At 41.6% G+C, this 70,215-nt stretch overlaps 2 protein-coding genes across 2 annotated transcripts in view; one reads left to right on the top strand and one right to left on the bottom strand.

Annotated features, from left to right (window-relative positions):
- NLRP13 (NLR family pyrin domain containing 13) overlaps window positions 1-23,820 on the top strand; it is a 38,869-nt gene extending 15,049 nt beyond the window's left edge. Inside the window, exons 3-11 of the mRNA XM_039244039.1 lie at window positions 3,241-4,828; window positions 6,055-6,219; window positions 7,628-7,795; window positions 8,227-8,397; window positions 8,967-9,137; window positions 11,998-12,168; window positions 12,768-12,938; window positions 15,053-15,223; window positions 23,697-23,820. Coding sequence (XP_039099970.1) covers window positions 3,241-4,828; window positions 6,055-6,219; window positions 7,628-7,795; window positions 8,227-8,397; window positions 8,967-9,137; window positions 11,998-12,168; window positions 12,768-12,938; window positions 15,053-15,223; window positions 23,697-23,820 — 2,900 coding nt within the window. The remainder of the gene's footprint in view (window positions 1-3,240; window positions 4,829-6,054; window positions 6,220-7,627; window positions 7,796-8,226; window positions 8,398-8,966; window positions 9,138-11,997; window positions 12,169-12,767; window positions 12,939-15,052; window positions 15,224-23,696) is intronic.
- A 5,286-nt stretch (window positions 23,821-29,106) lies between these two features.
- On the bottom strand, window positions 29,107-60,669 carry NLRP4 (NLR family pyrin domain containing 4). The gene is made up of 9 exons (XM_039244095.1): window positions 60,390-60,669; window positions 51,266-52,838; window positions 49,530-49,691; window positions 47,872-48,039; window positions 42,396-42,563; window positions 39,211-39,381; window positions 33,323-33,493; window positions 32,197-32,367; window positions 29,107-29,200 (listed from the first exon to the last, which is right to left on the bottom strand). The coding sequence occupies exons 1-9, from the start codon at window positions 60,667-60,669 to the stop codon at window positions 29,107-29,109; spliced, it is 2,958 nt and encodes a 985-aa protein (XP_039100026.1).
- Between the last annotated feature and the right edge of the window lie 9,546 nt (window positions 60,670-70,215).

The raw sequence follows: 70,215 nt of genomic DNA, 5'->3' as shown, positions 1-70,215 counted from the left end.
CTGAAACAGGATCCAGGCTCTGAGCTGGCAGTCAGCACAGAGCCCGACGCGGGGCTCGAACCCACGAACCGCGAGATCATGACCTAAGCGAAAGTCGGACGCTTAACGACTAAGCCACCCAGGCGCCCCCAATCAATAATACTTTTAATATCAAAACTCTTAACTCTACTTATCCTTATTAGGATCTATTTTAATATAGATGTAAAAATATACAACTTTTGGAGATTTTGATTCCCAGACTTATCTGTTAAAGTGATGATACAAATATAAATGGTATGGAGTGCTTAATATTTTAAATTTTTTCCTATGTAACTAATTCTACAAAGGTAGCCAACTTGAAAATTAAGTGTTTCCAGAGTGCCTGGGTGCCTCAGTTTGGGGTGTCAGACTCTTGATTTCAGCTCCATTCATGATAATCATGGTTCATGAGTTCCAGCCCCATGGCAGGCTCTGCACTGACAGTTTAGGATTCCCTCTCTCCCTCCCCCTCCCCTGCTGCTGCTTTCTCTTTCTCTTAAAATAAAAAACTTTAAAAAATATATTAAAAAATTAAGTGTTTGTTCTTCCAGCTTTTATTAATGAATCAGATTATATATCAGTTTCTACTGCTTGTCATTTGATATCTTGATCACATCTTTATATAAATCTCTCAATCTCACTCTTTAATAGCTACTTAGTATACCATTGTGTGGATGTATCATTGTAGCTAACCCTCTCCTGTTGATAGAAATCTAGGCTTCTGAGTGTGTGAATATTAGACAATACTTTGATAAACATCCATAACCTATTGTGTACATCTGTAAATATTTCTGTAGAAGATGTTCCTAAACTGGAACTCCCAGATCAAAGCCCATACAGAATCTGAACTTTGCAGCTATATTGGTCCTCGCAAAGGCTATAGGAGGTGATCTCCCCAATGATATTATACTATAGGTGTTTGAGTTGACTGTCGTGCGATCAACACGGATTCTTCCAAATACTTGCCAACTTGATTTAAAAAAATTGCCCTGGCTTAATATTTGGTGTGGATTCATCCTACAAGTGAGTTTGAACACTGTAATTGCTTTTAGCCTGATTATTTCTTGCAAAATGACCATTTGTTTCCCCCCACCCTTTCATTTTGAGCACTTGCTCTCTTTTTTACTGACTCGTAAGGCCACATTATGTGTAGAAAAATGACTCCTTGGGGGTGCCTGGGTGGCCCAGTTGGTTAAGCATCCACCTGTGGCTCAGGTCATGATCTCGCAAACCGTGAGATCAAGCCCCATGTCAGGCTCTGTGCTGACATCTCAGAGCCTGAAGCCTGCTTCAGATTTTGTGTTTCTCTCTCTTCCCCTCCTTCTCCCCCCCCTCTTTTTCCCTCTCTTCTTCCCTCTCTTCCTCCCTCCCCCATCTCTCTCTCTCCTTCAAAAATATAAACATTAAAAAAAAAAAAAGACCTCTTGATCTGTCCCATTGATGGCAAGTACTCTCCCTCCTGTAGGTTTTCTCATGAATCTATATGTCTTGAATTTGTATTTTGCTTTCTAGCCTCTGAATGGCAAGACTCCTTCCCCACTTGGCTGGATAGGGGTGGACAGGAAGTGTAGGTCTGCAGTAGCTGCCACCTGAGTTTAGATCTGCATGTTCACCAGCTCTTGTTGCAAGGAAGAGAGCAAAGGGCAGGGGAGATGGATCGCCTTGTTCTGAGGGAGGAGGCCCTGCTCAAGTCCCACCGTTGGCCCATAAGATGGGTTTCTTAAAGGTTCAGCAATTGAGCCTTGGGGCTTAATCAGTCCAGGACAACAGTTCTTGTCTGGAGATGAGGTGAAGCTCTGCACAGCTGAGTATTTGAGGAAAGCCAGTCTTGAGAGATCTTTGATTATCTGGATAGAAAGGACCCTGCCTCCACAAGATGACCTTTCCCTTCTGATGGGTAAAATAAAAATGCTTTTCCATTCTTTACTGCTTATTTGGAACTCCTACACAAGGGGACTGAGGTTCAAGGAATTGAGTATCCACAAAGCATCACAGCCCTAAGTATTCTAAATCTTAAAGAAAATGTGAAAGTGGGTCTTTGGTATTCCCACTCTGCATTCTTTCCACCAGGAACTTGTGCGTGTGTGCATGTAGTAAACAGAATCCTCCTCCACTGAGCTAACTAAACCACAAATGTAGAATGCATGTACAACTTTATTTTCCTTAGCATCCCCCACCCCCATGTTAGAAATCATTAGTGATGCTACTGGTTTTACTCTCCAGATATACCCTGGATCCATTCACTTGACCTGATTTGATATTTTTGGTTTAATTTTGTGTGTGTGTGGGGGGGAGTGGGTCTGGTTTTTTTGGTTTGGGTTTTTTATTTTTTGGTTTGAGTTTTTTTAATAATGTTTATTTTTGAGAGAGAGACCTGGAGCGTGAGCGGGGAGGAGCAGAGAGAGGGAGACAGAATCTGAAGTAGGGTCTAGGCTTTGAACTGTCAGCACAGAGCCCAACTCAGGGCTCAAACTCACAAATCGTGAGATCATGACCTGAGCTGAAGTCAGTCACTTAACTGAGCCACCCAGGCACCCTCCATTCATTTTATACACTTCTGTTTGAGTTCTTCACAGGCCCTGTCAAGTGCTTCCACAAAAAAACCAGGGACCTGTTGTTGCTGTTATGCTATCAATGCATATGTTAGACCAAACCTACCCATCTTCACTTAGATGATGGAAGCAGTTTCATACGTGGGCTTCCTGCACCATAATCCCCTCTCCAAGCAACAGTGACCTTTAAGACATGTAGATGATGACTTCTTGGCCTTTAGAACAAAGATACTCCTGACCAGCCCTTCCCCAGAGTTTAGTTTACCTATTGGACATCTTGCTCACTGTGCTCTAGAATGTCCTTTCTGTCTGCGGGCACTTGCACTAGCTCTTCACTCTGCCTGGAAGCTTCTCCTTCTACATCTTGGACTGGTGTCTTCTCATGATTATGGTATTAACTCTCCTTCAGAAGCCTCTTAAGATCCCTTTCCCCTTTCAGAGGACATTCTCCGTCTCTGTTGTGTCCTCTTGCGTTTTTTGTCTATATCCTTAAACTATTTACTTCTACCTTGGCTACTTTCTACCACCACACACCCATCCTCCAAAAGTTAGACCCTCAAAAACAGAACTTGTCTTGTTCAAGGCTTTATATAAGGACTTAGTATTCTTGAGGATGAAACTTTTTCTGACCCTTACTGTGTTCTGTTTTGCCCGACTCCTCTGTTCTTAGACCACAGAAGAAGATACAGAGAGAGAATGAAGGCTAAAATATTGATGATGTGGGACAACATCCCTTGGCCTGAAGACCATATTTATCTCCGCAACGTGACTGAAAAGGAACATGAGGAACTGAAGAGCCTCCTGTATCCTAACAGGACTGGAGCCCAGCCACAGACCATCGTCTTGGAGGGCCTAGCAGGGGTCGGGAAGACCACCTTGGCAATGAAGGCTGTGCTGCATTGGGCAGAGGGCTTTCTCTTTCAACAGAGATTCTCCTATGTTTTCTTTATCAGCTGCCATAAAGTTAAAGAGATGAAGGATACCACATTAGCTGGCCTGCTTTCCTGGGACTGGCCTGACTCCCAGGCCCCCATTGAAGAGGTCAAGAGTTGCTCTGAGAGGCTCCTGTTTGTCATTGATGGCTTTGAAGAAATGGACATGCCCTCCAATTTGGATGACAGCCCACCATGTGAAGACTGGTACCAAGAACTCCCAGTCAACAGAATTCTGTTCTACTTGTTGAAGAAAGAGTTGGTTCCCCTGGCTACCTTACTGATCACGACCAAGGAGTATAGAACCAACGATCTTAAAAACTTGTTACTGAATCCATGGTTTGTACAGATCTTAGGGTTCACAGAGGGAGACCGGGAGGAGTATTTCATCAGGTACTTTGGTGACCAAAACAAAGCTAAGAAAATCTTGCATTGGGTAAGAAAAAACGAAACTCTCTTTCACTTCTGCTCTGCCCCCATGGTGTGCTGGACCGTGTGTTCCTGTCTGAAGCAGCAAATGGCGAGAAATCCTCACTTCCAGCTAAGCACCCAGACCACCACCAGTCTGTATGTCTACTTTTTCTCTAGTTTGTTCGCCACAGTGGAGGTGAGTTTGTCGGACCAGAGCTGGCCAGATCAGTGGAGAGCCCTCTGCTTTCTGGCTGCAGAGGGAATGTGGTTTTGGAAGTTCACGTTTGCAAAGAAGGACCTCAAACACAGGCATCTGGAAGAAACTGTCATTGGTTCTCTCCTCAGGTTGAATATTCTTCGAAAGGTCAGTGACTGTGAGGATTGTGTTACTTTCACTCACCAGAGTTTCCAGGTGTTTTTGGGGGCCATGTTCTATGTGCTGAGGGGAATGAGAGGATCTGTTGGTGGTCCTCCAAAGCACCAAGAGATGAAGGTGCTTCTGAACGATGCCTTGGCTGACACAAACTTCTACTGGAATCAGATGGCTCTGTTTTTCTTTGGCCTTTTAAAAAGAAACCTAGCAGAAGAACTGGAAGATACTTTGCATTGTAAAGTGAACCCTCGGATAATGGATGAATTACTGGAATGGGCAGAAGAATTAGAAAGCTATGACCTCATCTCCAACTGTTTTGAATTTCTACACTTTTTTGAGTGCTTATATGAGACTCAGGAGGAAAATTTTGTAAGACAGATTTTGAGTCATCTCCTTGAAGCTGATCTTGATATTTTTGGGAATCTACAACTCCAGGTTTCTTCGTTTTGCCTAAAGCACTGTCAAAGTTTAAATAAGCTAAGGCTTTCTGTCAACGGTACCATCCCTCAGATGGAATTGACTTTCAACTTGGAAACTCTGGAGTGAGTAATGCAATGCTGTTTCCTTCCCAGATTTCTTCTCCCCAGGCTCTGTCCAAGTTCTTCTATGAAAAATTGGGGATATGTTGTTGTATTATCAGTTGTTGTGATTGACCAAACATTCTAAAGGCGATAACAAATTTGCTGTTAAGGTCAGTCCATGCTTCTCTACAGAACGGCTTCTTTTTGTCTTTCCTCAGTGGTTTTTAATTGTCTGTAGATCAGAATTAACTGGGATGTTAAACATATGAATACATGGGCATGTGTACGCACAAATACAAATACACTAAGGTTGGAAACAACTGCTCTAACCAATACTGTAATAATTCTGGGCACAGCGTGTAGTACTTTATATCCTTTAGGTGCTAGAATGTGTTCTTTGTTTTACTTCCTTCATCTAAGATAAAAAGTTTAATTCATGACTTGAATGCTCTTTTATTCGTATAAACATTGAGAGCTTACTAGAGCAAGAAAATACTAAATAATTAGAATTCTAATTATTCTAAGTTCTAAATATCACATGAATCTTTTTATTTTATTTTTTACAAATAGTTTATTGTCAAATTAGTTTCCACATAACACCCAGTGCTCATCCCCACGAGTGCCCTCCTCACATGAACCTTTTTAAAAGGTTTTTCTTTTTTTTTAAGTTTATTTATTTTTGAAAGAGTGCAAATGGGGAGGAGCAGAGAGAGTGGGAGAGACTGCATCCATCCTTAACAGGCTCCACACTGTCAGTGTAGAGCCTGATGCAGGACTCGAACTCACAAACTGTGAGATCATGATCTGAGCCGAAATTAAGAGTCAGATGTTTAATCAACTGAGCCACCCAGACACCCCGCCTTTTAATCCCAAAACCCTATGGGAATACATTTTGTTATCTACATTGAGGGATGGAAAATTGGAACACAAATCATATCTTAGGTGATACAGATCTGAATTTACCTTAGGTCCTTTTGACGTAAAGTCTGAGCTTGTAAGGATTATCCAATGGCCAGCTAACCTCACTTACATGGTTGCCTTCCTCTGAAGAGAATGGTTGAGGGTTGTTGGAATAAGCCATCTGGGACTTTGAGAACTATACTTCTGGGGTCATGTTTTTTCCTACCCAGAACTCCAATAAATTCCTGCGCTTGCCTAGGGTCTGTTTCCACCTCACATAGACCACACTCTGGGTGTTGGTTGAAGTTCACTTACTCTAGTAACCCTTATTTCCCTCCCTCATTAAGGATGAGGCCACATTCCAAGATAGGCCAGTGGCAGGATGTTTGCTCCGTGTTTTCCAATGGAAATCTCTGTGAACTGGACCTGAGTAACAGCAAGCTTAACGCTTTTGCAATGAAGAAACTCTGTTATGAGCTGAGAAATCCAAGGTGCAAACTCCAAAAATTGACGTAAGTGTGAGACCCTCACGGTTTGAAAAATTCCAGTGGAAGATAATCCAATGTTTTCCTTTGGACTGTTGCAGTGAAGGTCTGTTTCCCAGAAAGTAAGTTCAGGTGCTCAGGATAATAAAATAAATGTGCTTTATGAGTGAAATGGCTACTTGGGTAAAAACCCAGCACCTTGTTGTGCATGGTCTTGCATGAGAAATGCATTACAAACTAGCTTCCCCATAAGACCTCTGCATGAGGCTGCTGTTTTGAGCTGGATATGAAGCAGTAGAAGACTTGTAGGATATGATCAAGACAAAGCACTTGAGGAGAACCAGAGTTCCTATGGAGGCTAGGTGAAGTGCTGTGTCTTAAGGAAATGTGGGTAGTTGGCATTTGTTCATTGAGTGAATGCTTATTGGGCATCCCTCCTCTGTTCTGAGGCTGTAGCAGTGAGCAGACCAGATCATTCCTGCCTTCGTGGAGCTCACAGTGTTGGAGAAACCAACATAAATGACCAGAGTAGTGTATGAGACTGTGACCTCTCCCAAAGCGGGAGGAAATCCATTCAGGGACTCAGGGTGTGAAAGAGGAGGCTTTGTATTTTTAGATAGGAGAAGCCCTTCTTCTATCTAAAAAGATACTTGAGTCAAGACCTACTTGTTGGGGCTGGAGTATTGCTTTGGACTGAAGCTTCTCCCACATGATGTAAGAAGAGATCACAGCATCTCCAATCTGGCTTGGAAGTTGGGACCAATGGAGGTGGCCCTTGAAAGAGGAGCCAGGGAAGAGCTACCTGACCAAGGACAGAGTGTGTGGCTCTTGGAGAAGAAGGCATTGGGTTGGATGCTCTGGAGTTCAGTCCAAATAGTTCGGTCCTGCTGTGCTTCTGCAATTCAGCGCTACCTCAGGGTCTGAAAATCAGACGTATGTGCTGAGTCCGTGAGTTCAGAGGTGAGGATTTGGCATTAATGACTCTTCTCAAACCTGAGGGAACTGGATCTAACACGTAGGAGGCAGCTTAAAACATCCTGTTTGAGGATCTGCTTTTTCACTCTTCCCCCTTTCCGTCTTATCACTTAGTCCTAAAGACCGAAGAGAAATAAATTTAAGAGAAAACAAGAGGACAGAGGTGTTCTCACTAAACCTTATTGGGTTGGTGTGGGGGCCACCCCACCCCCACCCCCAAGAAGAGTAGGGAGCTCCAGGGTCTCTTAATGGCAGACATAGCGGGGGAGGGGATCGATTTCTAATCTAATACACCCAGCTGAGCTTCAGTTTTTTAATTCCTCGTCTATAAGTATGTGCTTGAGTGTGTGTGTGTGTGTGCGCGCGCGTGTGTGCACGTGCGAGCTCGGTAAAAAGGCAAGAATATGAGGAAGCACTCCCGTCCATGAGGCCAGTCTCCTCACCCCCCTCTCTTCCTCAGGTGCAAATCAGTAACTCCTGTGAGGATTCTGAAGGAACTTGTCCTTGCCCTGTATGGTAACCACAGGCTGACACACCTGAACTTGAGCTCGAACAACCTGGTAATTCCCGTGTCCACGATGATCTTTAAAACCTTGAGGCACTCAGCCTGCAACCTCCAGTATCTGTGGTAAGTCTCTGGTTTCCCAAGCCTGTCCCCAAGGTCACCCCACAGTTCAGGGATACATTGGGAGCACAGGATTCTGCAAAAGGCTGCAGAGAAAGCTGAGCAAAGGGAATGAGCATGTGGGTATAGAGCAGTGCTTTGCAAAATTCTTGTCTACCAGAGCCACCTGAGGGGGCGTGTTAAAAGGCAGGGTCCTGGCACCCACCCCCCTCAGATCCAGCAGGGCTTCTTGGCAGGGAGTGGCTGGCAGTATTTCTAACAGGCTCTGAGGTGGCGTGGGAGCTTGGACCACACTCGGAGTAGCACTGGCCATCCTGCCAGGGGAAAGGGTGAGGAACAAGGAGAAATCAGCTTTTACTTGTGGAGTAAGGGGGCCTCCAAATGAGGATCCTTCTTCCTGGGAGTAACTGCCTGTCTTGGGGCCTCTCTGGTAGGTTGGAATCATGTGGCCTCACCCCGCTAGTCTGTCGTCATCTCTTCCTGGAGCTCTGCAAGAACTCGAGTGTGCGCTTCCTCAGCCTGGGGGACAATGATCTCTCTGGTGTTGAGGTGAAAAGTCTGCCAGGGCCCTCGGAGATGCCCGAGTCTTCCCTGAAGGAGCTGTCGTAAGCCTTCCTGCCTTGTCAAAATACCATCTTTGGGGAGTCGTGGGGACCCCTCCCATTGTAGTTACCCATCCCACGGACACATTTCCCATCTTCACTCTTTCCACCTTCTTCCTTAAGGCTCTGTCTTGGCCAGCTTTGTCCTCACCTTGATTGTGGGTGTCTCTCCTGCCAGCCTTCCCTAAACCCAGTGGTTTTAACTGGGGGTGATCTTGTCCTCCAGGGGACAATGTCTGGACACTGACTTGGTTCTCACAATTGGGAGGGGGAAATGCTATTGGCATCTAGTGGGTGAAGACTAGGTGTGATCACTATCCTTCAACCCACTGGAGAGAACCCCTTCCCCTCCCCGCCCCAGCACCACAAAGAATGTTCTTGCCCAAAGGTCAGTAGGGTTGAGAATGAGAAACCTTACCTTGACCCACTTTTTTCTCTTTGAAGTTTTTGTTTATCCAGTTTAATCTTTCCATGATGTTTGGGTCCCAGATGAGTGGCCTAAGGGACTGAGAGTTTGAGAAAGAAAAAGTAGGCATGGCCTAGGCTGACCCTTTTACCTGTATCTTCTGCAGCCTGGAGAAATGCAACTTGTCAGCTGCCAGCTGTCAGGATCTCACTTTGCACCTCACCAGGACCCAGAGAACAACTCGACTGTGCCTGGGATTTAATCCTCTCAGAGACGATGGCGTGAGGCTCCTGTGTGCTTCCCTGACTCACCCCGAGTGTGCTTTAGAGAGATTGGTGTGAGTGTCCCCTGGCTCTGTTTCTAGAAATGACTCTGCTTGGGGGTGGGCATGGAGGAAAACAACGGCTCCTCCATTCGGGACCTATTTACATAATTGAACACTAAAACACGTTGAGCAAGTACTCTATGTGCTTGGCCCCGTTCTAAACACAGATTCTGAGTAGCACCCCCAATTTGTTGACTCGGTCTCTGGGGGTTGTGCCAAGGAATTTAATTTTAACAAGGATACCAGGAAATTATGACTGAAGCAACTGATATCTGAGCTCCATTCTCCAGACACAGAACTGGACACCAAGGTTGAGGTGGTAGATAAGACAGACAAGCTTCGTGCCTGTGAGGAGGGTGTAGACTGATGAGTGAGATACCAAAACACAAAACCAGTAGTTCAGCGAGGAAGACAAAGTGGCATGAGTAGACAAGGAGTGGTGCGTTGGTTTCTTGGTCATGTCTCCCACCCGGAGGAGGTGACACTGAAGCAGAGAATGGAGAAACCACACACAGAAAAGGAAGAAAGGGAAAGGACCTGAGGCTGGAGTGCTTTATGAATAGCCAGAGGACTACAAAGGCTGGAGTAGCGTGAGCGAGGGGGATAATGGGTGATGCCTGAAATATGCCCTGGCCGTGTAGGAATCTATTTTGTTTGGAGCATAGTGGAAAGTCTTCTGAGGACTGGAAGTTAGACACGCACAGACTCTGAAAGATCACTCAGGCTGCTGCTAAAGGGTAGACTAAAATGGAAGCAAAATCAGGAGAAGCAAGTGCCTGTTGATGAAGCAAGAAGATGAGCACGAATCGGCCAGGTGAGGTGGTGGCACTTCAGGGTAGACTTGAAGGTAGAGCCACTGATGGGTCCATGGTGGTTTAGGGGGGAAAAGAAAACAGAAAGGCCTCCCGGTGGCGGGTTTGTCAGCTGGGTCAAAGGTGCTGCCATTTTCTGACATGGGGAAGACGAGAAGATGAGGTTTAGGGGTTAGGATTGGGACATGGGAACATGAGACGCCTATTAATGAACCACGTAGAGCTGTTGTATGTATGTAGGACTGTAGGTCTCAAGGAGGTTTTTGGGTGGAGATGAGTCCACTGGCAGTGGTAGGTGCCAAGTGTGATTTCATTCTGCTGCCCTGGGTCAGGTGTGGAAGAGACAGAGAGATGGGTTTTCCTGCAACTGGATATTGTTCAGGTGAGCGTGAAAGGATAGAAAGGCCAAGGGTCTTGAGGCACAACCAAGGGGGTGTGTAGTAAAAGACCATAGAATCTGAGTGGCACTAAAGGGTTAGCACTCTCAGCATAGAGCTTCAAAGAACCAGAATATTAGTAGGTAATTCATACACATGTAATATGAACTAATATGACATATGACAGAGGTTACATTATATTTATGCCACTTATAATTGTAGCTATATAAGATACTCAAATATATATTAATATATAATATATGAAATAGATAAAAATCTTACATAACTACAAATTATATGTGATATGTTACATGATAACATATGTATACAACTTTTTTCTTATATAACACATACATATCTAATATATGCTACATATCTCAAGCATGTATACTATATCTAATGCATATATAATCTGTTATGTGTCTCTATAACTATATATTAGTGTAAAATATACAATTCATATGTATGTTACACAGAAACATTATCATATGTACACCATGTATAAATGTGTTATATAATACCTATACATCTAATATATACAAACTCTATAAAATATACTCTGCATACATAACACATATATATATTCTATATCTCCTACAAGTTGTATTGCACACAACATATCATGGCTCTTTGGCTTGTCAATGCTGTAACAGAACATCATAATTTCCCCCTTAGTGAGAAATGAGGGCTGGAGGGAATAATGCAAGGTGCCTGACACCACTTACTAATGGCTGAGCGGCCTGTTAACCCATATCTCACTGGCCCCAGAGCCTTGGATTCATTCCCAGCTCCCTCAAGCTCATTTATTTATTTATTATCTTTTTAAATAGTTTATTGTCAAGTTGGTTTCCAGATAACACCCAGTGCTCATCCCAACAAGTGCCCTCCTCCATGCCCATCGTCCCCCTTCCCCTCCCCCCCACCCATGTGCCCTCAGTTTGTTCTTGGCATTCAAGAGTCTGTCATGGTTTGCCTCCCACCCTCTCCCCCACTATTTTTCCCTTTCTTCTCCCCCATGGTTCTCCGTTGTGTTCCTCCTAATCCTCTTCCCTCAAGCTCATTTAAAGTGTTTTCCCTTCTACTTATTTTTTAGTTTCACTTAAACTTAAAAAAATTCTCACATTAAACTTCTTTGACCTGTGGGGGTAAAAAAGTCATACATACTTAATATATACAAGTTGATGAGTTAGGAGAGAAGGATGCACCTATGAGACGAACACCACTGTTAAGGCTGTAAACCTATCCATCTCCTTCTGAAGTGTTCTCCCATACCCTTTTTATTTTTTTATGGTTAACACTCAACATAGAAAATGTAAGTACACAGAAAAATGTAAATCTTGGAAAACTTGACACAATACTGTATTGTTAGCTATATGCGCAACTCTATGTGGTACATCTTCAGAACTTACTCCCTTTGCGTTACTCAAACTTGGTATGCTTTGAGCATCCCTTTATTATTACTTTTTGAAACCAAACACAAAGGACCAGAATGTTCACGGTGGGCTCATTACAGAAGTCTGGGGAAGGATATGTTAGCACAGATACTCCGCATATCCTGGATGCGGGTTCAGGGGGACACCATGGTTAAACCCAAGTCAAGGTGGGGCTTGAGGCTTGTGTCTCCAGTGGTCTTGGTTTGGGTTGCTTTCCTGAGCATCTCTCTTTATGGCTCTTGCCCCACAGGCTCTGGTTCTGCCAGCTCGGTGCACCCAGTTGCAGGTACTTGTCAGATGCTCTCCTTGAGAACAAGAGTTTGACCCATCTGAACCTGAGGAGGAATAACCTGAGAGATGAGGGAGTAAAGTTTCTGTGTAAGGCCTTGAGTCATCCAGACTGCAGCCTCCAGAACCTGGAGTAGGTTTGCCTCCCCGCCCTTCAAAGGATGAGAAGAGAGCATGTGAATTGACCTACAGATGCCCGGGTTCCAGATGGGGGTGGAGTCCTGGGTGTAGACATGATTGTTGCTCACACAGAGAAGCTTTGGGTTCTATTGGAGGGGTGCATGAGGGTGGGTTACTGGGATGATAAGGACCAACCACAATGTGTGCTGGGGGTCCCAAGGCCAGCCCATGAGCCTGATGACTCACAGAGAACTCAACTTTGCATGCAGCCAATTAGTGGCTGTGGTTTATTACAATGAAGGGAGAAAAAGCAAAATCAGCAAAGGTGCATTAGGTGAGATCCAGAGGAAACCAGGGGCAAGCTCCCTATAGATGGCATGGGGAGTGGGCTATGCTATTGTCCTGTCTACTTCATTTCTACCAGGGGTAGATAGAGTGCCTAGGGTGTCTCAGACCTACTGATCAGCACCCTTTTCTTCCCAGTGCTGTGGATGAGAAGTCTGACTTTGGCATCTCTCCTTTCCTTGGAAGACCATGAGATGGGCTCAGGTATATAGAACAAGGTCTAAAGATTCCAGGATTATTCTCTTTCCCTTTCTGTTTGTTTTGCAGTTTGTCAGATTGTTCTTTCACAGCGGAGGGTTGCCAGGAGCTTGCTAATGCCCTCCAGCACAATCCTAACGTGAAAATTTTGGATATTGGGAGCAATGATATTCAGGATGATGGCGTGAAACACCTGTGTGAGGTCCTAAAACATCCGAATAGTGCATTGAACACACTTGGGTGAGTTGACACTGTTCTCTTCCTGGGAAGGCCCCATCTCTACTCTTGGGATGAGGAAGGAATAGATGTGGTCACCTGGGGGTTCAGGAAGGCGAGGAGCAAAGGATTAAATTCTCTTGTTAAAAATCTCTTCTGGGGGCGCCTGGGTGGCTCAGTCAGTTAAGCATCCGACTTCAGGTCAGGTCATGATCTCACAGTTTGTGGGTTCAAGCCCCACATCAGGCTCTGTGCTGATGGCTCAGCCTGTTTCAGATTCTGTGTCTCCCTCTCTCTGCCCCTTCCCCACTCATTCGCTGTCTCTCAAAACTGAATAAATGCTAAAATTTTTTTTAAAAAAAAATCTCTTCTGCTCAACGATAAGCCTCAAGTTCAGAGACAGAAGTTCATTCCACTTACCCCCTCCTTGGCATATTGTAAATACTCTTTTCAATTGGTACCTTTTAGATACTAGGTTGGGGGTGGGGGCAGGTACAGCATGTTTCATGGCCGGAGGGTCTTTTCTATCTAAGAGGAAAGTAATGTGTGTGTTTAGAAAACTAAGATGGTTTAGACTCCACGAATAGGTGTTTTGGTTAAGTGTGGCTTACGTGATAGCTATTTTTCACATAGGCAGTGATTCTACTTACTCTCAAAAATGTTAAGAGATTCTACAAGTATTTCTTTCTCTGTGGAAATCCTTCCATGTGTATTTAATGGATGGACCTTGAGGGCATTATGCCCATAAGTAAGTCACAAGTCACTGCTTTTCACTACATCCTTCTCCTTCAAGAAGTATCTTGAGGTGGACTACTCTTTATCCTGCAGGTAAAGGAGAAGCCCTCAGATTTACACAAGTGATTCAAGGTCTTCTCTGTACCTTAAAGAATGATGGTCCGGTTTGAAGCCCTCACTTTCTAGGTGCTTCTCCCTGGATGCAGAAATGAGTAGAATGTTTGCCACAGTTATCATGTTGTCTTTAATGACAAACTCCTGCCTGGTACTCCGCTCACTCTCATTCAGTTTCATTCTCCAAAGTTGTGGCCTTAAAGAAGGCACCTGCATGACTTACCTGTATTCACAAGGTTCCATCTTTACCATCAAACCCGGGTTTCTCAACCTCAGCACTACCTGTGCTTTGGGCTGGTGGGCGGTCCTCGGTTCTATAGGATGCTGAGCAGCGTCCCTGGCTCCCGCTCACCAGATGGCAATAGCACCTCCCTAGTCTGCAGACTTTTCTCAGTCTCCCCTGTGGGGGGAGGGGAGGGATCGCCTCTCATTGAGAAACACTGGCCTGGATGACCACAGGAATACTATTAAAAGTTCATGATCAAGGTCAACAATACACAGTATAAGGTGCTGGTAGAAGCCCTGCAGGTGGCGCTAGACTGGAGACAGGGTGCATTTGCGTGATATCGGAGTCCGTCTTTCTCCTGTCATTCTCTTCCTATCTACCAAATAATACCTTGATCTTGAAGCATTCTGGATCCTACCCAGCCTCTTCCACCCTAAGAAAGCCTATTCTCTCCCTCCACTCTTCATGCATCAAAAAATTTTTCTGTAAGCATTATTTAAATTTAACTTAAAGTTAGTCAACATACTGTGTAGTCTTGGCTTTAGGAGTAGAACCCAGTGATTCATCTCGAAATTTTCATGTATGGACACCTGTCACATAGTTTTATAGACTTAGTGGAGATTTTCACTATGTTAAACTGATGTAACACTTTGTCACCTTCTTCTTTGAACATATGGTTGGACAGCTACTAGGAATACAGATTTTTGTTGTGTTGAATTTAGAAACAAGATGAAAGTGTAATGAGGTTGTAATCTTATTCTAGTTCTTTCAAGTATCTTATAAACTCACATCCACTTTTTACAAACATCGTTTCTTTCGCAGTTGGACAGGCTAACATTCTGTTTCCTCATCTGGCAAATGGAGTTTAAGATATTGGCCACCTCTTTATAGGATTGGTATATGGAGTAAATGGGTTATGTGCAAGCATTTGGAGAAGTGTCTGGTGTGTGGCAGGCTCTCTACTGCTTAACCACAGAAGTTTTCCTAGATCTGTATCATATCTGTTTCTAACTTCTCAATCTTAGAGGACCATCTTTCACACTCCCTTCTCACCCACCTCTAGGTTGGAGAAGTGCAATCTGACGCCTGCTTGCTGCCAACATCTTTCCTCTGTTCTCAGAAGCAGTAAAAGCCTGTTAAACCTGAACCTTTTGGGGAATGACTTGGAGCCCAGAGGAGTCAGCACACTGTGGAAGGCCTTGAAAAAATCAACATGCAAACTACAGAAGCTTGGGTAATCCCCCCCCCCCAACCTTTATGCTGGGAGGCACCTGATGAGAGGGGGATGGATGGGCTGATGTTTTATAGCAAGCATTGTGTTCACCCTGTGTTGGGTTTCCTGCAGCAGTGCTGGCCAGAAGAACCTTTAGTAATGATGGAAACAGTCTACATCTACTGTACAATAGAATAGCCAGTAGTGGCATGTGGTCAATGGGCACTTGAAATGTGGTTAATAGAACCAAGGAGCTGATTTACTGAAATGGCCACATGTGGGTAGCGACAACCATATTGGGCAGCACAGTCCTGCAGACGTGTGGATAGCTGAGGAGTCCCCTCATTTTTCTCATTCTTGTGCCTACTCAATAATTCATTCAACAGTCACTCAATGGTATCCTTTTAAATTTTTATTTATATTTGTTCATTAACACTTTTTTAAATTAAAAAAATTCCCTTCATAGTTTATTGTCAAGTTGGTTTCCATATAACACCCAGTGCTCATCCGCACAAGTGCCCTCCACTGCCACATGCCAACCACTGCCCATCCCCTCCCCCACTCCCATCATCTCTGTTTGTTCTCAGCATTCAAGAGTCTCCCATGGTTTGCCTCCCTCCCTCTTCCCACCTATTTTCCCCCTTCTTATCCCCCATGGTCCTCTGTTAAGTTTCTCCTGTTCCACTTATAAGTGAAAACATACGGTAGCTGTCCTTCTCTGCCTGACTTATTTCACTTAACATAACACCCTCGAGTTCCATCCACGTTGCTACACATGGCCAGATTTCATTTTTTCTCATTGCCATGGAGTATTCCATGGTATAGATAAACCACATCTTCTTGATCCATTCGTCTGTTGATGGACAGGCTCTTTCCATGTTTTGGCTATTGTTGAGAGTGCTGCTATGAACATTGGAGTACAGGTGCGCTTATGCATCAGCACTCCTGTATCCCTTGGGTAAATTCCTAGCGATGCTATTGCTGGGTCATAGGGGAGTTCTATTGTTACTTTTTTGAGGAGCCTCCACACTGTTTTCCAGAGGGGCTGCACCAGTTTATATTCCCACAGTGTAGGAGGGTACCCATTTCTCCACATCCTTGCCAGCATCTAGTCTCCTGATTTGTTCATTTTAGCCACTCTGACCGGCATGAGGTGGTATTTCCGTGTGGTTTTGACTTGTATTTTCCTGACGATGAGTGACTCTGAACATCGTTTCATGTGTCTGTTGGCCATTTGGATGTCCTCTTTGGAGAAGTGTCTGTTCATGTCTTCTGCCTATTTCTTCACTGGATTATTTGTTTTTTGGGGGGTGGAGTTTGGTGAGTTCCTTATAGATTTTGGATATTAACCCTTTGTCTGATATGTCATTTGCAACTATCTTTTCCCATTCCATTTGTTGCCTTTTAGTTTTGTGGATTGTTTCCTTTGCTGTGCAGAAGCTTTTAATCTTGATGAGGTCCCAATCGTTTATTTTTGCTCTTGATTCCCTTGCCTTTGGGGATGTGTCAAGTAAGAAGTTGCTGCGGTGGAGGTCAAGGAGGTTGTTTCCTGCTTTCTCCTCTAGGGTTTTGATGGTTTCCTGTCTCACATTCAGGTCCTTCATCCATTTTGAGTTTATTTTTGTGTATGGTGTGAGAAAGTGATCTAGTTTCATTCTTCTGCACGTTGCTGTCTAGTTCTCCCAGCACCATCTGTTAAAGAGGCTGTCTTTTTTCCATTGGATACTCTTTTCCCGCTTTGTTAAAGATTAGTTGGCCATACATTTGTGGGTCCAATTCTTGGTTCTCTTTTATATTTCATTGGTCTATGTGTCTGTTTTTGTGCCAATACCATACTGTCATGATGATTACACCTTTATAGTAGAAGCTAAACTCTGGGATGGTGATGCCTCCCATTTTGGTTTTCTTCTTCAATATTACTTTGGCTATTTGAGGTCTTCTGTGGTTCCATACAACTTTTAGGATCATTCTAGCTTTGAGAAGAATGCTGGTGCAATTTTGATTGGGATTGCACTGTGTAGATTGCTTTGGGTAGTAGTGACTTTTTAACTATATTTATTCTTCCTATCCATGAGCATGGAATGTTTTTCCATTTCTTTGTGTCTTCTTCAATTTCCTTCATAAGCTTTCTATAGTTTTCATTGTACAGATCTCTTGTATCCTTGGTTAGGTTTATTCCTAGATACTTTATGGTTTTTTGTGCAATTGTGAATAGGATCAGTTTCTTGATTTCTCTTTCTGTTGCTTCATTCTTGGTGTATAAAAATGCAACCGATTTCTGTACGTTGATTTTGTACCCTGCAACTTTGCTGAATTCATGGATCAGTTGTAGTAGGCTTCTGGTGGAGTCTGTCGGGTTTTCTATGTAGAGTATCATGTTGTCTGTGAAAAGTGAGAGTTTGACTTGTTCTTTGCCATTTCTGATGCCTTTGATTTCCTTTTGTTGTCTGATGGCTGATGCTTGTACTTCCAGCACTATGTTAAACAACAGTGGTGAGAGTGGACATCCCTGTCGTGTTCCTGATCTCAGGGGGAAAGCTCTCCGTTTTTCCCCGTTGAGGAGGATGGTAGCTGAAGGCTTCTCATAGATGGCTTTTAAGATGTTTAAGTTCCTTCTATCCTGACTTTCTCGAGGGTCTTTATTAAGAAGGAATACTGTATTTTCTCAAATGCTTCTTCTGCATCTATCGACAGGATCGTGGGGTTTTTATCTTTTCTTTTGTTAATGTGATGGATCACATTGATTGATTTGCGAATGTTGGACCAGCCCTGTAACCCGGGAATGAATCCCACTTGATCTTGGTGGATAATTTTTTTTATGTGCTGTTGGATTCGATTTGCAAGGATCTTGTTGAGGATTTTTGCATCCGTATTCATTAAGGATATTGGCCTGTAGTTCTCTATTTTTGCTGGGTCTCTGGCTTGGGAATCAAAGTGATGATGGCTTCATACATGAGTCTGGAAGTTTTCCTTCAATTTTTATTTTTTGGAATAGCTTGAGAAGAATGAGTATTCTGTTTTAAATGTCTGGTAGAATTCCCCACGGAAGCCATCTGGCCCAGGGTTCTTATGTGTTGGGAGATTTTTGATAACTGATTCGATTTCTTCACTAGTTATGGGTCTGTTCAGATTTTCTATCTCTTCCTGTGTGAATTTTGGTAGTATGTGTGTGTTGAGAAATTTCCATTTTTTCTAAGTTGTCCAGTTTGTTGGCATATAACTTTTCATAGTATTCCCTGATAATTGCTTGTATTTCTGAGGGATTGGTTGTAATAAGTCCATTTTCATTCATGATTTTGTCTATTTGGGTGCTTTATTTTCTTTTTGAGAAGCCTGGCTAGCAGTTTGTCAATTTTGTTTATATTTCCAAAAAACCAACTCTTGGTTTCATCTGTTCAACTGTTGTTGTTGTTGTTTTGATTCAATATTATTTATTTCTGCCCTGATTTTTATTATTTCTCTTTTTTTTGCTGGGTTTGGGGTACTCTTGTTGCCCTCTGTCTAGTTCCTTTAGGTGCACTGTTAGATTTTGCACTTGTGTTTTTTCTAATTTCTTGAAATAGGCCTGGAGTGCAATGTACTTTCCTCTTAGGACTGCCTTTGCTGCATCCCAAAGAGTTTGGATAGTTGTAGTTTCATTTTCATTAGTTTCCACATATTTTTTAAATTTCTTCTCTAATTGCCTGATTGGCCCATTCGTTCTTTAGTAGGGTGTTCTTTAACCTCCATGTTTTTGGAGGTTTTACGGACTTTTCCCTGTGGTTAATTTCAAGCTTCATAGCATTGTGACCTGTAAGTGTGCATGGTCTGATCTCGATTCTTTTATATTTATTGAGGGCTGCTTTATGACCTAGTATGTGATCTATCTTGGAGAATGTACCACGCGCACTTGAGAAGAAAGTGAATTCCATACCCTCATGATGTAGAGTTCTAAATATATCTGTCAAATCTATTGGTCCAAGGTGTCGTTCAAGTCCATTGTTTCTTTAATAATTTTCTGTCTAGTTGATCTATCCATTGCTGTAAGTGGAGTATTAAATCCCCTGCTATTAGTACATTCTCATCCATAAGAGTGTTTCTGTTTGTTTTATGTATTTAGGTGCTTCCGAATTCGGTTTGTAGACATTTATAATTGTTATCTCTTCCTGATGGATAGACCCTGTAATTATTATATAATCCTTCTTCATCCCTTGTTACTGTCTTTACTTTAAAGTCCACTTTGTCTGATATAAGTATAACTACTCCAGCTTTCTTTTGACTTCCAGTAGCATCATAGATATTTCTCCATCTCCTTACTTTCAATCTGAAGTTGTCCTCAGGTCTAAAATGAGTCTCTTGTAGACAGCAAATAGATGGATTTTGTTTTTCTATCCATTCTGCTACCCTACGTCTTTTGATTGGAGCATTTGGTTCATGTACATTCAGTGTTGTTATTGGAAAAATACGGGTTTAGAGTCATTGTGTTCTCTGTAGGACTCATGCTTGTGGTGGTGTCTCTGGTACCTTGTGTTCCTTGCAACCTTTTCCTCATCGAGTCCCCCTCAGGATTTCTTGTAGGGCTGGTTTAGTGATGATGAATTCTTTCATTTTTTGTTTATTTGGGAAGTCCTTTATCTCTCCTAATCTGAATGACAGGCTTACTGGATAGAGGATTCTTTGCTGCATATTTTTTTCTGTTCATCACATTGAAGGTCTCCTGCCATTCCTTTCTGGCCTGCCAGGTTTCAGTGGATAGATCTGTCACCACTCTGATAGGTTTCCCTTTGTATGTTTTATCCCTAGCTGCTTTCAAAATTCTCTTTGTCCTTATATTTTGCCAGTTTCACTATGATCTGTCGTGCAGAAGATCAATTCAAGTTACACCTGAGGGGAGTTCTCTGTGCCTCTTGGATTTCAATGTCTGTTTCCTTCCCCAGATTGGGGAAGCTCTCAGCTTTAATTTGCTCAAGTACCCCTTCAGCTCCTTTTTCACTCTCTTCTTCTTCTTCTGGAATTCCTAAAATAGGAATATTGTTCCATTTGATTGCATCAGTCTGTTCTGGAATTTTTCTTTCGTACTCCTAGATCAATTTGTCTCTTTTTCTTGGCTTCCTCTTTTTCTATAATTGTGTCTTCTAATTCACCTATTCTCCTCTCTGCCTTTTCAATCCATGCATTGGCTGCCTCCATTTTATTCACCTCATTTACAGTATTTTTTAATTCATCACAACTATTTTTAAGGTCCATAATCTCAGTACCAATAGCTTCTCTGGTGTCTTCCATGCCTTTTTCAAGCCCAGCGGTTAATTTTATGACTGTTGTTCTAAATTCTTGGTCATTTATGTTGCTTATATCTGTTTTGAGCAATTCTTTAGCTGTCATTCCTTCCTGGAATTTCTTTAGAGGAGAGTTCCTCCATTTCATCATTTTGGCTAGTTTTCTGTGTCTTGTAAGTTTTAAAAACTTGTTATACGTTCTGCACCTGTGAATTCTGCTATATTAAAGGAGGCTCATTGGGGCGCCTGGGTGGCTTAGTCGGTTAAGCGTCCAACTTTCGCTTAGGTCATGATCTCGCGGTTCGTGGGTTCGGGCCCCGCGTCCGGCTCTGTGCTGACTGCCGGCTCAGAGCCTGGAGCCTGTTTCAGTCTGTGACTCCTTCTCTCTCTCTGGCCCTCCCCTGCTCACGCTGTCTCTCTCTCTCTCTCTCCTAGAAATAAATAAAACATTTAAAAAAAAAAAAAAAAGGGAGGCTCATTGACTGACCATGGCCTGTCTGTTCAGGAAGGGTTCTTTTAATGGTGTCCCTTGGTCTCTCTTGTTGAGACTTTGGTTATTTTATTTCCCTACTCGTAGTGATATTTGGGACTTTCCACCATGTGTACTTTTTTTTTCTTTTTTAAATGTTTTTTATTTCTTTTTTTTTTATGTTTTATTTATTTCTAGGAGAGAGAGAGAGAGAGAGACAGTGTAAGCAGGGGAGGGCCAGAGAGAGAGGGAGTCACAGACTGAAACAGGCTCCAGGCTCTGAGCCAGCAGTCAGCACAGAGCCCGACGTTGGGCTCGAACCCACTAACTGCGAGATCATGACCTGAGCCAAAGTCGGACGCTCAACCGACTGAGCCACCCAGGTGCCCCCCACCATGTGTACTTTGGCTTGCTTCCTGAGGTGGTCCTGAAGAGGAAAACCGACAAACACACAGGGAACAAAAGCACACAAACACACAGACAAATCCAAGAAACAAGCAAACCCCAAGTGGGGGAAAACCCACAAAGGACATGAAAAGCATAAAACCAGAATTCCCAGCTACAAATAAAGAGCAGGGTGTATGGAGTGCTGATGGAAGAGCATATACAAAGACAGAAATTACAAGGGTGAGGAGAAAGCAAAATTGAACACTGGCCGGGCAGAGAGACTAAAAGGCTTAATTCAGAGAGAGACAGAGGAAAAGATGGTAGGAGGCAAGGAGAAAGAAATGAAGATAATGTTACCCAAAGAAACTATATAGTCTGATTATTCCAGAGAGAAAGGAAGGTAAGGATGGAGGTGTAGAGTATGCCTCAAGAGAATGGATTAAATGTGACTGTTTAAGCAAACCAATGACCAGCGTGCCCAGTCCAGCAGAGGGGAGAGATAAGAATGAGATAAGGGAAAAATATACCTGAATAGCAAGAATTGATCTAGAGTTAATTACCACAATGCATCAATGTTGGTCTTGCTCCAGGCTCCAGTAAAAAAAAAAAAAAAAAAAAAAAATTGGGGCGAGGCAGGAAGGCAACTCTCCAGCGTGGATGGGCGTGGTTTTAGGCAGGCCTCATCACTGCGGGTCTGCAAGCTGCTCCCTGAGGTCCCACCTTGGTGGTTGTGGGGAGAAAAATGGAGGTGCCACAGTCTCTTCTCAGACCAAGTGTTGCAAATCACTCGTTTGGCTCTGATCTCCCTGTGCCAGGGGTGTAGCCAAGGTGGGCTGTGTTCTATGCCCCAAGCCTTACCTTGTTTCCAGATCTTCGTCCGGGCGCTTTATTGATACCGCCTAAAATGTAACCCCGCAGTCTGGGCCACTTCCCAGCCAGGAATTGAGTAGGAGTAGGGGAGGAGTTTGTCCTGGCGCTGCCTGGGACCGGGGCACCCAGCTCAAAGAAAGCACCACAGCTAGAATTAGGATCACTCTCCGAAACGCCCTGCGGTTAGAGATGGGATGACAGGGTCCCTCTCCATCTTGGCTGAGCTTTTTTTCTCCAGTGCAGTTCTATGAGCAGTTTCAGCTGCTCTTTATCTTCCCTTGTTTCTCCATGGCTCTCTGAGCAGGGAGCTCCCTCCCCTCTGTGCCTCCAGGTCCCAGCCCGTGTTTATCTTCCCCAGTTTGCAATGATGCACCTGTGAGGCTGTCTTAGTGGACTTTGTCTCTTTTTCTCCCAGATTTTTGTGGTTCAGTGTCGAACCGCTTCAGGCGTTCTTTGAGAGATGCAGGCGAGTAAAATGTACGGAGCTCCCTATTTCTTTGCCATCTTGCCTCCAGCTCTCCAACAATATCTTTTTTTTAATGCTGACTGTAGGCCCAGCGTGCCATGGCAGATAGCAGGGAACAAATGATCATCTGCATTCTTCTCAGGGAGATGACAAATCTGAGGTGTATAAAAGCAGTATTGTCATGAATGCTGTGAAGGAAACTTGGGATTGTGATAGGAAAACAAGGGTGATCAGAGTGGTATCAGAAGGTATATCAGAGGTGGTGATGTTGATCTTGAATTCCAAGGAGGCTGGAAGGAGGAATCCACATATAAGGAGGGGAACATGGACAGTGACAAGAGATCGAGTGTTCGATGAAAGTTGGAGTAGCATGTGCAAAGGCCGAGGCTAGACCACGCTCTGTATTGCTCCTTCCAGGCAGTGAAATAAGTGTTTAATTAGAACACTCTCCACATTATTCAGTATTCTGGAGATGAGGTCAGGAAGGTAAGCAGGGTTTTCTTTTGTCCCCGGAGAAAGACCTTAAACTTGGTACATTTTAGCAGAAATCTTCCCAGATACCAAGGAATCTTGCCTGCTTTGGGAAGTTGTTGAAAAATCTACATTCAGGACTTTGTATTACCAACTTCACATCTAAGTAAACATTATTAAAAGCATTCTATGGGGTGCCTGGGTGGCTCAGTTGGTTAAGCATCTGACTTTGGCTCAGGTCATGATCTCGTGGTTGGTGGGTTCGAGGCCTGCGTCGGGCTCTGTGCTGACAGCTAGCTCAGAGCCTGGAGCCTGTTTCGGATTCTTTGTCTCCTTCTCTCTCTGAACCTCCCCTGCTCATGCTGTCTCTCTCTCTTAGAAATAAATAAAACATTTTTAAAAAGGCATTTTATGCTGAGAACAAACTAAGGGCTGACTGGGGTGGGGGATGGGGGATGGGGGGTGATGGGCATGGAGGAGGGCACTTGTGGGGATGAGCACTGGGTGTTATATGGAAACCAACTTGACAATAAACTAAGGAGAAAAAAATAAAAGCATTCTATCTCATTTTTTCAGGCTTAAAAAAGAGTTGTACAACATAGTGAAGGAAGAGCTTGAGGAATTGCATGAAAGGGGGTCCTTTCTGAGAGTCAAGTTTAAGTGGGATTTCAATGACCTTGAGGACAAATGGTGGTGGTAATACAATGGCGAGATGCTGTGGCTACACCATGGGATTTTCTTCGAGTAGAATCATCAGGAGATTTCTCAGGTATCCCTCCTCTTGAGGACAAATGAATAGTTACCTCCAAAGTGCTTTCCCAAAGTTTGGCCATTTAATATGCTGCCTACAACAATCTCCAGAATCCTAATCTAATACTATGTTTGATCCCCAAGATCCTACATTGGCTTTGCCTTAAGTTTCCTTTTGTCCTCCTTGGTGGAATATCTAACTCCCACGTGTTAAGAGGATTCAATAAAGAAAAGAGTATTAAAAATGCCTTGAGAAAGCCTAAAGCCTCATTTCCTATGGATCAAGAGATGGGATAGATGTGACTATGATTCCACAGTTATTATACTGTGGATAAAACAGCCAGATGGAGATCCAAAACCACTCCTAAAATGCAAATAGACACAATTTTGGCGTTTGTGTCTACTTTTGAATGATCCCTGGCTGTGTTATATCTAAAATGTATTTTACTCACCTGAGGTTACTGGGAAACATGGATCCTACACAGGGATGTAATGTGAAGTTGATGTAATGCATGGGAATGCATATGAGAATAGGATCTTACAATTTTATCTCCTTCACTCTATTAATAAGCAAAAGTTATCAGAAGTAGTCTTTGGGAACAGTTGGACATTCATTGGATGTTGCATTTTGTAGCTTATGAAACTTCCCATAGTGTGTCTCCTCATCAGTGCCCTGTAAGTAGGGACATCCCTACTTGACTGATTTTGAAAACAAAAATACTGAGGGTAAATGTTGGACAACAAATTACAGAAATAGTAAGGCAAATAATGGAACTTAGAATCTGAGTCTTCTGTTTTAAGAGCCAACATGCCTTGTGAGACCCAGTAGGGTCTTCCAGTAAGTCGAATGCCATGATCCTTCTATCAATCATGTTTCCTCACCATTAAACATTAGTGAAGTCCAGAGTCCTTGAAATAAATCTTTCCTTCTCTTCCTTGTGCATTTTGGTCAGTCATCATAGATAAAAGCAGGGATAGTGACTGGGGGGAGGTTTATGAACTAAGATAATCTTGTAAAGGAAGAGATTTTTTTAAATCAAAGGTCTAGCTCTGCCTTAGTCTCTGTGTCATTACTTCAGTTACTGTTGGTTAAAATAGCATCATGTTATTTCTGATAATCTGACAAATTGTTAACCCCAAATCCAAGATGATCCAAAATTTTCTCCATTTCTTTAAAAACAAAACATGGGAATGTTCTTCTGTGATCGTTGGATCTACAAATTTTCTATTAATATTTTAATAATGTTTTAGGAATTTATTCTAGAATATCTGAATTTACTGTGGAATTACTTCAATTATAAAAAAGGTTCTTCACCTTTGGGTATTCTAACAATGTTTTATTTCAAAGCCACCTAATGCCAAAGCAGCTTTCTAGAAAAAATCAGTGATAGGTCCACCCCAACCCCAGAAGGGGAATGGGATGGGACTAAATGGATTTAGATGAGCTGTGGCTGGTGAGCTGCCTCCCAGACTCACTACAGGTTACGAAGTCCACCGCCCAACAAAGAGTGATTAGCTTGTGACCAATTGCACTCCAACTTCAAGTTCACGATTATGTGGAAGACCACCTACCCACTCCCTCTCCTTTTTCACACCTGATACTTTGCCATCTTAAAAGGGTGGGTAGTTGTGGTCAGGACTAGGTGCAGCCATGGGGAGGGTAAGGCAGGGGTAGTGTAGAGTTGAGGTTAGAAGCAGAGAGCATCCCCTTCATGATGTGCTAGAGGGGACGTGGTTGAGTAAAGGATCCCCTAAGTTGAATCTGGTGAGACAAACCGTTTCTGTGGAATGGAAACATTCACAGTGGCTTTTGGTAATGACCCCACTGCTTCTCAGGTAGTGATTTTTATACTCTTTAAGATGATTTGTTCATTACAACTTGGGTCTGACAGCATCAATCTCGGGTCTTGGAAAAATTACACAGAATGATATGTAAAATGGCCATTGTGTGGTAAGCACCTGTAAATGTCGTTCTGAGGTTAATAATCTAGACTTCAGCCTTTCCTCTCAACATCCTCTCTTGTGAACTAGATGCTCCTTGGCTTAGTTCTTTATCCCTTTTATCACAGCTGCAGAAGCCCTGGCAGGTTTTCTTCCCTCTTCTCCACAGATGAGAGATGAAGTGACTTTCTCAGTCTCTTTCTCTTGTGATTTTTACTGTGTGGTAAGATGGACATAACAAAAACTCACTGCTTAGCCATTTTAAAGTGCAGTTCATTGGGATTAAGTAGCTTCACACTGTTGTGTACCCATCCCCATCAACCATCCATGGAACTTTATCTTCCCAAACTGAAACTCTGTCCCCACTACACTAATTCCCCATTTCTCCCTCCCCCAGCCCCTGGCAACTATTCTACTTTCTGTCTCTATGAATTTGACCACCCTGGGGACCTTGAAAAATTGAGATCATACAGTATTTGTCTTCCTGTGGGCTGAGTTACCTCACTTAGCATAATCCCCCCAAGGTTCATCCATGTTGCAGTTGCTGTCAGAATTTGCTTGCTTTTTAGGAACCCTATTTCATCATGTGGAGGGACCACATTGAGTTCATTCCTAGAGCAATGGACACTTGAGTTGCTGACTTGAAGAAACCCAACTCCTAAGTTGATGGCATGGGGGCCCAAAAGTGAAATGCTTCTATCCTTAAGCTTTCCTTCCAGCTCCCACCCCCTCTCCTCATTTGGGGGTATTTGGGGGTCTTCTGTTGGAGGAGGGAAAGAAGAGCGTATTTAAGGCCATAAGGTGCAGCAGGAAGAGGACCGGAGTAGAGTCTGGGGGAGGATGGGAGATGCAGGGAAGTCAGAAGAGCAATGGCAGAGAGATGACCCAAAACTCAGAAGGAGGCAAAAGAGAATTACCTTTGTATTCTTTTGGGGACAGTGCTCATTTGCAGCTTTGGATGATGGAGTAATTTTACAAGTCTGTAGAGGCTGACTTGTGGTTTCTTCTCGGGTATTTCTATATTCTTCTTTAATGTTATGCTTCTACTTGGTCAATTTATTCCACTAAACAATCATGACTCAAGGGACCGAACCATACAGCATTCTCTTAATCTGTTCAAATTTAGTTTCAGATGTGAACTCTTTTCCTGCACCTGGTTAAAAACTTGTCCTGGGCCATTTTTCTTTTTTAATCATTTCATAGTCTCAGTATGCATTTAACAATGTCGTCCGGTGCCACACAACTCAATTTAAACTTTAGGTTCTCCTGAACTGTGAGATGGAAGACCTGTGTCCTGAGATGTGTTCAGAAAGACAGAAGGCAAGGGAGCAGGGAACATAGTCACTTGATGGACACACTGACAGATTAAGCGTCTGACCTTCCAATTTGGATGTTTAAAACCAGCATTCGTGGGATCAGCAGAGCCTTCTCATCAAGGGAGAAACACCCATTGGAGGCTTTACTGGTGAAGAGAGATAACATGGTTAGCTCAGCTGGTGGCTTATTACTTCTTGACCCCCTACACACCCAGTGAGACCAGTAGCTTATCTTGCTTACATTTGTCATAGTGATTTTACACATTATACTGTGTAAAATGTCTTACTGTGCTGGGGTTGAGCTAATTTCTTCATGCCCAGCCAACCCAGCTCCCTCTTGTTATAATTGTCATCCTTCTATTGGTTTTTTTTTTTTTTTCAATTTTTTAAATTTATTTCTAGGAGAGAGAGAGATAGCGTGAGCAGGGGAGGGTCAGAGAGAGAGGGAGTCACAGACTGAAACAGGCTCCAGGCTCTGAGCTGGCAGTCAGCACAGAGCCCGACGCGGGGCTCAAACCCACGAACCGTGAGATCATGACCTAAGTGAAAGTCGGACGCTTAACCGACTAAGCCACCCAGGTGCCCCTTCTATTGGTTGTTTTAAAACCATATGCACTACATGTACACGGTGGCTGCTTTAAATACCCCTGTATGAAAAGAGATTTATAAGGTCATAGGTTATAGTGATACATAAAATGTCAAATATTAGGGTTTTAGATGGCTTCTATCAATAGATCATTCAAATGAAGTGCATATATACGACTATTATATCAGGTTAAAGAAATCAGGTTTAGATATATAGAGCTCTATGTAGATGTATATGGCTTACAAACCTGTATCTCAACCTTTTGGTATGTGTGCACATATGTATACATGTATATACCTTTAACCTGATACACAGAAGGCATTGTATATATGCATGTCATTGTGTGTTTATACTGTGTTAATCTGTGTTGAACTACACACATTTCTCTGTATATGTATATATCACGAGTGTTTTCAGTCTATCTACATTGTTTACATATACCAATATGGATAGACAAACAATGGAAAACCAATGCATTTAGATGATACCTTTATGTAATTAAAAATCAATGCTATATTGTTGATATCCATCAACAGAAGTATAGGAATGGTATGGGAATTAGTCTCCTGGTACAAGAGTACTTGTGAAGAAGAGAATGAGATGGAGTTGGTGTTCAAAAGGATGTTCACCTTTATCTGTACATGTAGGTGGAGGACAATGGATGACTCCTACTTTTCTGATTTTTAAAATAGTACTTTTCTGGGTGCCTGGATGGCTCAATTGGCTAAGTGTCAAACTCTTGATTTCGGTTCAGGTCATGATCTCACAGTTCTGTGATCTCACAGAGCTCCACGTCAGGCTCTGTGCTGACAGGGCAGAGCCTGTTTGAGATTCTCTCCCTCCCTCTCTTTCTTCCCCTCCCCTGCTTACTCATGCGTGCTCTCTCTGAAACATTTAATAAACTAGTAATTCTCAAATCCCATCATGAGGCAAGAGAAAAAGCCTGACTTGGACACCAGCAGCACCAGCAGAAAAGACCGTGACCACATTAGACCTCAGGTCCAGTGCTCTCATTATGGGCAGTTTCTGTCCATGCCACATCGGGATAGGACCACAATTTCTACAACCCATTTCTCTTGGCATTCACTGAGAACACAATCTGTTTGGAGATTAGACAAATTGTTTTAAGATCTAAGATTTTATTGAATGTTTAAAATGTCCTTGTGAGACAGGATAAAAACTTTACCTTGACAGCCTTTCAGGGCTTGCCCAAGGCCACAAAGCAAATAAAAACCATATATACACACAGTATATGAAGCATCCAAATTGGGGAGGGAGGTGTGCAGAAAGATCAGCGTTTACATCAGTGGCTGGAAATGTAATTCCTGGGGACAGAGTAGGCATGAGTAAGGGCTCCAGTAACTTTTTTTTGCAGGTGTACTGGAGTCAGAAGTCACCAGTCACCTATAATTGTCATGGAGGGATTTTGCTCTTCTGCAGCTGTCAGAAGTATCTGGGTTTCCTCCTCAAATTCAGTTTTTTGCAGCCTGGTAAGATATAAAAAGGGCTCTGTTGAATTCTTTTGTTTCTTCTCTACAGCTCCTTTTTCTCCATTTCTTCCCTGGTCAAGCCTGGGAGAACCTGGTGTTGCTCCTCCACCGCCCCCCTTCCTCCACCAGTGGGAAAGACATACCTGTCAGGCAGTGGTACACTGATAAATGTTTAACACTTGCCTCTTGGAGGGGGGGGGGGAAAGCCCTGATTTGTAGCACTGCACATTTCTGAGGTGTAAATTCTACCATGGCAATTTTTTTCCAAATTTGTAAATGTTTATTTTTTTGAGAGAGAGCTTGAGCAGGGGAGGAGCAGAGAGAGAGGGAAACACAATTCGAAGCAGGCTCCAGGCTCTGAGCTGTCAGCACAGCCTGACGGGGGGGTTGAACTCCTGAACTGCAAAATCATGACCTGAGCTGAAGTCTGATGCTTAACCAAGTGATCCACCCAGGTGCTCCTCTCATAGCCAGTTTTAAAGTTGCCTACTTGATGTCGCTAAACACAAGGGTAGGAAGAACTGCACACAGGGAGTTACCACGATCTGGTAGCAGCGGTCTCCAGCACATCACTGGACAGAACAAATGGCCTGATAGAAAGCCCTGACTGCTCCTAACCATTGGGGTTTGGAAATTGGAAGTCGGAAGTTCAGGAGCAAGACCAGCTACTTTTATTTTTTAAAAAGATACAATAGTAATAGCTTCTATTATCTGAGTGCCTAGTCCTAGCCTTCTGCTGAGGGCTTTAGGTGCAGATCTCATGAAAATTTCACAGCCTTCAGAGATGGCATTATTGACCTGATTTGTGATGAAGACAAGGACGCTAAGCAAATTAAGGAATTGGCTCCAGGTCACACAGCCATGGAGTGGTAGAGTCAGGATACAGATCCCAGTAGTTTGGCCCTGGAGTCCCTGCACTTAACCCGAGGCAGTCCACTGTTGCTCCGAATTAAATGGGAGGGTTAAGGATCACTGTGTGTTTATTCTTCTGTGGGTATAAATGTCTCATCTCTGTTGGTATCTGTTTGCGACTGTCCTGAGCACTTTCACCTCCCTGTTGCAGTGAAGGACATTCTTTCAGGCATCTGTTCATCTTGACACACATATCTGTGGGACTGTCCACAGTTGGCGAGGGTGCAGGGGATGTGGAAACCCACTTACGTGTTTCCATAATTTTTATTACATCTATACATTCATGGTCGCTGTGTCACATCATTTCCCTCATTTGGCAGAGAGCAGACAATCAGGACAAATGGTTTGCCCGGGGCTACAAGACTCAGCATGGAAAAGTTGGCATCCCATGATTCGGGAAAACAATGGAAAATGCAAGTCTTCCCACAGACCACCTCAAGCATCACCTTCGGAACCTCTCACACAAGGTAAAATGAGGATGAACTTTCTAGATGCCAGACGCTTGAAGTTTCTAGATGCAGGTTTACAAGGATGGACTCTGTGGAAATGGACCTGTATCTTCACAAATTGGCAAAGACAGTAATGATCTTAGTGTTGGAGTTATACCGCTCTTAACCCAACATCTCCCAGTCCTTTCTAGAAATGAGTGGCCATGTAAATACCTATGACTGGCCCTGATTTCAGATGTTTGAAGAGAGTAGGGGAAATAAATGAGAAAGAGATGCTTAAGGTTCATTATTTTGTAACCTAATAGGAAAATATTTATCTGATAAAGTAACATAATGCATATATTTGTATTATATGTATAATCATACTTTTATAAATTATATGTACAATATATACTATATATGTATAACATATATTTAAATCTATAATTATAAATATGTGGGTGCCTGGGTGACTCAGTCGGTTAAGGATCCTACTTCAGCTCAGGTCATGATCTGACGGTTCATGGGTTCAAGCCTCCTGTCAGGCTCTATGGGGGGGATGGGCACTGGGTGTTATATGGAAACCAACTTGGCAATAAACTATGAAAGAAAAAAATAAACATTAAAAAATGAAAATACATAATTATACACCTGTATAATTATAAATTATACATGTGTTATTTCATATATTAGATTTTATAGTTATATTAAAATTATGAATAGATAGTCATAAATTATAAGTCTTTAACTTACATGACACATCATATAAGGTTGCTTGATATTTTGATTCTATAGCTATAAATGTTTATATATGTATAGATATACGAATTATAATATGTACTTTATTCTACATTAGATTTGTTATAACTTGGGGCTCCTGGGTGGCTTAGTCGGTTGAGCGTCCGACTTTCGCTTAGGTCACGATCTCGCGGTTCGTGGGTTCGAGCCCCGCGTCGGGCTCTGTGCTGACTGCCGGCTCAGAGCCTGGAGCCTGTTTCAGTCTGTGACTCCCTCTCTCTCTGGCCCTCCCCTGCTCATGCTGTCTCTCTCTCTCTCTCCTAGAAATAAATAAAACATTAAAAAAATTTAAAAAAAAAAAAAAGATTTGTTATAACTTATACATGTATATTATATAAGTCATAAGAGTCTATATAAGTATAAATATAAGTCTGATTCCAATAATTATAAATATAAAATTTTTATCTTACCACATAAGCTTTAAATTTTTTAAAAATGTTTTTACTTTTGAGAGAGAGAGAGCACAAGTGGGGGAGGGGCAGAGAAAGAGGAGACACGGAATCCGAAGCAGGATCCAGCTCTGAGCTGTCAGCACAGAGCATGACGTGGGGCTCCAACTCAGAACCATGAGATCATGACCTGAGCCAATGCAAACGCTCAGCCAGCTGAGCCACACAGGCGCCCCGTAGATAAGCTTTAATACAGTAAGCTTTAGTTTATAACTGTACCCGAACAGTAATAAGTGCCCCTGTTCATAGGGTGCGCACCACCCACCTGGTACTGTGCTGAGTTGACGCATCTTTCCCTCCCCCAACCCCGAGGCAGGGAGCACCATTTGCATTTTGACTGTGGCAGCGCCACACCTCAGGTCCCAGTGAATCCCCCTTTTACCGGAGAGTGTCCCCACCGGCTCACCCGAGAAACTGCAGGGTGCACGCTGGGTGTCTCAGGGCCTCACACAGCACCGCCACTCCCGCGTGGTCCAGGGCGTTTCCTTTCAGGTTCAGACTCTGCAGGGTTTTACTGCTGGTGAGGGCACGAGAGAGGTCCTCACAGCAGGCACTTGTTAACTTGCATGTAGCCAGCCTGCAACCAGCACACAGGGTGAGAGGTGGTCCATCCTCGTGAGCGGGACGTGAGCTTCACATTTCGCCAAGCTCACCCCTAGCCTCTGAGTACAGTGTCTCAGGGTCCAGTGTATGACATCTGGTCCCTGCCTGGCGGTAGATCATAGAGGTGGCCCCACTGCGCGTTCCTCTTTGATCTCATGCTTTCACAGCCCGGGTTCTTTGCAGCTCCTTCCAGTGAGGGAAGGGATGTTGACCCCCACCCCACCCCCCGCCCACCACCACCACAAGGGGCTGACCTCCTGCCTGGTTTTGGCTCGCAGGACACAGTGCAAGCAAGGTTATGGGAGTTCTGAGCCAACACCTTGCACACTTCTTGCTCTCCAGAACCCGAGATGCTGACTGTCCCTCCAAAAACTCATGTTGAAGTCCTAACCCCCAGGACCCCCAAATGTGGCAGTATTTGGAGACAAGGTCTTCACAGAAACAAAGAGGTAAGAATGAAGTTATTATTTCTTACTAATCCAGTGTGACTGGTACCCGTATAAGAAGACACCATCAGGACCACACCCAGGGAGAAGACAGCCATCCACAAGCCAGGGAGAAAGGCCTTAGGAGAAACGGACCCTGCCCACACCTGGATCCTGGACTTCTGGTCTCCAGCTCCAGGAGAGGACACATCTCTGTGGTTTTAGTGGCCCAGTCTGTGGGGCTGTGTTAGGCCAGCCCCAGGACACTGCCAAACTGATGGAGAGGCCCACCGCCATCAGCCAGGCCCCAGGGAACCTTGCGCCCCTGAGCAAGCCCAGACTGCCATCGTCAGCCAGCCATCGCCAGTGCTCCTTACTGTAAGTCCCTGAGTTTGGAGTCGTTTATTACTCCAGGACAGCTCATGACTACGTGTCCCAGTGGGGTTTCCGCTTTCCTCCATCTTTCACCCACCAAGACACGGCCGTGACATTGAGGTTACCTACCCAAGAATTTCTATGTGACAGGTGGGATGTGCTAGACCTTCACACAGCAGCTTCACACCAACATCTTCTATATCATTGTAGCTGATTTGTAGACTTCTCAAGTTTTGATTGCCAGTGAGGACCGAGGCGAGGTCTTGACAGCCATCAGCAGTGATGGAGCATTTCACCAGACTGCAAGAGAACAGTACTGATGTTACTCCCAAGGGTTACTGCTTGATAACAGGAAAAAGATACCAAAGCATTATATGCTCGTCCATCTGCAAAGGGCATCACTGGCAGTGTCTGCCAAGGTGGTGTCCCTCCCCTGCCCCCCCCAATGATGCACTTGTCCCCAGTGCAACATCTGAACACATGTGTGTGGGTCTTTCGGGCTCTCTATGCTGGTTGTTCATACCGCTGGATTCTACTAGGCTTTTAATATCTAAGACTTTTTTGGGGATGAGCACTGGGTGTTATATGGAAACCAACTTGACAAACTATTTGTGAAACAAAAAAATAAAGCATGCATAAAAAAAATCTAAGATTTTTAACACCTTATCTTTTTAAAGAAAAAATGTTAATGTTTATTTTTGAGAGACATGCACACAGACTGCAAGTTGGTGGGGAGGGGGGGCAGAGAGAGAGGGAGACAGAATACGAAGCAGGCTCCAGGCTCTGAGCTGTCAGCACAGAGCCCGATGTGGGGCTCAAACTCACAAGCTGTGAGATCATGACCTGAGCGGAAGTTGGACATTTAACCAACTGAGCCACCCAGGTGCCCCTGTAACACCTTATACTTTAGAGCAAGACCTTCCCACGCCTTACTCATGAGGTGTTTATGAGCTGTCCTTGCCCCTTTGCAAATTCCACATACATTTGGAAATCCACTTTTCAAGTTCACCACCACCACGACCACCACCACTGCACTTGGGGATTTCATTAACACTAAAAATCATTGACTTTGGATACTGAGTATTTCTGTCCTTGAACATGGGATCTATCTCACATTTCTTGAGTTACACTAGGATTTCATTATATTCACTACAAATGTCTCACACATACTACTTTAGCTTTATTCCCAGATGATTCTTTTTTGATGCTACTGTAAATGGTACTTTTACTTAATTCCACTGGTTTATTGCTTCTTGTTGCTCTATAGGAAATCTTTTTTTTGGGGGGGGGATATTATTTGAAGGAAGCTTGTTAGATTCAATTCTGATTATTTAGTTCAGATTTTTAAAAAGCTTTTAATATTCTACTCTCTGCATAGAATTAGGTGTTTTGGGATGCCTGGGTGGCTCAGTCAGTTAACCGTCTGACTTCGGCACAGGTCATGATCTTGTGGTTTGTGGGTTCAAGCCCCACATCAAGCTCTGTGCTGACAGCTCAGAGCCTGGAGCCTGCTTCAGATTCTGTGTTTCCCTCTCTCTCTACCCCTTCCCCACTTGTACTCTGTCTCTCTCACTCAAAAATAAACATTAAAGAAAAAAGGAATCAGGTGTTTCTTCCAACATTTTATTTTTAAGGATTTACAGTGTTATTTTTTTACCTTATTGCTTTTCCTGAGATGTACAGGACAATGTAGATTAGAAGTGATTATAGCCAGCCTTCTTACCTTTTTCTTGATATTAAAGAGAATGATTTTATGTCTTCATCACTAAACAAATGTTTGCTTTAGATTTTTTTTAAACATTGATTCAAGGAAAGTCCCAATTATTAATTTTCTAAGAGTTATAATAAGTGGGTATTGTGTTTTAATTCAAAGCTTTTTCTGTAGTTTAGAGGATAGTGATTTTATTTTTTAATCAGTTAGTATGGTAAATTACACTGATCCTTTTAATGTTAAACTACATTCTCTGAATAAACCCAGACTTAGTCCTTGTATTTATTCTTTTAACACATTTCTGGATTCTGTTTGCTCATATCCCTTTTAGTGCTTTTGCATTTCATGAATGACATTGGCCTATACTTTTTTCTTTCTTATGAGTTTGATGTATTCCAGCCTTGAAAAATAGTAGAAAGTATTTCTTCTCTTTCCAATCTTTAAAGAATTTGTGTTAATACTGGAATTATTTCTCCCTTGAATATCTGGCAGTAGCCATTAATAAAAACTTTCAAGCCTGATTTAATTTCTTCATTGGTTTAAACTATTCATTTTTAAGGGAGCCTGAGAGGCTTAGTTGGTTAAGCGTTCGTCTCGATTTCGGCTCAAGTCATGATCTCACAGTTCATGAGGTTGAGCCCTGCTTAGGGCTCTGCACTAATGGGACAGTGCCTGCTTGGGATTCTCTGTCTCTCTCACTCTCTGCCCCTCCCACACTCTCATGCATGCACTTTCTCTCAAAATAACATTGGATTTTTTTTTTTCATTCCTCTTTCTAAGTTTGGCATTCTTAGTATTGAGTTTTGAAAAAAATCTAAATTTAAGTTTATTGTATGAAGTGGCTCATAATAATCCTTGATATCTGTAGCATCTGTAGTAATGTCTTTTCCCATTCTTGATATAGAGCAGTGCTCTTAATATGGTAGCCACCAGGGACATGTGTCCTTTGGGCACTTGAAATATAGCATGTCAGAATCAAGATGTACTTTGTGCAAATTACACACCCAGTTTTAAAGAGCACAAGAATACTGTATTAATTTTTATATTGATTACATGGTGAAGTGATAGTGTTATAGAAGTAAATTTTACTCTTAATTTCAACTATTGTCTGTTTTTTTCAAAATGTGGCTGCTGGTAAGTTTCCTACTACAGGTGTGGCTTGCAAGAGTCTTTTGGACAGCCCTGATTCAAACTGCACATTAGTCTTTGTAAAGACTAACTGATCCTTTCTATTGTGATTTGTTTCATTAATTCCTGCTCTTTTTATTCATCTTTCTCCAGTGCTTATTTTGTCATTTAAAAAGTTTCTAAAAAGGGACTTAGCCTATTTCTTCAGCCCTTCTTTTTCTAATATATACACATCCTTAAACTTCATCCCTTCAGTTTGTGAAGTATGTTTTTAATTTCAGGGTGTATCCTAATTTCCACTCTGATCTTGTGTTTGATTTATGGATGATCAATGTCAAGTAATTATGTTCACCCCCCTAAGAATTTGAGTTCAGTTGAGTAGAACGTTTAAAAAAACAGCAGGATGCAAATCATGGATTGATGCTTTTTCAAATTCTGTTTTCTTGGATGCAGCTACAACATTTTCATGGCATATTTTGTCTTTTCCCTCTCCCAAATTTTTCTTTCTTAAAATTGAGGTGAGATTTCTAAAACAGAATATCACCTTAAAGTGAACATTTAGTGGAATTTTCAGTGTAATGTGCAATCACAGCTTCCTTGTGTTTTATTTTTTTTTTAATTTTTAGGGTTTTTTTTTTAATGTTTTTTATTTATTTCTAGGAGAGAGAGAGAGACACAGCGTGAGCAGGGGAGGGTCAGAGAGAGAGGGAGACACAGACTCTGAAACAGGCTCTGAGCTGGCAGTCAGCACAGAGCCCGACGCGGGGCTCGAACCCACGAACCGCGAGATCATGACCTAAGCGAAAGTCGGACGCTTAACCGACTAAGCCACCCAGGCGCCCCAAAATATGTTCCTTGTATTTTAATACGTCACTTAAAAACATTACATTTTAAAAAATCCTGTATGACAAGGGGCGCCTGGAGGGCTCAGTTGGTTAAGCGTCCGACTTCTGCCCAGGTCATGATCTCACAGTTCATGAGTTGGAGCCCTGGGTCGGGTTCAGGGCTGACAGCTCAGAGCCTGAAGCTGCTTCAGATTCTGTGTCTCTGTCTGCTCCTCCCCTGCTCATGCTTGCTCTCAAAAATAAACATTGAAAAAATTTTTAAGTAAAAATCCTATATGACAATGTTTCTTGTGGCCAAAACAATTTTTATATTTTATTTTAGATCTACATCTTGTTTTATATTTTTAAACCTCTTTTGATTAGGTTTTTTTTTTCATTCTATCTTTGATTTGAGTCAGCAACACTTTTTTTCTAATGTTTTATAAAAGTTTCTGGGTCCACATTTAACCCGTCAACATCTTAAGTTAATCAACACCTTCACCCTCTTTGTGGACTTTAGGACATTAATTTACATTTTTATATTACTGCTATTTTACATTTAAATTGTTCTCCTTTAGGATTTAAAGATGGTATCTTTTTTTGTTAGCAATCCATATTCTTCTGGGATTGATCTATAGATTCACCACTTTCTTTTCTGTACATCTTTCTATCTGGAATATTTTATCTTCTCTTTGAGGGATGCTCTTCAGAATTGCATTGAATGACACTTAGGTTTTTGTTCTAATTCCTTAGATGGGTGATGGGTATTCAGGAGCATTTGTTGTGATAAGCATTGGGTGTTTTATGTAAGTGATGAATCCCTTCAGGGATTCTACTTCTGAAACCAATATTGTACTATATGTTGGGTAACTAACATTTTTTTTAAAAAATCCAGTCACTACAGTTTCCGGAGTTTGGTAGATATGTTTGTTTTGTTCTTGCTCATAGTTCTGTATTTCCTTGTGTTTTAGTTATTTGAACTATGTGGTGTTTATTGACCTAAAAGATCATTTTAGGAATAAACTGAGGGGGAAAATTATGGTATCCTATTACCTGCCGCTAGAGAGGATGTGCTTTTCCTAGGTAGCTAAAGTCAGTATTACTTTAAGCTTAATTTTAATAAATATATTAAATATCTCAAGGATTTTTTGATAACCTCAAGTGGTCTGCATTTAGTTTACCACATTGACTATCTCTGGATCAGCTTCCAGATGTTGTTAACATTAAAAAAAATTATATCTGATAGTTGTAGTAGCTTTCAGTTCAAGGATTGAGCCAGATAACCTAACCCACTATTGCAACGTCAAGAATATAGTCGGGATGAGCATTGGGTGTTTTTTTTTGTTTTGTTTTGTTTTTATAGTTTATTGTCAAGTTGGTTTCCATATAACACCCAGTGCTCATCCCCACAAGTGCCCTCCTCCATGCCCAGCACCCCCCTTCACCTCTCCCCCACCCTCCCCCAGCCCTCAGTTTGTTCTCAGCATTCAAGAGTCTCTCATGGTTTGCCTCCCTCCCTCTCCCCGACTATTTTTCCCTTTCTTCTCCTGCTTCGTCCTCCATTAACTTCCTCCTAATCCATATATCTATATATATCTATCTCCTAACCTTATATATGACATGAATCACCGGGTTCTACACCTGAAGCCCAGACTACACTGTATGTTAACTAACTTGAATTTAAATTTAAAAAGAATGCATCTGACTCCTTTCTCCCATTAGTTAACAATCTGAGCAAGGAATACAAAATTCTAAACAGGTTTCGTGATATATTAGGTAAAAAATAATTGTGTCTAATTCACATCTCTTGATTTCTCAGGGAAAGAGACAATTGATGGGGAAATGCTGTCCCTCTTGGTAACTCCAGCAACACACGGTTGCCCAAATATTTCTCCATTTTATAACATCAAATTAAATCTTTTCATTATTTCCTTTACCATTACGTTTACTGCCCGATCCCTTCCTCAGGTGTCCCTTGTGTTATCCATGTGTGTCCCCACTTTGGTTATCAGGCCTTCTGTTGCCACGTTAGACCTACCTACCTGAGATTTCCATCCCAAGATCCCTGTTTATGTGGTCGAACTCATGCCAAGCATCTAACCCAAGAGCATCCCTCAGCCCCTAGTCATAATTAGGCTCTTTCCCTTAGCCTGTTTGTCTACCCTGCTGAGTGACTAGTTACAGCACCCTAAACCTGTGACACAAGAAGGAGGTAATGTTTGCTCACCTCAACATTTCCACAAGAGTCTGAGTCAGGTCATGTCTAACCTTTACATTCTGAGTAACAGACTCTATGGCTCTCCTCAGTTCCAGGTACATTCTGAGCAATCCCAGCCTTCCTCAAGGACACCTACCACAGTGACCACAGGTAGCAGCTTGGCTGCCTCAAGGCCTCACAGAGAAGCTTCAAGTCTTCATATTTCAGGACGTTGGCGCTGAGGTCCAGATGGATCAAGCTTTTGTTATACAGAAGAACGTTGTAGAGGCTTTTCCAGGAGTGTTCGGTGAGGTAACAGTTACCTAATCTGTGGGAACAAACATGGGAGAAAAGGGGGGAAGGAGGATGGATACTTCACAGAACTTTAGCTCCACATTACAAGTAGTAGTCCTGTATTTTACACACATGGTCCTGAATGAAGCCATGAACTTGTGGCTTATCTGAAAACACCACCCTTTGAGTTTTCTTCCTCACATGACAGACGGGCTAGAAAATAAAACTGACAAAGTAATGCCAAAGGAAGAATATGGCACCATGAATACTCTAGGAGAACTTAGAAAATGTTGGTTTTAACTCTACATCTGATATTGTCCTTGGAAAGGCACTTGCCTTCTGACACTGTTCTCTCATGGACTGAGGAAATGTATTGAATTGTCTTATGGATAAAACCCTCTTTAACTTTTTAAATTCTGTTATTCTTTAAAATCCTAAGTTCATGGCTTTCAACAAGATGCATGTACACTTGGGAAAAATTGTAAGGTACCACAAAGTAAAGGTACTTTACTTTGCATATTGTTGTTGATTCAGCCACACATAGTCAACAGACTTAAATTTGCTGGCACTTGTGTACTTAAAATTTACTTGCCAACCTTTAAACATGAACAAAATTTTATGTAAAAAATTCAGGTTTTCCACTTCTGAAAATCATTTTTTTCAATTAAAAAGTGAATTTTAGTTTTAAACTTTCACAACTTAGTGGCTGTATAATAAGTTACTATGATAAAAACATGCTTTGATGAAAATTACTCTAACATTTCATATGATTTAAACATTTTGTGATTTTTAAGTGTCTTATTTTCAACCTTGGTAAGCACTGACAACTAAAAATTAATTTGGTGCTTAGCAGAGAAGTTGTCATGTTCTTTATTTACCAGGAATCAAAGAAATGCAAGTTAATATACTTATGTATATTATGTATAATATAATAAGTTAAAATATTTATGCTGGGTATACTTGTACTTTAGATCTTTAACCCTGTTATATAAAATAACTCATTTTAAATCCAACAAATTTAGGAAAAATATTTGACTTGTTTGTAAGATCTCACTAAATATTAGTGTTGTATCAATTACTTCCAATTTATTACTTTTGTATAACCAGATATTGATTTCAATATAAGCATTTAATGGGGCGCCTGGGTGGCTTAGTCGGTTAAGCGTCCGACTTTCCCTTAGGTCATGATCTCGTGGTTCGTGGGTTCGAGCCCCGCGTCGGGCTCTGTGCTGACTGCCAGCTCAGAGCCTGGAGCCTGTTTCAGAGTCTGTGACTCCCTTTCTCTCTGACCCTCCCCCGCTCATGCTCTCTCTCTCTCTCTCTCTTTCTCCTAGAAATAAATAAAACATTAAAAAAATTTTTTTTTAAATATAAGCAATTATTTCCACGTGGCCTTCTTCCAAACATTTCCATATGTATTTCATCCTGATTTCTTTTATTGAGGCATAATTGAAATAGTCTACTGTATTTTTACATGTATTGTATATTTGAGGTGTACATTTTGTGCACACCCATGAAACCATCACCAGTAGATGATGGAACATATCCACCAACCCCAGAACTTTCCTCATGTCCCACTGTCATCTGCCCCACCCTTAGGCAGCCACTGATCTGCTTTTTGTCTCTATAGTTTGCATTTTTGAGTTTTATCATATAATGTGTATTCTTCCTTGCTAGATTCCCCTGGATTTTCTACACTCGAAGGTCATGTTGCTTAAGAATAAAGACAGTTTTAGTTTTTCCAGTCTGCATTCTTTAGCTCTGTTCGGGGAAACTACCTGAGAATAATTTTCTAAGCATTTTCACCAAGACTAGGGTTTAGTTACAGGTGATTATATCCCCATCCCAAGGGGAGACCATTCTGAACACTCTACCTGATGCCTTGTGAATGAGAACTATGCCGTGGTCAGTGTGAGCACAAGGTACAGCACCTACACCTCCTCTCAGGTGGCCCTTCCCTGGGTTCAGGTTACTTTCTCTCATGCGTACAGGGGTCAGAACTCTGCTGGGTGCTCGAGGGGGTGTCATTTGGATTTCTGGCATTTTCTACATGCTTTGCTGTGCTGTCCTGTGACCTCCCACAAACTTCCTAGACTCTCAGCCAGCATCTCCCCAAACCCACTAGTCTGCCATGCTCCATCCCTCCCTGAACAGTATCCTGGAAACTTTCTGCATAGTGAGCTGGAGCAATTATGAGACTCCCCCTGTTTGTCTCCTGTTTCCCAGGAATCCATGTCCTTCATTGCCTGAGGTCCGGAAAATACTTATTGGGTTGTTTTCAGGGGGAATTTAAATCCAGTCCCTGTTTTTTCATTTTGACTGGAAGTGATGGCCTCTATCTTGATTTATTCTCAGGGTACCCTTTCTCTCACATAGTTCACATTTTTAAAAACCCAGAAGTGTCAACAGAGAAGCAGTTCTCTCCCACCTCCCAGTTCTGTTCCCCACAGGCAATCTATATTATATCTCTAAGGATATTTGCATATAAAAAATCAGAGACCCAAATGCATATGTATTTTCCCACCTCTTCTTTGCTACCAGTATTATCTTAAGCTGAAGATCGGTGTGGAACTGTATTCAATGAAGGCAATGCCCCCATGGCCCTTAGCAAAGACCACAGTTGAGTTCACTGTACATGCTAGTAACATGTAAACAGTAGAGAGTAATGAAGTATCTGAGTGTTGTAGTTATTTTCACCCAGTCTAATATTTTTTAAATATGCTCTCTTTAGTGTATGCTCTGTATGTGCTGAGTATGTGCTCTGCATAATCTCAACTTTCTTAAGACTGCTAGGACAGAATTGTCCCCTCCTCCTGTTTACAGAGGAGCAAGTTGAACCCAAGAGAAGTTAAGTAACTTGGCTCAAGATGACAAGGGCTAGGTGGTAAATCCAAGGGTGGACCTCAGGTCACCTGAATCTTCAGCTTAGGCTTTCAAATCTCTGCAGTGGTACCTCCATTAGTGGGTAGGATTTTAGGTAACAGGCCCAAGTTCAAACCAACTGCTGCCACAGTCCTCCACAGTGCACCCCCCGCAATGTTCACTTACATCAAGCCCTCCAGACCACAGTCAGGGTGCTGCAAGGCCTCACACAGCAGGGGGACACCTTGGTCCAAGTGGTTGTAGGATACATTAAGAAGCTTCAGCTTCTTGCTGCTGTTTAGGACACAGGTAAAGGCTTCACAATCATCCGCTGAAAGGTGACAATTTGCCAGCCTGTAGGAAAGAGAAGAGGTCACATTCCATTGGTTTCTCTTTCTCTAATCCTGTACAAGTCAGTAAGAGCATATTTGCTCTGCTTTGGTGCCTCATGCACCCCATTCTTGATCCCAGTCACTCTCAGGACTTGAGGAATCACTGGAGACACAGGCTTATTATCCATGTCCGTTCATCACATTGAAGATTTCCTGCCATTCCTTTCTAGCCTGCCAAGTTTCAGTAGATAGGTCTGTCACCACTCTGATAGGTTTCCCTTTGTATGTTAGGGCCCTTTTCTCCCTAGCTGCTTTCAAAATTCTCTCTTTGTCCTTGTATTTGGCCATTTTCACTATGATATGTCGTGCAGAAGTTCGATTCAGGTTACGTCTGAGGGGAGTCCTCTGAGCCTCTTGTACTTCCACATTTACTTCCTTCCCCAGGTCGGGGAAGTTCTCTGCTATAATTTGTTCCAGGACTCCCTATTATCCATGTCCGGCCTGGGGAAATGCTACAAACATATCACATGATCTGTGAGGCCCCAGCCTCTTCCTAGATCCTTGTGTTCAGCCATGCTGGCCATTTTCAGTTGCCTTACCCAGATCAGGAACTACTCAAGGTAGCCATTCATGCTTGCTGCTCCCCATGTGTCCCCCAAAATCCTTTGACCCACTTAGGGTTTTTGCACTTGTGCACCCTTGTTGGGATGCTCTTTGCCTGGTCTTAGATGTATCTTCATCTTCCAGGCCTCTGCTCAAACAACACTTCTTCAGAGGACATTCTGTTGAAGATGCCTTCAACTGGAATCCTAAAGCACTCATCAGTTGGTAGCTTGAGTAGGTGGAGGCAGCCGGTAATGCTGGTTTTCTTTTACCTCAGCCACTGTCCTTCTGGCTGCCACAAAAAAGGGTATAAACTAGGTCCAGAGATGATGATAAAGATGTAAATAATTACTTCTTAAGAAATGAAAATGTAACTGGTAAGTCACCCAATCTGTGGCTTCTAAAATTTTTCTAAGATGATTCTGTGTTGAAGCTTGGTTTAAAGAAGTTGTTTCTAGTATTAGCATATTAATTTCAAGGAGTAAAAAGGGGTGGGGGGAGCTGACTTCCTGCACACTACCTATAAAAAAGAACTCAGCATGGATCATAGACCTAAATATAAGAGTCAAAACACTTAGAAGAAAACACAGTAAATTTTCATCACCTTGGGTTAGGCAATGGTTTCTTAGATAGAACACCAGAAGCACAAGAGACCGAAGAAAAATGTAATATTTCAAAATGAAATCTGGCCATGTGTAGCAACACGGATGGACCTTGAGGGTGTTATGCTGAGCAAAATAAGTCAGGCAGAGAAGGACAGATACCATATGTTTGCATGTACAGGAGGAGTAGGAGGAACTTAACGGAGGACCGTGGGGGAGAAGAAGGGGGGAAATAGTGGGAGAGAAGGAGGGAGGCAAACCATGAGAGACTCAATGCTGAGAACAAACTGAGGGCTGATGGGGGTGGGGGAGATGGGAAGGGGGGTGATGGGCATGGAGTAGGGCACTTGTGGGGATGAGCACTGGGTGTTATATGGAAACCAACTTGACAAACTATTTTTAAAAATAAAAATTAAAAAATTAGACATATATCAATCGAACAGAATAAAGATCTCAGAAATAAGCCAACACTTATATACTCAATTAGTCTGACAGAGGAGGCAAGAACATATGATGGGGATAAGATATCTTTTCAACAAACAGGAAGTGGTCCAGTTTGCCCAGCATTAACACCATAGACCTAATGTATGACATGAAACCATAAAACTCCTAGAAAAAACATAGGCGGTAATCTCTTTGACATTGGCCTTAATGATATTTTTCTGGATAGGTCTTCCCAGGCAAGAGAAACAAAAGCAAAATTAAACTGGGGTGGTTGGGTGGCTCAGTCAGTTAAGTGTCCGACTTTGGCTCAGGTCATGATCTCACGGTGTGTGGGTTCGAGCCCTGCGTTGGGCTTTGCGCTGACAGCTGGCTCAGAGCCTGGAGCCTACTTCAGATTCTGTGTCTCCCTCTCTGACCCTCCCCCCTGCTCACACTGTCCCTCTCTCTCTCTCTCTCTCTCTCTCAGAAATAAAAACATTAAAAAAATTTTTTTTCCAAAGGCAAAATTAAACTATTGAGACTACATCAAACTAAAAAGCTTTTGCATAGCAAAGAAACCAACAAAATGACAAGGCAACCTACTGAATGGGAAGAGAGATTTGCAAATGACAACCCTCATGGGATATAACATCCAAAATATGGAACAAATTCACACAACTCAGCACCAAAGAAACACATTGGATTATAAAATGGGAAGAACAGATATTTCACCAAAGAAGACCACCAGAGAGCCAATAGACACCAGAAAAGATGCTCAACATCACTCATCATCAGGGAAATACAAATCAAAACCACAGTGAGAGATTGTCTTATACCTGTCAGTATGCTTAGAATCAAAACAACGAAAAGTGTTGGTGAGAATGTGGAGAAAAGGAAACATTTATCCACTTTTCATGAGACTGTAAACTGGTGCAGCCACTATGGAAAACAGCTTGGAAGTTCCTCAAAATATTAACATTAGAATTTCCATAGCACCCAGTAATTTCACTACTAGGTATTTACCCATAGAAAACAGAAACACTAGTTTGAAAAGAGTTGCAGCACCACTATATTACAGCATTATTTACAATAGCCAAGATATGAAAGCACCCAATTGTCTATCCATACATGAATGGATAAGCAAGACGTGGTGTGTGTATGTATGTGTGTATATATACATACATATATACAATGGAATATTACTTGGCTAAAAAAAAAAGAAGTCTTGCCATTTGCAACAACATGCATGGATCTGGAGGGTATAGTACTATGTGAAATCAGAGGAAGACAAATGCCATATGATTTCACTTGTGTGGAATTTAAGAGACAAATGAACAAAGAAAAAGAGACCCAAAACAACAATAATACTAGACCTAAATACAGAGAACATACTGGGGGGTGCCAGAGGGGAGGTGGGGATGGAGGGATATTGCAAAATACATAAAGGGTATTAAAAGGTATAAACTTCCAGTTAAAGATAAATAAGTCATGGAAATGTAAAGTACAGCGTAGGGAATATAGTCAATAATATTGTAATAGCTTTGTATTATGATAGAGGGTAACTATCCTTGTCATGGTGAGCATTTTGTAATGTATATAATTGTTGAATCACTATACAGTTCACCTGAATCTAATATGTGTGAGCTATATAGACTTCAATTAAAAATAAAGACATATAGAAAAACTTAAAAAAAATTTTTAAATTTGTGTTTCAAAGGTTACCATTAAGAAAGTGAAAAGAGGGGTTCTTGGGTGGCTCAATCGGTTAAGCATCTGACTCTTGATCTCTGCTCAGGTCATGATCTCATGGTTAGTGGGATCAAGCCCCTTATCAGGCTCTGAGCTGACAGTGAGGAAACTGCTTAGGATTCTCCCTCTCCTTCCCTCATTGTCCCTCCCTTGCTTTTGCTGGCATGCTCTCTATTTCAAAATAAACAAACACTTTTTTAGTTCAAGGGAAAAGATAAAGGAGATTAAGCGTACAAAATTATCTTCAGCACTGAGAAATGGATAGAACTGTTGAATCATTACATTGTGCATATGAAACTAATATAACGGTTTGATTTTTAAAAAGTGAAAAAATTCACAGAAGAAATTTGCAAATCATGTATCTTGCACATAACTTGTATTACAACTTAGCACATAAAAAGACCAACAAACCCATTAAAAATGTGCAAAGGTCTTGAATAGGCATGTCTCCCAAAACTTACAATTGCCAACAAGCACATGAAAATATTTAGCCTCATTAGTCATTCAGAAAATTCAAATTAAAACCACAATAAGATGCCACATCAAACCTGCAGGATGGCTATAATAAAAATAATGGAAAATAAGTATTGGCAAGGATATGGAGAAATTAGAACTCTTATACATTGCCGGTAGGAAAGTAAAATGGTTCAGCCACTGTGGAAAACACTGTGGTGGTTCCCCAAAAATGTCAACATAAAATTTAGACTCATTTCCACTCTTAATTATATACCCAAGAAATTGAAAAACAGGTATTTAAACACTAATATTCATAGCAACACTATTCACAACAGCCAAAAGGTGTAAACAACCCAAACACACATCAAAAGAAGGAAAAACAAAATGTAGCATAGCCACATAATGGAATATTAGGCACAATAAGGAAAGAAATACTGATACAAAACATTATTTAGATGAACCTTGAAAACATTTTACTAAGTAAAGGAAGCCACTCACAGAAGACCACATATTGCATGATTCAATTTAAATGAGATGTCCGTAATAGGCAAATTCTTGAGACTGAAAATACCTTCGTGGTTGCCAGGGCAACAAGGACATGGAAAGTGAGTACTAATAGGTATGGAGTTTGTTTTCGAGGTTCTAAAATCAGATAGTTGTGATGGTTGCATACTCTCGTCAGTATAGACTAAGACCACTTAGTATATTCTTCGTATTGAAGGGGTGAGTTTTATTGCATGTGGATTATACTTACGTAAAGCTATTATCAAATAGGTTTGCGTCTTCATATATTTGGTTGATGGGCAACTAGAGAAAGTATTTGAATATGTGGGTACTACAGAAGGTCAACTGGAATCATTACTTGATTGAAAACAATTCTTGAAGTATAACATATACACAGAAAAGGACGTAAGTGCTAAGTGTTGGCCAGTGAATGGTCATGAACTGAACATACCTGTGTTACTAGTATCCAGGTCAAGAAACAGCGTATCTAACCTCCTGTCACTATCCTAACCTCTAATAACATGTGTTGCCCATCTTTGAACTTTATATAAAGTCATATAATCTACTCTCAAGTTTGGCTTGAGGTTCCTCCCAACTGTTGCTTATAGTTGTAGATTCATTCTCAGAGAATGAGAATGGCCACAGTTCTCTTATTTAACTTACTGTTAATAGATATTTCCATTTTTCAGGTATTATGGATACTTGCCATGTATGTTTTTTAGTAGCTATTTCAGCAAACTTATACATCAACTCTGTTAAATGTACACCTAGAAGTGGGATTTTAGTTATACAGAATGCCAGAACCTAGGAACAGGCAAATTGTTTTGGAAAGTGGTTGTACTATATTAGAAACTAACTTCTGTATTCTATCCTCAAGTTCATAGATTAAGTTTGTGTATCAATAATAGAACAGGGGATGACAGTAGACAGAAAAAAAAGTATATGGTCCCCTCCAGAATCAAATCAGTGACTCCCGGGAGCATAGAGACTCACAGTAGTTCTTCTACATTGCACACTGGGTTGTTCAGGGCATTACAGAGCAACTTCACATCATTGCAGAAGAGTGTTGTACCGCTGAGATTCAGGTATTTCAAGTCTGGACTGTGAGTGAGCACCTCAAAGAAAAGCCACCTGTCACCATCGAAGATAACATTATTCATCCTGCAAAAGAAAATTTGGGAGAGGTTTCATCCAACAAACCCTTAGAACACAGCCTGAGCGCCTGTCTTTGAATTATGGCCTCTAATTAGCTCCCAGATCTCTAATTTCACAACTCAGTCATGTAGTTTAGTAGTTCTCAATCTGCCAACGAGGCCATGTGAGGGCAAAATAGTCCAATGTCTAGAGACATCTTTGTTTTGCTGGGGTATATGTGTGTGCTGCTGGCAGCTAGTGAGTAGAAGTCAGGGATGCTACTAAAGGGCCTACGGTGTACAGGACAGTGCCCCGCCACCAAGACTGAGACACTCTGATGAAATACCATCCATGTTAAAAACTCCCAAATTTAAATGGATTAACACAATGCTTATTTTTCCCCTCATGTAATGTTTCAATGAAGGTATTACTGATGTTTAGAGGGGAGGGGTTGCTTTTAAGACAGTAGTTTTCTACCTTGGCTGTACATTGAAATCCCAATGGGGATATTCTGACACGTTGGTTTGGAGGGTTGACTTGGGCACAAAGAACTTTTTAAAACATCCTTGGATATTTTTAACAGGCAGAAAATATTACAAAGTCACTGCTCTACACCCTACTTCTCAAAGCATGGCTCCCGGACAAGCCACATTTCTGCATCATCTGGGAACTTGCTAGAAATTCAGTCTTACACCCAACTTCAGACCTGCTGAAGCAGGTGTTTCCATTTTGATGAAGTTCCATTTTAATAACTTCACACTCCACTATGTAAGTACAGACTTGGCCGGCTTCCCTCTGTCTTGTGACTTCAATATTCCACTAGCGAATGAGAAACCCTCATCTCTTAAAGGCTTCTGTGTAAAATTTATACTCGTACTCATATTTTTTGCCAAGAAAGAGTCACATACTCCCATTTAGATGCCAGAGAGCCATGTACATGGACTAGACAACATCACACTACGGCTAAGGGAGCACCTAAACACCTGGACCAGACCATTCTCAGGTGAATGGTTGTCTCCAGACAACCAGAATCTCAGATGGTCTCTCATCCTTTCATGTGCACCTCCCACTGAGAAACGTCTATACATTTCATGGCAGGGAAACAAGCCAAGCCACACTTGACTCTATAGTGTTCCTTGAGGTCAGGACCATAATTCTCACCCCCATTTTATCCTTGGGGATTTAGTAAAACTCTGACACCCAGCTGGACCTCAAATGTTGGTTGACATAATGCTCCTTAAGAACCAGCAAGTGTGGTGAAAGCCAGAAGAGGTTCTGCAGTTGACCGGCTCTGAAGTTCTGAACCCAGCTTTTCCCTTTCATAGCTTTATGACTTTGAGAAACACATTTTAATGTGAGGAATACAGAAAAAGATGACCCAGCAAGAGAAATAGGTATGTGGAACTCTGCTCTAAATCATAATTCTTTGGTTATGCAGTTGGCCTCACCCAAAAGTGAGGTGGGACCAATTTGGTATCTCCATGAAAGAATTGGGTCTAGGTGGAACCCCAACTTACTGCAGGTTTTGAAGGTGACAGCTGGGATGCCTCAGCTGATTACACAAAGTTACATAGGCTGACTCACTGAGGCTACTGTCACTCACTTGGAGTTCTCTGAGGTGCTCATTTGTAGTGAGCACAGAGCAGACATCACGCCAACAGAGGATATCGTAACTTGATCTGTAAGGAGAAAAGAAATGTTTTCCAGGATATTGTCAACCCAAGTAATTCATAACATAAGAATAATTTATCTTCTTGGACACGAGAACTGACTTAGCCCAGCCTTTAACTAGGGAGAATAACATCCATCAGGGAAGTCTTATATTCATTATTCTCAACCAAGGGCAGTGCTCTCCCCTCTGCCCAGGGGACATTAGGCAATGTCCAGAGACATTTTTGGTTGCTACAGCTTATGGGAGGGGTACTTCTGCCATCTAGTGGTAGAAACAAGGGATGCTGAACATACTACAGTAGGAAAGCCTCCCCTCCCCCACCCCCTCGCCCCCCCCAACCCCGGCCAATAAAGAATTATCTTTACCAAAACATCAATAGCACCAAGGTTGAGGAACCGCCCTATATATGAGCAGTTTTATTTATTTATTTATTTATTTATTTAATTTTTTTACAAATAGTTTATTGTCAAATTAGTTTCGACATAACACTCAGTGCTATATGAGCAGTTTTATAATGAAGACTGGGACAGGACAGCCCTACTGTAAGTCAATCTTAGGTAATGTAGTCTAGGTTCAAACCTAGCCTTCACCACTTCCTAACTTGGCCAGCCTACATGATCTTTTTGCCCCAGTTTCCCCACCTGTAACATGATCAGAATCTACCTCATATGATTTTCATGAACATGGAGTTAAAATTTATATTTTTAGAATAAAATTTAAAAGATAATTTTTAACTGAGAATTCAAGAAAAGATCCAAGTATGGTCCTTTGAAAATGATGCTAAATAACTCTCCACAATAGCTAAAACATGGAAAGAGCCTAAGTGTCCATCAACAGATGAATGGATCAAGAAGATGTGGTTTATCTATACCATGGAATACTACATGGCAATGAGAAACAATGAAATCTGGCCATGTGTAGCAACATGGATGGACCTTGAGGGTGTTATGCTGAGCGAAATAAGTCAGGCAGAGAAGGACAAATATCATATGTTTGCATGTATAGGAGGATTAGGAGGAACTTGACGGGGGAACAAGGGGGAGAAGAAGGGCGGAAATGGTGGGGGAAAGGGAGAGAGGCAAACCATGAGAGACTCTTGAATGCTGACAAAAACTGAGGACTGATGGATGTGGGGGGGAGGGGGGGATGGGCATGGAGGAGGGCACTTTGGGGATGAGCACTGAGTGTTATGTAGAAACTAATTTGACAATAAACTATTTGTAAAAAAAAAAAAAAAAGAAAGAAAATGATGCTAAATATAAGTACATACCAACCCACATTTGAAAAGTATAGGAAACATACACAGATTCTCATATTCAATTTCCACAATACCTCACAACATAGTAGTTACCATTATTGCCCTACATTTAGTGAGGCAACTTCAACAAAGAAGGGAAATCCCATGGACAAGGTCACACAGTTCATAAACAGTCACACCAGGACCTGAGCTAAGGTCTGTTTGACAGAAGCAATGTGATCCTAACCACAATCTTATTTTAAAAAAGCCATCAGCAAAACCCTCTTGGAAATGGAGACAAATGCTGAAAAGATAACAGAAAGAAAGCAATTAGATGGACTCACACAGAGCTGTCTGCATTTCCCACTTGGAAGACATTCTGGATGGAGAGCCAAAGCTTCCTCAACCTGGAACAGTATTTTAAGCAGTGGGAGGAAACCCGCAAGTCCACATGGTCCGTGATAAAAAAGTTAACATCTTGGAAGAAGGCCAGTGCCCACTGCACAAAACCTTCATTCTGCATCTCAAACAGACAGTAAAACAATGCCAAGAAATGTATCTGTGGCTGAAGATGCTCGTTCTCACCTATGTGCTGCAAGTACTGGTGACATTCTTGCAGCATCTCCTGGGACAGGTGGACGCCAAACACTGCCTCCAGCTTTTGTTGTTCTTTGTCATTTAAAAGGCCAAATATGAAACACCCCAAAGAAATCCAATGTAACTTTTCTTTCTTTAAAATGGTAAATAGCACTGCCTTTCTACATCCAACAGCTGGGTTAGGATGGTCAGTGTGGCTCTTTAGAAAATAGAACATGGCGGCACAGAACTCCTGGACACACGGATGGAGAAACATGTAGGAGTTCTCCTCCTCCCTGTACTTCTGAAGAGCCTTTATGTCCAGCAACTTAGAGATGTCAGAATCAACTAACCCATTTCTCCTGAGATCTTCTTCACTGAACAAAAACATATCGGTCCACATACCCTCTGCAGCCAGGGAACACAAGCCTTTCAACTGGCCTTGGCTTTGCTCATCGGGACAGCTAGCCCCCTTGGGTGTGAACAAGTTAAAGATGAAAGAGCTAAAAAGAGAAGTGGTACGTTGGCAGGTCAATGCCAGGTCATTCCCCTTTTCCATTTCCTGCTTCAGACAAGTACACACAATCCAGCAAAGGATGGGGATTTGGCACATGGTAAACAAATGTTCGTTTTCTCTCATGAAATTGAAGGCTTCCATGGCTCTATTCCGGTCTTGAAACATAGAGCAGAAATAGATTTTCTTATCACTCTCACTGAATCCCAGGAATGTTTTAATCTCTGGGCACTCCAACCTGCCCTCAACTTCCTGGAGGTACACCGGTGCAGCAGCGATGAGCAGTGAGGACTCGGGGAGCATTTTCTTCCTCAGCAAGCTGCTCAGGAGCACCCGTACTGGCAACTTCTCCATGCAGTCGCTGCTGAGATCTGACTCGGGTTCACTCAGGCTGCATTTCAGTTCTTCAAAGCTGTCGATGACAAACAAGAGTCTCTCTGGTTGGGATAGGATCTCCACTAAAGGAGTGAAGGAGTCGGACCACCCTCTAGAGACGAGGGCAGCCAAGCTTGTCTCTGACAACTGCTTCATTTCCCGGCAGCAGAGGTAGAAAACATAGGAGAATCTCTCCTGATAGAGGTTGCCCCCCACCCAGGTCAACATCAGCCTGGTCAGAAATGTTGTCTTCCCAATCCCTTGTATTCCTTTGAGAAGCACCGTCCGGGTCTGTTTCCCAGTTTCCTTAGGAGCAAAAAAATCTTCCAAGCATTCACGTTCTCTCTGGGTGAGTTCAGGATGTAAGTGATCTTGAATCCTGGGGATAGATTCTCTGAGCCACATGTTGTTGAATTTCTCCTTTATGTGCATTTGGTACAATTTTGTGTGTCCTGAGTGAGAACAAGAGGGAAAAAAAAACATACAACATATCCAAGTTAAACTCAACACTCATGATATATTATATATACTTTTTGACCCTGTAATTTTTCTTCTAAAAATGCATGTTCTTGGGGTCTGTAAACTTCAGTCTTTAGGCCAAAGCTGGACAACAGCCTGTCCTGTAAATAAAATTTTGCTAGAACACTATCATCCTCTTTGTTTACATGTTGTCTACAGCTACCTTCCCACTACAAATGTCAGAGAGGAGTAGCTGTGGCAGAGAAAGGGAAAAAAAAACAGTGACAAAACTCTGCATATTGGAACACCTGAGCGAGGTTTTTGTAGATAGAACCCTGAACTGGGGCACCTGGGTGGCTCAGTGGTTAAGTGTCTAACTCTTGGTTTTGACTCAGGTCAGGTTTTGACTCTCACTATTCCAGAGTTTGAGCCCCAAATAGGGACCTGTGCTGATAGCTTGGAGCCTGCATGAGATTCTCTCTCCCTCTTTCTGCTCCTCCCCTGCTTGCACTCTCTCACTCTCAAAATAAACAAACAAACATTAAAAATAAAAGAAGAACCCAGAACTCAGAAGTTCAGTGGACTGTGTGGAGGTCTGACATCTGCTGCTTGTAGCTATGTGATCTGGGGAAGGAAGGAATCCCTCCAAGCTTTAGGTTTCTCAGTTGTAAATGAAGGTAAGGCTGACTTACCCCACATAGGGAAATTGTGAAGATCACATGCTACAAGAGACAATGCATGTGGGAGCATAACGCATGGTATGAAGGGATTTAGAATATGAGGAATTTGCCAGATTTGCACTTCAATTTGGAAAGGGATGATGATATCTCCTATGGTTGAGAATGAGGACACCAACAAGTCATTCCAACCTACATATAAGCACCATCATGTCTTATAAGCCTAATTTTCTACCAGTTTCTGAACATGATAGTATTTGTATAGCATTCCTCATGCCCACAATGATGCACTAAGGTAGGGAATTTTCTCTCCCCCCCTCTTTTTTTTTTTTTTTTTTTAACAGAGTTGTGAGGGGCTCACTTATTTCAACAGGACCATGTAATAAGTGTCATTGAGATTCCAATCATTATCTGCCTTTAAAACGTAGCTACCACACCTGCTATGCCCTGGCAGGTCTAATCTGAAGGCCAATTCTGTCTTCTGTTCCAAAATGTATATTGGAACTACTCTTTCAACATGTTCTATGTCCAACAGCATGTTCAATGACCCAGGCTAAGGAAAATCACATTTCTGGTAAGGTTTGACATTCAACCCTCTAGAAAAAAAAATTACAAAGAAGGAAAGTGAACAGAAACACACAAAGAGAAAATGCAGGAACTCCTAAAACACTTTCAAGATGACAAGAAAGAAACTTAGAAATTGTTAAAACACAGACATTATTAATAATTTCATTCACCACTACCAACAAAAAACACCAAAACTTTGATTTTAGTGCTTATGATTCATGCCACAAGACACTTGTTTAGACATATTGTTTAGACCAGAAATGGAATCCTGCTGAATGTGTGTTTTTAGTGCCTTTTGTTCCCTACTGAAAAATGTAGATCTTCTTTCTGTGGGAAGGGAAATTGAGATCTGTGCTTTCCAGCGTGACAGTCACTAGCTACACGTATGTATTCAGCAACTTCAATGGGACTGGTGTAACCAAGGAACTAAGTTTCTTATTCAATTTAAACTAATTCAAATGTTAATAGCCAACATGTGGCTAGTGGCTACCATATTGAATAATACTATCTATATACTTCTAGGACAGGATTGCTTACCTTCAGCCCTGCTGTAGTTTTGAGCTGGATAATTCTTTGTAATGAGGGCCTGTCTTGAGCATCTAGGATATTTAATGTTTAGTAGCATTCCTGGTCTCTAACCACTAGATGTTACTCCCTATCCCCAGTGGAGACAACAAAAATAAATATCAACAAACATGACCAGGTATCCCCTGGAAGGCAAAATCACCCCTGATTGAGAACCAGTGCCAAGAGTAACCTAACATACAATTTTAATGTGGTACTAAAAATCAAAGATCATGGAAGAACATGGAGACAAACATTTCAGTAGAAATGATCTCCAAGTCCTAACTTTTTATTGGGCTCAGATTGGGGACACCAAAGGATTTAGATTCTAAGTTTCCAGTCAATAGTGTTTCTGAGAACTGAAAATACTAATGGGAAGAACCCTAGAACTAGATTTTTTTTAACTAGGATTTTTGCCCAAGCTTTGACACTTATCTATTCAGTGGCCTTGAAGAAGTCAATTACAATTGATAAAATTTATTATCATGACTTAAAATAATTTCTATCATGTCTCAAAGAATCAAAGATGAAACTCTTCTTAAAATACAACTTAAGTAACACACTATAGGTAAAGTTTATTGGAATGTGAGAGATTTAATTGAATATTTTTGCTCCATTTGACTTACTCTTCTCTTAGAGAAGAATTTGCCTTCCAGAGGAAGGGTGGACATTTGTTTATCAAGGGTATAGAAAGGTCGTAATAGCTTAAGAGTAGACAGGCTTTGGAGTCAGGTAGAACCAAGAGTATTAGCTGAAAAAAATGCTCCAAACAGTGGAAAAATCCATGATTCTTGACATTTATTGAAATCTCCACACTGTAGAAAACATAAGACTTAAAAAATTGAAGGACAACATTAAGGGAGTATTTTTCCATATTTTAAGTTACCTAAATTAGAGACTTTTAAAATACCAAGAAGTTTTAGAATAAGACAGTTTCATTATAAAGTATATAATAAAATAAAAAGACTCAGGGAAATTCTGGGAAAAAGAAGAACAATGAGGGGAGGGATACTAAATCAAAAGAAAACTTTTATTTATTTTTTCTAAAATTTTTTAAATGTTTTATTTATTTCTAGGAGAGAGAGAGAGACAGCATGAGCAGGGGAGGGTCAGAGAGAGAGGGAGTCACAGACTCTGAAACAGGCTCCAGGCTCTGAGCTGGCAGTCAGCACACAGCCCGACGCGGGGCTCGAACCCACGAACCGCGAGATCATGACCTAAGCGAAAGTCGGACGCTTAACCGACTAAGCCACCCAGGTGCCCCAAAAGAAAACTTTTAAAGATAATTAAGAATCCAAGTCATTAGGGAAAAAAATCCATGAACTTACATTTATGGTTGGGAGATTAAGAATATGATTAAGTTGATATTTTACATTTACAAAAAATCACCAACCAACAACAGTAGATTTATACTTCAAACTCTATACCAGGATAAATTCCAAAGGGATAAACTATACAAATATAGAAAAACTAAACTATAGAACTCTAGAAAACATGTGGAGATTACACACACACACACACACACACACACACACACACACACACACACACACATTTAATTTCGGCTAGGAAGGGTTTTTCTGAATGCCAAATCAGGAAGGCATATGAGAAAGATTAGCGTTACCAGAGATGGAAACTCTCAAATTATCTTGTTTCAGACGAGGGGTTCCACTAGAAACACCTAGAAATTTTGGGCAAAACATCTTTTAAAAATTATGTGAAGTCAGGGTGGCTTAGTCAGTTGAACATCTATCTGACCCTTGATTTTGACTCAGATCATAATCCCAGGGTTGTGGGATGGAGCCCTGTGTCTGGCTCTACACTGAACAAGGAGCCTGCTTAAGATTCTCTTTCCCTCTGCCCCTGCCCCCATTCATGTGCGTGCTCGCTCGCTCTCGCTCTCTCTCTCTCTCTCTCTCTCTCTCTCTCAAATATAAAAAATTTAAGAGGTGCCTGGGTGGTTTAGTTGGTTAAGTGTCCAGTTGTGGCTCAGGTCATGATCTCACAGTTCAGGAGTTCGAGCCCCACATAGGGGTCTCTGCTGTCAGCACAGAACCCGCTTAAGATCCTCTCTCTCTCTGCCTCTCTCCCACCCATGCTCATGCTGACCGTCTCTCAAAAATAAATAAACACTTTTTTAAAATTTAAAAAGGAAAAATTATGTGAGGTCACTAAAGAACTATGAGAGCAGGGGCGCCTGGGTGGCTTAGTCTGTTAAGTGTCCGACTTTCGCTTAGGTCATGATCTCGCGGTTCGTGGGTTCGAGCCCCGCGTGGGCTCTGTGCTGACTGCCAGCTCAGAGCCTGGAGCCTGTTTCAGAGTCTGTGACTCCCTCTCTCTCTGACCCTCCCCTGCTCACGCTGTCTGTCTGTCTGTCTCTCTCTCTCCTAGAAATAAATAAAAAAAAACATTAAAAATTTTTTTTAGAAAAAGAACTGTGAGAGCAGAAAGTTCTTGAGAAGCTAAGATTCAGGACACAGAGGGAAAGGCCAAAAAGAAGAACTCAACACTTGACTGTTTCTCCTGGGGCATTTTCCTCTAAAGAGGCTGCAAACCTGAGTAGACATTAGGGGCTAAAAGGCTAATAAGCCAAGTCAAACTCCTGCAGGTTCAAGTGGTTGGGGGACAAATTATGGGTTCAGAAGTTCAGGACAGGTCAGGCATGAGGGGAAGCTGGATGAACCATCTGGGAAGAAGGGGAAACTAGAAACAAACTATTCCTCACAAAACACAGCCTGGCTTTGAATTATTTCAATCTTCACTATCAAGGACATAGTCCTCTCACTTGCTGCCAGAAGCAATTCCAGTTTATCTGGAAGAACCTATCTTGCAGAGCCTGAGTACCCTCTGCAACATATTATGTCGAAAGCCTAGCACTCAAGATTTCCAGGGATGCTGGGAGACAAAAACCACAGACCAAAACAACGACAGTGGGAAAACAGTAGAAAGAAAGAAAGAGAGAGAGAGAGAGAGAGAGAGAGAGAGAGAGAAAGAAAGAAAAGAAAGAAAGACACTTATTTTACTATCTGTCTGAAAATGGACATAACTTAAAATGTTCAATAAAAAAGATAGGAAGGAATGGAAGTATAAAAAAACCAAAGGGAAATTATGTCCATAAAATAGATTGGCTGAGTTTATGAAATCAATATTTGGGTTTGTTAGCAGATTGGAAATAGCTGAAAACAGGATTAGGGGTTAAAAAAAATTAGAAATAAATGCACAGACCAAAGTACAGAGAAGTAACTGAGGAGACCCAGTGTAAAAGCCTATGCCACAAAATATGAGGCTCTGCTTACAAGTCCATGGTATGGACTGGAAGCAGACAAATCAGAAGCTGTCTAATGTTACAGGTTGTATCACCAAAATGGCTCAACATTACCCAATGGAGTGAGTGCTTATTCTTCAAAGCAACCCTGATTCGCTCTTGCACCAACAAGAGAGAGGAGCAGAAGCGTGGTGACTGGGATCTGTAGGCTGGCTGTCTCCTGTTATAATGAAGCCCTGGAGGTATCCAGAAGCCAGTACATGAGGCTCAAACCCCCAGACACCCCTGAGGGGAAAGACCAGGGGTCTTTCTTGTCTACAACACAGAATGAAGTTGTGTAAGAATGCAAAGGTGTGCACAGGAAGGCACACATTCCCACCGTGGAAGATCCAGGGGAGGCTGACCTCGTGCAACCCACTATGACCACAGCCTCTGGTGCCATGGCCATGGGAGATATCACCCACCAGTTTAACCCTTAGAGGGAGCTCCTGCCTGACATTTGTATCTCCAGCATAGTCCTCCATCACTTGACCACTTTGTGCAAGGACCTCAGGTGCCAGACTTCAAATTAAGGTGCGGTATTATGTCTTGTCTTGATATGTGGTAAAGTTGGGAAGGAAACACCTGGAACGTCCTAACCTTAAGTCTCCTCCCTACTTTGCACCCACATATATGGTCCCCTAGCTAAATACTCTGCTTATTAAGGAGTCAGGCATAATTCATGCTTATCCCTGAGCAGTGGATTTCCATTCCCTGGCAGTCATAGAATTGTTCACATTCACATCCTCCAGGGATTCAGGGGACATCCAGTGTCTCAATACCACAAACTGCCTCCCTCACCCGTGGTTGTTCACTCTGTTCCCAAATGCAGTCGTCACGTGGCCCCGTGTGGTGTGTGGTACCCTCCCACTTCAGGCTGTGAGTATATGTGGCTGAAACACTGCTGTTGATTTCGTCCATTCAGTGTTGGGGATTATGGGTTTAGTCGTCTTCATAACCTAAAGGTGAGAATCCTTTCCTCACCAGCAGGGTATAAAAACGAGGCAATTAAACCAGGATTCCACAGGATCTCTCAACAAGTATTTTGTTTTATCCCGTCCCCTCTGGCCTGGGTCCTGGGATCGCACGGGGTTGGGGGAAGAAGATCTCAGACGTGAACCTCTGTTGGTCCATGGACTCTGCCCTAGCTCATCTCTGATATGGTTTCAGAATGGGTGTAGGATTGCCACCTAGAGCCAAGCCCGAGACTGGACCATCAGTGTCCCTCTAGAGATTAAGTAGTTCTCCATCTTATGAGGCTCAGTGCCCCCTCTTTTGAGTAACCTTGTGTCATATCTCCTTTCTAATCTCAGTGGACGTGGTGCGCCTGGATGGCTCAGTTGGCGGAGTGTCTAACTCTTGATTTCAGCTCAGGTCATAATCCCAGGGTTGTGGGATTGAGCCTTGCACTGGGCTCCATGCTCAGCGTGGAGCCTGCTTAAGATTCTCTCCCTCCCTCCCTCCCTCTCTCTCCCTCCCTCCCTCTCTCTCCCTCTCTCCCCCTCTTTCTCTCTCTCTCCCTCCCTTCTTCCCACTCCCTTGCCTTCTCCCTCTCCCCCTCCCCCACTTGTGTACATTGTTCTTTCTCGCTCTAAAAAACAAAACTAAACTAATCTGAAAGGACATTTGTGTTTCATTTAACTTTCCCACAAACATAATTAAAAAGTCAACGTGATATCCTAACTGTAGTTATAAAAATGAAGTAAAATTTACTTCATGTGTTCCAGTATCTAAATGCTCCAACAGGCTACTGTAAAGATGTAATGAAGTTGCAAGAGCCCACATTATACGTGAATATGATACACACAAATACAGACAGTGGTAGTGGAAACTCAGAGGTCACAGCAGTGCTGCTATTTGGGCAAATGAGGGTGTAAAATGGTCAACAATTCAATCAAGTACTGAACAAAAGACACCCTTCCCTCAAAAAATATATTGGCCCTTAAGATTATACTGCTTACAACTCATAGCTTCTCTGACATGAACTATTTCTTGTTAAATATTAAAAACACACACTTACATGGCAATGATTTAGAAATCTCCCTGAACATTGACACTCTATGCAGTCTTGAATAAATACACTATCATACTGATTAGCTCAGTACACAACCCACAGCAGGTGGTGTCATTGCTAATGGGCAAAATCCCTAGTTCCTACAGTACATCACCTTGGAGTTTCTGCTTGGGCACAAGTCCTCTGCTTTGGACAAAATTACTGGTAATCCAGACAGAAGTGCAGTACAGGTTAAGACAGGATATCCACCCACATTTTACCACATCCAACCATGAGGTCTTAATTAAGATATTTTCTGTTTACAAAGGTAACACTGGCCTTGCTGTAGGTAGACATGTAGAGACCATTTATCAAAATCATGGCATTGATCTTCATTATAAGGAACCTGCCCCCATCCCACAACCATAGACTTTCTCACCTGCAATCTCTCTCTTGGCCTTCTCACAGAGATCTTTTCTATTGATCTTTTTAAAGATGCTGAAAGTCACGTTCCATGCTTGCTGTTCCTTATAATGCCTCATCAGCAGGTTTGCAAGATCTTCTCGTGTTGCCTTCTTTACTTCAGCCCAGGGAATTAGCTGGAGTCCAAGCTGCAGAGGCTCCTGCTTGAGGAGCTCTTTAAATTTTCTAAACTCACCCTTTCTGAGCTCTTCCAGGTACCACATCAGGCCAAAATCAGAAAAGAAAGATGATGCCATCTTGACCAGGAAAAGTGTCAATCTTCAGAGAGAATTACCAGTAACAAGAAATATATGGAATTTGTGAACAACTCAGGGCAGTACCAAGCTAGAAGAAAAAGAAAATCAATTGGGATAACTAAGTTTTTGTATAGTACCTTGCTAGTTTGCAGGGGAATGGGGATGAGAGCAGGAAGTTCTTTAGACCAGACTCATCTCTTCTCCCCTTTTTCTTGAAATGATCATGAGAAGGATGACAGTAAAATCAGCAGGAGTAAGAAATAATCCTCAAAAGAATTTCTTCTACCCTAATTCTGACAATGCCTGGTGGAGACACATAGTAAAACATATCCAATGTTAGTATCCAGGAAAGCACTGCTGATGAAGATACATAAATACCTGGTATAAACCAGTTGGAAAAAATTAGATAAGCCAAATATGTCCCAATGAAGACTTCCATAGTTATAGTATCTGATGAGTTTAACTTTAAGGCAGAAATCAAGATGACAGATGGCAGGATCTGTACCTAATATTAAATGGAACAATTGTTCAGAAGATATAATAATCTTAACCTATATTCACCTGACATATCCTCAATTTCAATGCAAATAGACTTATAAGCAGTGAGAAGTTACATTTAGAGAAGGCATGCCCATACTAATACAATCAGTTGATTTTTGACAAGACACAACGCAGAAAGGATTTTTTTTTTCCAGCAACTGGTGCCGGGACAACTGGAAGTCCATATGGGGAAAAAAAAAAAAAAAGAACATAGATTCAGATCTCACATCTTATGCAGAAATCAAGTCCAAATGGATTACAGATCTAAATGTTAAATTCAAAACTATAAAATTCTGGAAGAAATGATAGAAAAAAATCTATATGACATGGAGTTTCGTGACGAGTTTTTCTAATACAATATAAAAAGCCTGGTCCACCGAAGAAAAATGATAAGCTGGACTTTCCTTTGTTTTGAGGAAATCTTGTTCAGATAATGAAAAGACAAGCTATAGATTGGGGGAAAGCTATTATAATTACATACCTGATAAAATATTTGTATCCAGAATATACAAGGAGTGCTTAAAATTAAATAAGAAATTAAACCCAAGTAAAAAAAAAAAAAAGGTAAAAGATCTGAACAGATACCTCACCAGGGAGGATATATAAATGGCAAAGAAGATCAATGAAACCAGGAGCAGCTTCTTTGAAAAAATAAAATTGACAGACCTTTAGCCAAAAAGGAAAAAAGGAAAAAAAGAGGATCCAAATAAATAAAATCAGAAATGCAAGAAGAAAACAACTGATATCAAAGAAGGACAAAGGATTAAAAGAGAATGCAAAAAAAAAATAATAATAAATTCCAGAAACATGCATTCCTCCAAAACTGAATCAGGAATAGAAAATCTGAAGAGATCAAGGACTAGTAATGAAACTGAATCAGTAATAAAAACAACTTCCAACGAACAGAAGTCCAGGACCAGATGGATTCACAGGTAAATTCTACCGAGGACTTAAAGAAGAGTTAACACCTATTCTCCTCAGACTATTCTAAAACACAAGGGGAAGGAAAGCTTCCAAATACATTCTACAAGGCCAGCATTGCCTGATGCCAAATTCAGACAAAGACACCACAAAACAAACAAACAAACAAACATAGGATAATATCCCTGACGAACATAGATGCAAAAATCCCCAACAAAATAATAGCAAACTGCATTCAACACTACATTACAAAGGATCACTTGGCATAACCAGGTGAGATTTATCCCAGGGATACACGGATGTTTCAATATTAGCAAACCAACCAATGTGATATACCATACTAATAAAACAAGGGATAAAAATTAAGATAATCTCAATAGATGTAGAAAAACCATCTGACAAGATTTAGCATCGATTTATTTTAAAAAAATTATGTTTTTTATTTATTTCTAAGAGAGAGAGACAGTGTGAGCAGGGGAGGGTCAGAGGGAGAGGGAGACACAGAATCCAAAATAGGCTCCAGGATCTGAGCTGGCTGTCAGCACAGAGCCCGACGTGGGGCTCGAACCCACGCACCATGAGATAATGACCTGAGCTGAAGCCAGATGTTTAACCTACTGAGCCACCCAGGCGCCCCTCAGCATCCATTTATGATAAAAACTCTCAACAAAGTGAGTTTAGAGGGGACATACCTCAACACAATAAAGACCACACATTAAAAACCCATAACTTGGGAATGTAAACTGGTACAGCCCCTCTGGAAAACAGTGTGGAGGTTCCTCAGGAAACTAACAATAGAACTCCCCTATGAGCCAGCATTAGCATTGCTAGGAATTTACCCAAGGGATACAGAAATGCTGAGGCATAGGTGCACTTGTACCCCAATGTTCATAGCAGCACTCTCCACAATAGCTAAAACATGGAAAGAGCCTAAGTGTCCATCAACAGATGAATGGATCAAGAAGATGTGGTTTATCTATACCATGGAATACTACATGGCAATGAGAAACAATGAAATCTGGCCATGTGTAGCAACATGGATGGACCTTGAGGGTGTTATGCTGAGCGAAATAAGTCAGGCAGAGAAGGACAAATATCATATGTTTGCACGTATAGGAGGATTAGGAGGAACTTGACGGAGGAACAAGCGGGAGAAGAAGGGCGGAAATGGTGGGGGAAAGGGAGAGAGGCAAACCATGAGAGACTCTTGAATGCTGACAAAAACTGAGGACTGATGGATGTGGGGGGAGGGGGGGATGGGCATGGAGGAGGGCACTTTGGGGATGAGCACTGAGTGTTATGTGGAAACTAATTTGACAATAAACTATTAAAAAAAAAAACTGCAGCATCTGGTAAAAAAAAAAAAAAAAAAAAAGATTTGAAAAACCCATAACTAACACCACAGTCAATGGTGAAGAACACAGTTTTCCCTCTAAGATCAGGAACAAGACAAGGAAGTCCACTCTCACCATCTTTATTCAACATAGTACTGGAAGTCCTAGCCATAGTAATCAGACAAGAAATAGAAAGCATTCAAGTTGGTAGGGAAGAACTTAAACGGTCACTATTTGTAGAGTACATGATACCATCTATTAAAAACTCTAAAGACTCTACAAAGGAAAAAAAAAAAAAGCCCTATTAGAATAAGTGAATTCAGTAAAGTTGTAAGATACAAAATTAATGCACAGAAATCTGTTGCATTTCTATATTCTGCTAATGAAGTAGAAGAGAAACTAATCCAACAATCCCATTTACAAATACCCCAAAAAGAATACCTAGGGATAAACTTAACCAAGGAAGTGAAAGACCATTATTCCGAAAACAAAAACATTGATGAAATAAATTGAAGATGACAAAAACAAATGGAAAGATATTCTATGCTCATGGATTGGAAGAATTATTATTAAAATGTCTATGCTACCCAAAAGCAATCTACAGATTCAATGCAATCCCTATAAAAATAGCAACGTTTTTCATGGGACTAGATGAATCCTAAAATTTGTATGGAACCACAAAATACCCCAATACCCAAAGCAATCTTAAGAAAGAACAACAAATCTGAAGCCATCACAATCCCAGATTTCAAGATACACTACAAAGCTGTAGTAACCAATCGAGGTGCCTGGGAGGCTCAGTCGGTTAAGCATCCGACTTCAGCTCAGGTCATGATCTCACAGCTCGTGGGTTCAAGTCCCGCGTCGGGCTCTGTGCTGACAGCTAGCTCAGATCCTGGAGCTGCTTCAGATTCTGTGTCTCCCTCTCTCTCTGACCCTCCCCTGCTCAAACTGTCTCTCCCTGTCTCTCAGAAATAAATTTAAAAAAAAAAACATTTAAAAAAAAAAGCTGTAGTAACCAAAACTGTAGGATATTGATGCAAAAAACAGATCAATAGAACACAATAGACAGCCCAAAATAAACCCACCCACCTGTATATGGTCAATTGGTCTATGGCAAAAGAGACAAGAATATTCAATGGGGAAAAGATACTCTCTTCAACAAATGGTACTGGGAAAACCTGACAGCTATATGCAAAAGAATGGAACTTGGCCACTTTTTTGCACCATATAAAAAAATAAACTCAAATGTATTAAAGACTTAAATGTGAGACTTGATACCATAAAACTCCTAGCAGAACATAGGCAGTAATTTCTTTGATGAGACCATAACAATGTTTTTCTAAATATGTCTCCTCAGACATGGGAAGCAAAAGCAAAATTAAACTATTGAGACAACACCAAAATAAAATGCTTTTGCACATGAAGAAAACCATCAGCAAAACAAAAAGACAACCTACCGAATGGGGGAAGATATTTGCAAACAGTATATCCAATAAGGGATTGATATCCCAAATATGTAAAAATCTTAGACAACACCAAAAAATACAATAAAATTTAAAAAGTGGGCAGAGGACTGGATACATTTTCCCAAATAAGACATACAGATGGTCAACAGATTCATGAAAAGATACTCGATATCCCTAATCACGAGAGAAATGTAAATCAAAACTACAATATCACATTAACAACAGTCAGAATGGCTAGAATCACAAAGACAAGAAACAACAAGTGTTGGTGAGGATGTGGAGAAAAAGAAACCCTCCGTGCGTTGTTGATGGGAATGTAAATTAGTGCAGCCACTATGGAAAAGAGTATGGAGGTTCCTCAAAAAATTAAAAATAGAACTACCATTCTTTCCTTTTTAAAGATTCCTCATAAATGATATCAGAGTATTTGTCTGTGATTTATTTCACTTGTAATGTGCAGCATGGGGACTGCTGTCAATAAAAATGGATTGTATATTTGAAAGGTACTAAGAGTAAATCTTAAAAGTTCCCATCACAAGGAAAAGTTGTAACTATGTTAGGTAATTGATGTTAACTAAACTTGCTGTGGAAATCATGTCATAATGTATATATATATCAAATTATGTTTTATATCTAAAACAAATACAACATTGTATGTCAATCATATCTCAAAATATGGAGATCTCAATTTTTTAAAAAGCTAGCATGTGATCCAGCAATTCCACTACTGGGTATTTACCCAAAGAAAACAAAAATACTAATTTGAAAAGACATATGCATCCTTATATTTATTGCAGCATTATTTATAATAGCCAAGATATGGAAGCAACCCAAGTGTCCATTAACTGATGAATGGATAAGGAAGATAGTATCTCTCTCTCTCTCTCTCTCTCTCACACACACACACACACACACACACACACACACACACACAAGAATATTACTCAACCATAAAAAGAATGAAATCTTGCCATTTATAAGGTTGTGGATGGACCCAGAGGGTATTATGCTAAGTGAGGTATGTGTGACAAAGACACCATAGAATTTTACTCATAGGTGAAATCTATAAAACAAAATACATTAACAAAAAATAGCAGAAACAGACCCATAAACATAGAGAACTGATGGTTGCTGGAGGGGAGGTATGGGAGATTGGTAAAATGGGGGAAGAGGAGTGGGAGGTATAAGGTTCCAGTTGTGGAATGAGTAAGTCATGGGAATGAAAGGTATAGCAGAAGGAATTTAGTCAACGGTATTATAATAGCATTGTCTGGTGACAGATGGTAGCCCTACTTGTGAGCAGAGCATGAAGTGTAGACTTGTTGAATCATATGCTGTACACACGAAATTAACGTAACATTGTGTGTCAACTGCACTTCAACTTAAAACAACAACATGAAGATATGCTTAACATCGTTTGTCAATAGGAAAATGAAATCAAAACACTGATGAGGTGTCATTATACACTATTAAAATGGCTAAAATTAAAAAGACTGCCCATATCAATTGATGTTAAGAATATGAAGTAACAGGGTCTCTCCTTTATTGCTGGTGGGTGTACAGAATATTATGGATACTTTGATAAGAGTATCAGCCAAACTGTCTTCCATACAGTTGAGCAAACATGTTTCTAGATATTTACCCAAGTGATTTGAAAAGCTTTTTCCATATCAAAACTACATGTGAATACTTATACAGCTTTATTCATAATCATCCAAAACTGGAAGGAACCAAAATGCCCTTCAATAGACAAAGGGATAAATAAACTGTGATACACCCACAATAAAATACTATTCAGCAAGAAGAATGAACTATAAATCTATGCGAAAACATGGATAAGTATTAGATGCATGTTGCCCAGTTAAATAAACTAGTCTAAGAAGGATATACATGTGTGATTCCATTTATAGGACATCCTGCAAAGGCAAAATTATAGAGATGGTAAATAGATCAGTGGTTGCCACAGATTCAGGGGTGGGAGTGAGGATGAATAGATGCAGCACAGGAATTATTTTAGGGCAGTGAATCTATTCTGTATAGCACTATAGTTGTGGATACATGACATTGTGCATCTGTAAAAACTTATAGAATCTGGAGTGCTTGGGTGACTCAATTGAGCATCGAATTCGATTTCGGCTCAGGTCGTGATATCAAACCTGTGTCGGGTTCTGCACGGAGCATGGAGCCTGCTTAAGATTCTCTATTACTCTGCCCCTCTCCTGTTCATACACGTGTGCTCTCTCTCTCTCTCAAAACAAAACAAAACAGCTATGGAATCCAACAGCATACAGTGAACCTTAATGTGTTCAAACAAAAAAAATGGGATATCAGAGGCAAGATGGCAGGGAAGTAGGGAGCTCCATACATTTCACTTGCCCCCATCTCTCAAATGGAGAAGGCCTGAAGCCATAGGAACCTTTACAGAATCCAGGAGTTTGGGAGGAAAAGGAGACAGAGTCCGCTGAGAAAACCTTATAGTGTGAGTGTGAACTGGGGGAGATAAAATCAGTCCGGGACCAGAGACACTGAGGGAGGGGAGGGAGCCCCCTTTGCGGGGAGCTACAGTGAGTAAAGGGAAAAGAGAGTGGCCAAAACTGCTCAAGACACTGTCCCTGCCGCTGGAAAAGAGAAAAAACTCCACTCGGGATACAGGGACCCGGTTTCCTGCTGTCCAGATGACCCTAGGCGGACACACCATCCCAGGCGACCCCAGGAGAAACTGCTCCTCTCTCGCCAGCTCAACCTGGAGGGAATGAGGCGGTGCCTGAAGCCACACCTTTGTGCTTCTGGCTCGGCTGGATCCCCAGGGGGAAGGCGAGAGGCTTGAAACTACTCTGAGGGACTCACTTGCGAGTTTATATTTTGGGCAATATCAATGGGGTGCACGGATTAAGATCTGGAAACAAGGCCTGGCTTAGGATATAGAGCATGGCCCACCTTGGCTATGCCTGCAGCACAGAGAGATCACACCCAAAAAAGTGAGTTGCAATGCTTGGTTAGAGACAGGACTGGGGCGCCGCCACTTTTCTCCCCACAACCACCAAGGCAGGACTCCCACGGGACACATTGGACTAAACCAAACTATGCCCATCCCTGCTAAAGAGCTGCCCCCCCCCCTTTTTTTTTAACAGGAGCCAGGGCAAGACCAAAATGGATGCACTGTCCTGATTACTTCTGGTCACTGGCTTGCTTAAACAGTCACATTTAATCCATTCTCTAGATGTAAATTCTACACCTCCACCGCTACCTTTTTAGCTGTCTCTCTCTGGAGTAATCAGAATATATAGTTTCTCTCAGTAGCATTATCGTCATTTCTTTCACCTCCTCTCGAACCATATTCCCCCTTCTCTCTCTGAATTAAACCTCTTTGTCTTTCTGCCTGCTCATTTCATTTCCAATTTCACTTCCTCCCAGCCCTGTCATTTCTCTCTTTGTATACACTCTTCCATCAGCATGGCATACACCCGGCTCTTTATTTGTAGCTGAGAAACCTGGTTCTATGCTTTAGATTGTCCTTTGTCTATTGGGTTTTTTCTTTTCTTTTTCTCTTTTCTCTTTATGTGTTTTTATTATTTGTCGTCCCTCCTTTTTTTTTTTTATGTGTCCCTTCCTTTTTTTTCTTTTTCCCTTTCAGTTTGCAAGTTTGTTGGATTTGTCTGTGCGTTTGTGTGCCTTGGTTCCCTGTGTGTTTGTCTGTCTGTTTTCTGTTCCAGGGCTACCTCAAGAAACAAGCCAAAGTACATATGGTGGAGAGTCCCAAATACCACTACCAGTAGGGAAATAAAATAACCAAGGTCTCAAGAAGAGAGACCAAGAGACACCACTCAAACAATACTTTCTGAACAGACAGGCTCTGGACAGTCAAAGAGCCTTCTTTGGTACAGCAGCACTCACAGGTGCAGAGTGCATAACAAGCTTTTAAAACTAACAAGAGATAGAAAGCTAACCAAAATGATGAAACAGAAGAACTCTCCTCCAAAGAAATTCCAGGAAGAATTGACAGCTAAAGAACTGATCAAAACAGATAAAAGAAACATAACTGAACAAGAATTTAGAACAATAGTCATAAAATTAATCACTGGGCTTGAAAATTGCATGGAATACATCAGTGAAACTATTGCTACAAAGACTATGGAGCTTAAAAATAGTTGTGATGAATTTAAAAATGCTATAAATGAGATGCAAAATAAAATGGAGGTGTCCAATGCACGAATTGAAGAAGCAGAAAGGAGAATAAGTGATTTAGAAGACACAATTATAGAAAAAGAGGAAGCTGAGAAAAAGAGATAAACTGATCCAGAAACATGAAAGGAGAGTTCAAGAGCTCAGCGATACAATCATATGGAATAATATCCAATTCATAGGAACTCCAGATCAGAAAGAGAGAGGGAAAGGTGGTGAAGAAGTCCTTGAACAAATTATAGTAGAGAACTTTCCCAATCTGGGGAAGGAAACAGACGTTGAAATACAAGAGGCACAGAGAACTCCCCTCAGACGTAACTTGAATCAATCTTCTGCACGACAGATCATAGTGAAACTGACAAAATAGAAGGACAAAGAGAATTTTGAAAGCAGCTAGGAAGAAAAGGGCCCTAAATGCAAAGGGATAGCTATCAGAGTGGTGACAGACCTATCTACTGAAACTTGGCAGGCCAGAAAGGAATGGCAGGAGATCTTCAATGTGATGAACAGAAAAAAATATGCAGCCAAGAATCCTCTATCCAGTGAGTGTGTCATTCAGAATAGAAGGAAAGATAAAAGTCTTTCCAAATAAACAAAAATTGAAAGAATTTGTCACCACTAAGCCAGCCCTACAAGAAATCCTGAGGGGACCTCTGTGAGGGGAATGTTGCAAGGAATGCAAGATGCTAGAGACACCACCACAAGCATGAATCACACAAAGGACACAATAACTCCAAACCCATATATTTCAATAATAACACTGAATGTAAATGGGCTGAATGCTCCAATCAAAAGACACAGGGTAGCAGAATGGATAAAAAAACCAAAATCCGTCTATTTGCTGTCTATAAGAAACACATTTTATTTTTATTTTTTAAAAATTTTTTTTCTTTTATGTTTTATTTATTTCTAGGAGAGAGAGAGAGACAGTGTGAGCAGGGGAGGGTCAGAGAGAGAGGGAGTCACAGACCGAAACAGGCTCCAGGCTCTGAGCTGGCAGTCAGCACAGAGCCCAACGCGGGGCTCGAACCCACAAACCGCGAGATCGTGACCTAAGCGAAAGTCGGACGCTTAACCGACTAAGCCACCCAGGCGCCCCA

The sequence above is a fragment of the Hyaena hyaena genome, unplaced genomic scaffold, assembly GCF_003009895.1.
Source record: "Hyaena hyaena isolate Hyena2069 unplaced genomic scaffold, ASM300989v1 scaffold_235, whole genome shotgun sequence".
NCBI classification, from domain to species: Eukaryota; Metazoa; Chordata; class Mammalia; order Carnivora; family Hyaenidae; genus Hyaena; species Hyaena hyaena.
The sequence above is the reverse complement of the archived record's forward strand: the minus strand, read 5'-3'. Positions and strand labels throughout refer to the sequence as shown.

Excerpts from the sequence above, each read along its gene's own strand:
- NLRP4 (XM_039244095.1), bottom strand. The coding sequence starts at position 60,669 with ATGGCATCATCTTTCTTTTCTGATTTTGGCCTGATGTGGTACCTGGAA. Across the intron at positions 48,040-49,529 it reads TGTCACCTTCAAAACCTGCA|GATGAATAATGTTATCTTCG; the intron begins GTAAGTTGGGGT and ends TTTCTTTTGCAG. Across the intron at positions 29,201-32,196 it reads TGCACCCTGCAGTTTCTCGG|GCTGCAAAAAACTGAATTTG; the intron begins GTGAGCCGGTGG and ends ATATCTTACCAG.